We start from the raw sequence: 72,089 nt of genomic DNA on the forward strand, positions 1-72,089 counted from the left end.
GTCATACTAAAGGCCATGATGTCCAGCTATGTGCCCTAATCCTCTAGCCTGGAAGCCAGAACAACTTCCCCACCCACCTACATACTTTCTGTGAAGGAAAGTTGGTCTAAAACCACTCTGTTGGAAACCAAAGGTGTTTTTGTCAAAATGCGTTCTTGTCTTACTTGTGTTCATGTAGACTTGTGAAATGTCATCAGTTGCTGTCCAAGTACAGTTCTAATTCAAAGTATGCAACTTACCAAGTTCAGTCCAATTCCCAGACATGTAGTTGCCTTGCCCATTTTATCAAGGATGCAACAGGAGGTAACTTGTGTGGACTTGGTGCGGCGAAGCTTCCCAGAATGCATTTCATGGGTCTCGACAAGTATTCTGCTGTTCCATTGATAGAATGAATGTCCACCTTTCTCCTGTCCTCCAGAACTGAACTTGTAATGTCCGACTCACCAAGTATGTAAGCGAGAAGTCTGCTTACTTGGTATTAATGAACACCCTGAGAATACGTCAGCAAAGAACTGCCAGGCCAATCAGATCATTTGACAGATGAGTAACATTATTATGTGTCAGTTGAAACCTGCCCCCTAATGAAATCCAAATGGCATGTTACCAAACTCATATTCTGATAAGAATTAAACATCACCAAATCATTTTCTGTCCTTGAATCTACCCAAACAATAGCCACAGCATTTTCACATTACAAAACTTGCAACTTTCACTTGTTGGCTTTTAAAAGGTGGCTAAAAGCACTGCTACATAATGTATGAAATTTTTATTTTTAAATTTATTAATTTACTATTGGTGATTAGTTTAATTTATCCAAATCAAAACATATAACATCTATAATCAGATCTGTAAAGAATTTCTAAATGGTTGGGAAGAACTGAATAAAAACACAGCTATCTGCATGTGTCATTCATCCAACAGGTTTGTTTTCTGGTTTGTAATGAGCGGCAGCATCTTGTTTTTGAGACGGTTCTTTTGTGTTTCTTCCTCTTAATCAGGTTGGTTCCACTGTGGCAGCTGAGTCCCATCACGCAGTGAGGTGGTAAAAGGGGAAATATGGTCATCCAGTGTGGTCATAACTCAGCCCATATACTGTACTGTACTGCAAAGCCTTTACATGAACCAACACTGCTCTCTGCTGCTACACAGTTGGACAGCACCTTAATTCTTCTTCTTCTATGTTGTTCAGTGTTCTGCACTAACTGACTTGTCCCTGTAAGTGTTTTGGTTGTTTTTCTTTATGAATAAAAGAAAAAAAAATGCATTCTTCGCATTGCAGCACATACAATATCTCAGGACAGCTTCATGTCCTTCAGACCCACCCCTGCCTCTGTCTTTATAGTTCTTTTTTTCACAGAAGACATTGTTACTTGTGACAGGGGAAAAAGTACAGGTGCTGCTAATAGTATTAGGAAAGGATATGTTGTGTTTAATATTCCCAGTAAGTCATGACAATGACTGACAGCGTGAACAGCACCAGAACCTCGAAACAGCAACTGAATCAGCCATTATCACTTTTATTATTCACACCTGGGCTTCTTCAGCCCCAGCGTATTAAACAGTGTTCTGTGAAGAAGCCCCATTATGTGTCCCTCTGCCTCAGCTGAGTGATCTGCTATGTTCAAAATGTTCCTCTCTCCACTGGCAGTTAAATTTCAGTATACACAAATATGCTATACATTACCATTCTGTATTTTTCCATATTTAAATGTACTTGCAATGCATCACAAATAATGTTAAATGCACTGATGGTATATTTTTGCAAAGCAAATATGTTTTGTTTTCAGAATATATACAGATTATATACAGTAGGTAATAAACTATTGTACTTCCAATGCCTGCAGTATATTTGAATTACTGAATAACCACAAGAATACAAACTAAACAAACTTGATCTGTAGGAGCAAGTAAGAAACATCCAGCTGGACGGAAGTTTAATTTGCATTCTCGCCATCTGTTGTTTCATCTGCCGCAGTTCATACAGTAAGCTGATTTGCTATCTAGTCTGCAAGCTGATGCTGCACCTGAACCCTGTGCATATTTGTTTGGCTGTTTTTTTTACCAAGCTGATGTCCGGGAGAACAACTAACTTTCACTAAAATTTACTTAACTAGCAATGTCTGATCTGATGATCTGAGTCTTTGTGGCACGAACTTTTCTTCAATAAATCAGTTTTATAAAATAAAAACTCATTCAAGTAGTAGATAAAAACAGCAACTCATCTTTGCATCTTTTGCATCTCTTTATAGATGCAGATATCGCTCATGTGCTCTTTGGTTGGAGCAGAAGTGAAACTGTGACGCGGGTCATGGAAAAACTGCTTCACTTGTCAGCGCTCCTCTCTTCTCCTCCTCCTCACTCTCCCGTAGAGGCCCAGCAGTCCAACGGAGGCTCCTGCAAAGGTCAAACTGGCCACCATCTGTGTGTTCAGACACAACAGTTTCTTTCGGTACTGTGTCAAGAGAATTATTTTGAATCTGCAGACTGCATGGGAAACATTTTAGTACTGATTTGTATATTTACGCAATAATATTTCACTGTTCTGTAAGACAAAGCATTAAGTGTATTCACTTCCTGAACAAAACCCTACTATGTAAGGAAGAAAGGTCCTGTCGTTAGGCACAGTTTGGTTCTGCTGCTTTCCTGTCAGGTCCCACTGGGCCAAAGAGCTCTCATAGTCCAGATTGAGAACGTCGACGGGCAAAACCCGGATCCCCCAGTAAACCCTCTTCACCCTGTGGAAGGTTGCATCCTGCACCTCACAGCGATAAGTACCTGAAAATCACTTTATTAATGTAGAAATATCTGTTGTTTTTACCCTAATCTTCAAACTTTATTATAATAAACTTCACACCATCATTATGATTATTTCATATTTTGCCTCATCAACTTTTTCATTTGCATGAGCTTTAGTCATAATAGTAGTATCACATCACTAATTCATCTTTAAGTATCAGAAATCAGAAAAATGGTGTGTCTGTGTGTTCACCTGCGTCCTCCTCTCTGACCGGGTCCAAAATCACTCGGCCCAACTGAGGAGCTTCCCAGCGGGCAAAGAGAGAGTCGTCCGAGCTGATTATTCCTCGCGCGTGACGCCAGGAGACCCTGAGCCGTGAAACAAAACCTCATCATGAACACCGGACTCTGTCAAAGAGACTCTGTGATGACAGCTTGTTTCGTTCTGAATCCCTTATAAATTTAGTGACTGTAATGAGTCGCCGTTATCAGTGAATCTGTAGGCTTCAGGAGGGGAGCTCCACTTACTGGGGAGTAAAAGCTAATTTAGCAGGGATTTTCAATTTGCTTACTTGTTCAAATCAAAGTATGCAACACACAGGGAATTTGTCCTGTGTGTTTAACCCATCCATTTGCACACAAACAGGACACATACTCAGAGCAGTGTTGCTTAATCCGTGGATAAAAACGTAATTTGACCCATTTATAATACAGTTCCAAGGCCACATTTCTCAACATTAGCCCACAGCTCCCCAAACAGAATATTGAAAGACAAGCAAAGTAACACAGTGCACTTGCAAAGAAGTGGCCTTGGGACTGTAGGATTACTGGTTCAGATTCCTTCCACATGCATGGCTGAAGTGCCTTTGAGCAAGGCATATAAAACGTCTTCGAGTGTGCTCACTACTCTTTGTAGAAACTAGTCCCGTTGCCTTGGTTTTACCTTTGTTTGTTGATACACTGACTTGTAAAAGCATAGACGCATTCACTTTGTGTAGCACAATAACGAGTTTATGAACCTGTATGTCCACAAAAACTACTTGGTCTGGTTCAGTGAGGGATCAGGTTTTGTTATCATGGCTTCACGTGCAGACATAGTCTTAAGCTTCTGAAAGAGTCATTTTCAAATATCCAAAAGCGTTTAAGAAAGGCATGACTTGTAAGAAAGAATTTTCTTTTCAAAGAGTTGTTTTTTACTTTGAAATGGGAAACGTTTCCCTCCTTAATTAATGTCGCCACTAGAAGGTGCTGTCACGCTGAACTGCAACGACTGGTTCCCATAACCTGCTTTCACTAATGACCTGTGGGTTCACTTAAATGACTTAGGGAGAATACGTGAACACTGCTTTGATAAGATAGTGATTTGTAATTTCTACATTTAAACGTTAGATTAATGAGAGGGTAAAACGGGTAACTGCCCCCAGGGCTCGAAATCCTTTCTGAAAGGAAACAAGTTGGTAATACCTTTGTGACGATTGACTGAAATAAAACTAAATTAAGATTTTATGGATGCTGAATATGAAGCCACATACTCTTGATATGTCTATATTGTCTATATTTCCCATCTCCAGGACATGAATTATTCCTGCAGTCTTAATCCCTCTAATCCTCACCTCCAGGAGAACCTCCCCATGGCATCCATGACTTCCCCCAAACAGTCAATCTCAACTCTCTGTCCCGAAGTCACGGTCATCGTACTGAGTCCGCACTGCCAGGAGTCCAGACACTTCACCTTACGAACACGACACTCCTCTGTCACCTCCTGTTCAGCCATGTTCAAGTAAAGACGATACAGATTAGTGTAATTTTAAAATGATGACCCTTTTTCCTCTTTGCATTTCTCAGTCCTGTTGTGTTAAATGTTGCTACCTTTGTTCCATCTTCGCGTCTCACATTTTCTTCCATTGCCGCCTTGCCGTCTTTTACAAAACACAGGGTTTGAGTTTTGACCCCCAGCCCACAGGTGGTGCTGCAGGGGGAGCTGTCGGTGATGACCTCCACTGGCACTTTATCCACCTCCTGCAGGTCAGGTGAGGTGACAGGATGGAAGATGAGGAGGAGAAGGAGGTGAAGCCCAACATGTTTCATTTTGAGGTCTGATGGTAAACCTGCAGAAAAGAAGCAACGTGTTACTTATATCCAAAATTTCAAGACATTTTGCACACCGCCAATCTGCATACACTTTTTACATGTGTATGTAGATTGGCATCTCCAAGCAACATTCTGCAAAAGGTTGTTTTATTCCTAAGTGATTCTAGTTAGTGATTAAATCATTTTAAATCGGTACCAGGACCCACTGGTCTACTATAAATGCAACAAAAAGCAAGAAGAGGAAGACATTTACTAAACAAAGGTATTTACATGATAACAGCTGCATTCATTGCCTTTCTTCTTTGTGTAAAATAAACTAAAACTAAAATCTAACATAATAAAAACTTCATACTCTGAAAATTTTATATTTTACATTATTAACGGTGAAGCTTTAACAAAAGTTAGGCTCTCCCCAAAACCACTGTTAAACCGAGCATGCAAGACCTGATGAGAATTTTCTTCCTTCTTACTTCTGTACAGAAGATTCAACTGACTAAGAAAGTTAAAGTGCACTCACCCTCTTTATAAAGCTGAATTAAATTGGAGGCCGAAGAGATTAAATATTCTGCAAGTCCAAACTCTGAATCAGTCTGATTAATTTTAATTTATTTTGTTTTGACAACCTGAATTCCAGAATGAACATTAAAATCTTCAAAATGGTCCAAACGCAAAAGTAAATCATCCAGCATTGTTTTATTTCTATTCTTTTTTCTATGTTTTTAGTTTTCTACATCACAGTGTCAAAGTCAGAACTAGGTGAATAATTAGTTTTATTAATGTTGATCAACTTGTTGCATGTGGGCGCTGCAGTTCGTAACATGACCACTAGATGTCAGAAAACTACAGGAATCTAACTGTTTTTTACTGTGTTGTGCTGTTAAATGATTTTAATCCTCAGTTGTGATCACATTGTATTGTCATCAGAGTGTAAGGTGAATCAAATACAATCCCCTTTTTACGAAGATGGAGAGCCATTAACCAATCACTAGCAGGGAAAATCAGTTGTATTAAGATGAACGTCCTACCTCGATTCCTCTATCTTTTTCAATGTCTCCCTATATTTCTCCCAAAGTCTTTTTTTTTTTTTCAATCCATAGATACATTTATTTAATCTTTTGTTTGGGAGAGAGCCCCACTGATATCAAAAAGACTCCTGCAGTGACACTGGTCCGAGGGCGGACTAGGTTTACCACACTTTCTTTATTACCACCGAGCAGTGAATATTCAGAAAATCATACACTGGGTTCATGCCCCAAATCTATCTTGGTGCGAAATTGAAAATGAATCATGCCTTTCAACATCACAACGGTCCCTGGTCACTTCTAATCTCCCTCTAGCTACCTCACACTACACTTCTAACCCCGTGGTGATCCAACACTCTACGAATTTGGTCACAGTTTCGATATGACTTTGGCTTGAAGGACTTCTCTAATCTGGCCCCTATCCGTAACAACCATCTTTTCGTTCCTGGCAGAATGGACAATACCTTTTCCCTATGGAACAGACTCAACCTCTCTAATTTCAAAGATCTATATACTGAGGGGTTCTTCTCTACTTTTAATAATCTCTCTCAAAAATTTAACCTTCCCCGCTCAAGTTACTTCCGATACTTCCAGGTTCGACATTTCATATAAAGTATTAACCCAAACTTCCCCAATACACCACAACCGCCTGTCATAGATGACATTATCCAAACCACTCCTAATCTGAAAGGTCTCATTTCGAAAATCTATCTTATCGTATCATCCACCCGGGACACATCCCTCAGTTAGGAGACGTAATACCTGAGGAGTCCTGGATAGAAGCTCTGACAAGAGTTAACGGGAGCACGTCATGTGAAAAACTAGGTGTTATTCAGTTTAAAGTCCGTTTAAAGTCCTCTCCAAGGCCAAGCAGGCTAGAATTTACTCCACCAGATTATTAATAAACATAAAGATATTATAGCATTCACTACTCTGCTTGCCCGTAGGAGAATTTTGCTGCAATGGAAGTCCTCCAAAGCACCAAGTATCTCCTTATGGATGAGTGACCTTATATCCCACTTAAGTCTGGAAAAAAAAAAAATCAAATATTTTCAAATAAAATCAAATCTATGTATTTTGTTCTGAAATACCTGTCACTTCTACCTGATGCTCAATAAAACGAAAGTAAAAAAACAAAATAGTAATACTGATCAATTGGTAAAAACTGAATGCATTTGAAAGCATTTGTAAATAAAAGGAATATCAGTAAGTAAATTGCTGCAAAGTCCTAATTTGGTTGTAGTGGATTATCACTGCTTTTATTCAGGTTTAGGCCAGTATACTGAATAGCAGCTTGCTTTTTATGAATCATCAAACATGGCTAATTTTATTGTCATGTATAGACAAATTAAGTCATGTTTATATGTGCCAGGTCAGGACCACATACAGACACAGCAATGTGTTGCTTTATGAGACATGCAAGAAAAAAGACTTCATTCATTCATTCATTCATTCATTCATCTTCTGTACCCGCTTATTCCTGTTAAGAGTCACGGGGGTCTGCTGGAGCCTATCCCAGCTGTCAGAAAAAAGACTATTTGGACGAAATTTCTCTTAAAAAATGTAAATCTGTGCACATATCTTTTGCTAGTTTGCTGCTTGAAATAATATTTATAATGTGGGAGCAAACGTCCTTTGTTTTTCAGGCCGGGAGAAGATGGTACAGTTTGGCAGGCTAAAAATGAGCTGGCTTGGTCAAGAAGAGTTATTTTTAAAACCTAGAGTGAAACTGATTCTGGGAAAATCACCAAGACACAAGAGCACGCAAACAGGAAAAACATCCACAAACAGAGTCACACAAAATGACTCAGTGTAGTGGGGGACTGAACCATTGTCTGAAGCCAAAGACAGTGGCCTAGTTGGCAGACCAGTGGAACTCGGAGTGCAGTCAACACCACCTGCTTCACTGTCTGTGTGTGTAAGCGAGTCTGAACAAAAAATGTAGCTAAAGAGAGAAATGTAAAATGTAGAGGAGGATGAGGAAGGAGGTGGGATGTGACAGAAGTTGAGAAGGAGTGATGTGGATGGGGAATAAACAGACATGATGGAGGAGTGGAGGTGATGGAAAGGAAGGGCATTGCATAATAACCGGAAGAGAAAGAGGAGTCATCCATATGGTTGGGATCATACAGAAAAATTTTGCTGACAATATTCACTTCCTGTGCTAACTCTCAGTTTTTGACTTTCAGGAGGGAGACTGGAGTTAAGATTCATTTACGTTAGCCTAACGATAACCCAGATCTTTCCTAACGATAACCCAGATCTTTCCTAACGATAACCCAGATCTTTCCCTAACCTTAATGACTTAGGAAACAACCAGTTATGATAATCAAATGTGTTCTTTAAGGCATTGCCACTCACAACTACTCATAACTAGTCAAACCATTTCCTTCATTGTGGAATACAACAAGGACAAATTAGATGGACTTTAAAAGGAGGTTAAAGGATGGTAAAGGTTGACCTCCTGGTGCACTGGGCATGCTTCTACTGGAGTCCACAACTACAGTAAAGTGGTTTCCAGGGTCAATCAGGATTTTACATGTTTATCTGCCTTGACAATAATGATGCACCAAGGAACAAACCACTAATCTTCTGGTTCGTGGACTACCAGCTCTACCTGTCCCCTTGATATCACACACACCCAGTCACACACATCTCTTAAAATGTTTTTAATTTCAAACTGATGTCCTTTGATAATTCCATTTAAAAGGTGCAAAATATGTTGTCCTGGGATCTGGTTTAATGAACTGAATGAATGAATCGTGTTTAAAGTTTTTCTGAAGTACAACTGATTAAAAACTAAATATATTCAAAATCAACATTGAAACACTGAGCATTTGAACAAAATGTAATATTTTTACAGAAAGGAGGACCCAGACGTAAGACACAGATGGAATGAGGCAGGTTAATGAACTTTTATTAGTCTCAACTATTCTACTAGTCTGAACAAGTTGAAGTTCAACAGCAAAATATTTTATTTATTTATTTTTTTACAGCAACCTCGATACTCCTTCATACTTGGAATGGTTAACTGTTAGCACAGAAACCTGCATTTCTGGCAAAACTTCCACACATCTCAGTGCTGTTGTGCAGAAATGTGAGTACAGCCCAACATTAAACTAGGAAGTGGTGGTGGTTGAAGGAGTCTATCATATAAATAATAGGGTAACCCCTTTCTTGTGTTTTCGTCTGTGTTTTTGAGTCTGCAGAGATCCAAAAACACTTTCCTGTTGCATGAAGGCGTGGTTTCTGAGCTATTTATGATCTGGGGCAACTTCCTTCTGGAAACTTGTAGATTAATGATTTGCTACAGGGACAGTGTGTTTGTGGAGTTTCAGATTCTATTTTACACCTTGCGGATTATTACTTATCTAAAAGTAATCATTCTGGGTTTGAGGGTGTGGCATGGTACAGCATTTGTTTCGTCTCTTAAATTACCTTGGATGAGGTTTGAACTTCGAGCCGGTGGATGGTTTTCATGCTCATGTTTCTTACACAGGTCTGACAGAGGAGAGCAATGACCGAGCACCTGCTGAAAATACTGATTGTTGGTGATGAAAATGTTGGGAAGTCGTCGTTCCTGCATCGCTATGTCAGCGGGCAGTTCAACAAGACGTACAAGATGACAGTGGGAGGTATGGCTACTTAACTTTAAATAAACTGGTGTTACAGTCCTGATCTTGGAGCTAGGAAGTAATGGGGTAGCCAACAGTGTGGGAATATTTTTATCCCTTTTCTTGGCTTCACAACTTTTTGAGGGGAAAAATATGTTAAGACTTTACAGTTACATTTACATTGCAAATAAATTATGGTGGGGTTGAGGCACTTAGTTGAGATGGTTAGGGTAAGGGCTAGGAAATGCATTACACCCTCATAAGATAGAAATACAGGTTAATTTGTCTCATATATGTACATACCATAGACTGTTTATAAAAGAGGTACTTCCACTCAAGAAATGTGTTCTGTGCATTTAATCCAAAACACTTGGAGCAGTGGGCAGCCATGCAGGGTACCCGGGGGGCAGTTTGGGAGGTTTAGGTGCTCACTCAGGTACCTGGACACAATGGGGACTGAAATAGGACATTTTGGCAGGTCCTCACTTCTTTACAAGGCTGTCTGAGGGTTAAGACTCGGTTTTAGGGTAAAGGTTACGATTATGGTTAGGGTTAGGGTTAGGCACTTAGTTAAGATGGCTAGGGTTAGGGTAAGGGCTAGGGAATGCATTATGTCAATGAATGTCCTCACAAAGACAGAAGAATATCCATACAAAGGTGTGTGTGTGTGGGTGTGTGTGTGTAGACTATTATAGTCACATGACTATACACAGTTTGGTACAGACATTATTGCTCTGTCCAACCACAATGTGCCATTTCCTTTTGTGCTGGTATGAACATTATGAGCCATTATACCAAGCAAAGTTCTAGGTCAGCTCTTCCCTTTAAAGGAAGTAAATGAAAGTGTGCAATTATGTGGGGAGATTTTGTTTCACCTCTGACTTATTTCACTTCTTCTCTTTCTTGGTCTCTTATGTGTTTCTCTAGTGGATTTTTCTGTGAAGATGCTGCACTGGTCGGATAGAGAAAAAGTTAAACTGCAACTGTGGGATCTTGCAGGTAAAAAATAATTAAAGCAGGTGGATTCATATGTAAATGGATGAAAAGATGTCACAGTGAGCTTTGTGTCCTCCCTTCAGGCCAGGAGCGTTTCATAGCCATGACCAGGGTCTATTATAAAGGTGCACTGGGCTGTGTTGTGATGTTTGACGTCACCAGCTCATCCAGCTTCCTCAGCTGTCGCCATTGGAAACAGGACCTTGACAACAAGGCTGTGCTGCCCAATGGAGACACCATCCCCTGCATCCTGCTGGCCAACAAGGTGATTTGGTACATTTACCTACTGAATGAGAGTCCACAAAAACCTTCCACCAGCTTTTATTACTCATTGGTAATAAAAGAGCTTGTTTTGTGAGTGCTTGATGAACTTGTCAGGATTAAGCTTCTCAGCTTTGTTGAGAAATATTCAGTGAATTCACTGAATAAACAATCATCTTTAAATTCAACTGTATCAAACAGAGTTGGAGCAGAAGACAAAGACTCACTCATTACAACCAAATGTCTTTCTGCCCCTTTTGCACTTTCTATTTGTCTCTCTGCAGTGTGACCTCAGTGAGCGCATTGTGACAGCAGATAGCATTGACAGATTCAGTAAAGACAATGGCTTCCTCACATGGATGGAGACTTCAGTCAAAGAGAATAAGAACATCGGAGAAGCTATGAAGTAAGAGATCAAAAACTGGTCCACTGGGCTATGGGTTGTATAGACTAGTCAACAAGTGGGTTTGTTGATGTTAAACATCGTGTCGACTAGTCACCGATCATGTGACAATAACACCATAGAGAGCACAGTGGGCTAGCAAACCAGCAGCAGTTCACCAAGTGTGTGGAAATACTTCACTAAAGATGAAGCCCATACGACCGTGACAGGCAGAAGATGTAAGTCAGATCTGAAATACTTTAGTACTTCTGCAATGGACATTCATAAGATAAGAATAGATAAGATATGATAATCATTTAATTTATCCCACAATGGGGAAATTTGCAGTGTTGCAGCAGCATACAGTTTTAAGGACAGTGCACACAAGAGATGGAAAGTAAACATTAAATAAACACAATAAATAGCAAATTAAATACAAGTTCTACGTATGTGACCTACTTGGAGCAGGCTTGGTTCCTACAGCAGTAGGAAGGACCTGCAGTAACACAGTTCACACAGGACAGGTGAAGCAGTCGGCTGCTGAAGGAGCTGTCCAGTGCTGTTATAGTGCCATGGAGGGGGTGGGACTTCCATCAGTGATCACCCACCACCTCCACAGGCTCAAGAGTGCTGCTGAGAACAGAGCCAGCCCTCTTCACCAGTTTGTTTAGTCTGTTTTTGTCTGCTGCTGAGATGCTGCTGCTTTAGATGACCGCTCTGTAGGAGATGGTCGATGCCACCACAGAGTTATAAAAGGACCCCAGGAGGCCTCCCTGTACTCCGAAGCATGTAGATTCTGCTCTGGTCTTTCTTTTAAAGTTCCATAGCATGGTCAGTCCACTATCTCTATGTCCATTCATTGGATGCTCACCAGTTTGTGTGGTGTGTGTTTATCCCAGCGGAAATCCTTGTTGTTACCCACATTCAGCTGGAGGCACCAGAACACAAACTCTTGGTGAGTCATCTGTATTCTCCGTCTTCTCCATCCTGGATGAGGCCAATGAATGTTGCAGCTAGTTAAGAGTTGTCTAAAGTAGTGGGAGAAAAGGAAGGGAGCCAAGACAGCTCCTTGAGGGGCTCATTTAGGGCCCGTCCACACGTACGAAAACGATCTTTTCCCTCTCCGTTTTCGATCATCGTTTCAAGAAATATCCGCGTCCACACGGATCCGTTTCAGCATGACCGAAAACGCTACTTCCTATTCCAGGCCTATAAGTGGCGCTGTTTCGGTTTCAGAAATTCACCAAAAATGGAGAGGAAGATGCGGAGCATGCGCATAAAGCTTGAGCGCTGTTTACAAATCGCCTTTTTTGCTCAGCGTGGTGGCACAGGAGCATGATATTTTGCCCTAGTAACCCTAATAGGCTCAATATCGTCTCCAGCATGAAAACTAGCATGTAGTCCGCCATTGTTGTTGATGTTGTTACGAGACGTCTCGCGGGATGTGGAAGGCTGCTCGGGAGTGTGGCGATGACGTCATCGTTTTCCCCGTATTCGCCGTCCACATGAAAACGCAAGAGCTGCGTTTTCGAATTTCTCCACCCTGGGACCTGTTTTCAGAAAAGTGCGTTTTAGGGCAATGCGTTTACAGGATACGTGTGGACGAAAGGCCAAAACGATGAAAAACTTATGCGTTTCGGCGTTTTTGCGTTTCCGTGTGGACGGGCCCTTAGTCTTGTTGATCTGACATTAAACCGCACTGAAAAAGCATGAGATGAGGCAGCCAGTACTTCTGCCTCATGGAAGAGGGTGTTAGTGAGCCACGGGTTCATACCGTTACTCTTCTTCTACGCTGAGTCAACTGTACGGCCACGGTCCGTTCAATGGGATATTTTGTCTGTGTGTGTGCCAAACATAGCAGATTGTATATCTAACTCTAACAAAGTCTCAAAACTGGACCTTCAGTCCAAACAGGACGTGGTAAATAATGGAAGATATTTTGTTACTGTCTGTATTAAAATGGATCATCAGAATATTTAACAAGTCAACATTACCATAGGCTGTATAATATATATTTGATTAAGGTGACGGTGTGGTTTTAAATTCAAATATTTCCATTTGTGTTGTTTGTTTTTCAAACTGGATACTGTCATGTTGAATGAGTATGAATGAGCTGTGGAATTTCAACGGCAAATGCACGCTCTCTTATTCTCTCTCTTAACCGTTGTAGAGGTGACATTGTTCCTTTGGCCAAATACCCTACCTACAGTAAATGTGTGTAAAGAATGCTCATTTGAGATATGAAACTTAACCAATTAGTGTAGAATGGTGATTTTAAGTTATTCCATTGGGTTCATAATTGCAAATGTGTGCCTTGCCAGCCATGAACCTCACCGCACGTCACTGCCAGGATGTAAGGTGGTGGTCTACTCCTGCACGCACTAGCTTGTCCCTCAGTACGACAGGCTGGAGGAGTTGAAAGCACTGGAGAAATCAAGGAACATGATTCTCACAGTGGTCCCTGCCTTGTCCAGGTGAGAGAGAGCTCTTTCCAGGAGGCAGATGATGGCATCATCCACTCCAGTGTTGGGCTGGTAGGCAAACTGAAGTGGACCCATTGATGAGCTCACCAGAGTGCGCAGATGGGCAAGGATCGGCCTCTCCAGTGTCTTCATCAGGTGAGACGTCAGTGCCACTGGTCTGCAGCTGTTCGGATCTTTGGGGTGTGAGATCTTAGGCACAGGTACCACACAGGATATCACAACCTCAGGCTGGTTGATGATGTGCCCAAAGATCCGAACATGACTTCAGAAGCCTGGCACTGATGCCACTGGGACCCGCGGCTTTCCCGGCCTTCAGGGAGGGACAGGTTTGTGCCAGGGAGCTGAGCGCTGGTGATCACCGGGGTTAAGGTTGGGTGTGAAGACATAGACAGGTGGAGCAGTGGAGGTGCAGGGTGGTTCTGTGCAGTGTGCTGTTTGAGGAGGACTGGAGGCGGGAGTGGAGCAGTTCACCGTGGGCGTCAAAGGTGGCAATAACAGCCGTAGCAGCAGACGACTGATCAAATCTGTTGCAGAAGATATTCAGGCTATTCACGCACTGATGGTCCTGCAGGCTGCTGGTTTTTTACATCATGGGCAGAAATTATTTTAAGGCCCTTCCTGACATTTTGCTGCTGTAGGTGGTCCTCCAGCTTCCTCTTGTAAGCCCGCTTCTCCTCTCTGATCCTCCCTCTGTGTAGACCAGAGTGGAAGAAGGAGAGGCATGGTTGAAGTCACCAGAGATGAGCAAGAGGGCTTGAGGATGCTGGGTCTGCAGCCTGCTTGTAACTGTGTGCAGGTTATCACAGGCTGTGTCGGCATTAGTAGAAGGGGGGATGTGTGTTGCTACGGTGATAATATGTGTGAATTCCCATGGCAGGTAATATGGCTTCATGCCACTGTTTGTCCTTGTGATGTCCTCACAACAGAGCAGCTCCTTGATAGTGATGTACCCAGGGTTACGCCATCTAACGTTAATAAACACTGTTTGTCCTCCATCTTTCTGCTTACTGCTCTCCTTAGTTCTGTATTAGTGCCGTTAGACATGTAAACAGTGGGATACTACTCTGATAGTATTCCCTCTGATGCTTGGTGAAGTCATTAGTTCATCCATCTTCTTAGGAAGAGATCTTGCATTCCCAGAGATGATGGACGGGAGAACGAGTTTGTAACGTCTCCTCCTAGCGCGACGTTAAGCCCCAGCACAGGATCCCGTCTTTTCTTTCTCTTCAACTAACGGGGGACACCGGGTCTCTTGCTGTGTAGCACTGCTGTGCACCATAGTGGCAACAGCTGCTGCTCTGTAGAAAATCTGGCCCATCATGGCTAACTACAAAGTAAAAAAGAGCAAGATGAAATAATGGAAGAAACTCTCAAGAAACTCTGGAAGAAACTTTGAGAAAATCTCAACGCAAAATGCTAGCAGAGGAACGGTCCAAATCCTCTTGACAGCAATCAATTAACAACTTCACCAAACGCTCTGCGGTGACAGAGAGATGAATTTCATTGTCAAAGTACAGTGCATTGTACATTGTCAAAGCTGCAGTACACGAAGAAAACTTTAGAGAAATATTGCATTTTTTTTTTAAGCTGGCTACACTAAATGCTATTGATGGTGCTAAGTTGCAGCCTGTTTTTAATACAGGCTATACATATCTGCAGTGTATGACCTGCCTGTTCTCAGCATATGTATTCGGGTCAAGAACATAGATTTCACTGTTGCAAACCATTACTTTCTACTGTGTTTTTATTAGTGACATCATCAGTGACTAGTCGGTGTCGATGACTTGACTTCACCACATAATAGTCGACTTTCAAAAATCTGAGGTTGTGCAACCCCTATCATGAGCTGACACTAATGAGCCATTTAGCAGGAGTCCATTGTTTACCTAGGAAGCATGGTGACCGCTACTTCTAAGGGGGAACTACAGTTTTTTTTACAACCTGGACCTTATTTCTAGCATAAAATATGATCGTTTACTCACCCATTTAACTTTTGTGTCATTTGCACTCGTTCAGGAGATAATTAGATTAGCGTATATCCATATAGCAGGAGTGACTTTAAACAACTGCCTGACTACAGTTGCCTATCTTATTTTTTGTTATGTTCATGATGAGGATACCAAGTATCATAGATATTTGTAGACCAGGATTCTGATGTTGACTGTAAATCAATATCTCCAAATAAAAACCAAATAAAACAATGTGACTTAATTAACAACTACATCAAATGATTATAACAGATACTCTTAAAAGTGTCCTATTCCTGTTGCTTAAGATCAGTATTTATGAATCATGTTTCCACTGTATACAGTGAGTTAATAATGTAATGGTGTACCTTGAGATGTTCTTGAAAGTTGTCAGAGCATCCTAACAACCCCAAAACCACTGAGACATAAGCCTGTTTTAGAAGACAGAAACGTGCCTCTCAAGCTACCAAACGTGTTGTGTTTCAGGGTGTTGGTGAAGGAGATTCTGTCAGTTCAGTCCAGTCTGGAACTGCTGGAACGCAGACCTGAAGACAGTGTTTGTCCTCATCTGGACTCAGAAATCAACAAGACCACAGGGTCAAGCTGCTGCTGAAACACTTCTGCAACAAAGACTCTTTACTTCAGATAATCAGGCTTTTTGAGGTGGACCTGAATACTGAGTTGGTTGGTGCCAGAGGCATCCTAGATGTCGATGTAAGGAAGCGTTGCTAATGAATTTACCAAATGGTCTTCCTTGGGTAACAACTGACTACATCCAGTAACTCGCCATGCAACCAACAAGACTGGTTACATGTGCTACGATACTCTTTGTTGTTCATGGCTGTGTTTGTGAGGATCTGAGGCAGAAAATATACTAATAAATACTGAAGTCACACACTAGAAGGACAAGGTAGCAGAGAACCCAGATTCAGTTCTCAAACATCTAACCACAATTGGACAAAGTTTTAACAGACATCAGCAACTAAGGGTATAAAGGTTCAATAAACTGTCCAGGATGACAGAGGGAGAGGCAGACAGTGAGGACCAGGAGGAGAAAGAGACTTGAAGAGAAACAGAAGGAGCAGAGGGAAGGTATATGTATGGATGCTGGAGGGAAGGCCTCTTGGTGAGAGAACGAGGCGTGGAGTGTGCTCAGTGCAGCTGCCAAGTCATCTCCTCCAACACACTGAGTCAGTCACACACATGGTGTCCCCATGCTAGCAACAAGGGGTGTGCGTGTGTGTACCAGTAAGGCAAATGGTGAGTAGGTGCTGTTGAATTTGTGTATGTGTGTGTCTGTTCGACGGAGGCACGTGGATATGCATGTGTCTCCAGCTCTTTTCAGACATACAACATGGCTGGCCCCGTCTAGCCATTTTGTATCATTCAGGTATAATCCATCAGAAACTTGCTTGACTAGTGTCACTTAACGACCAGATGCTTGCACAACCCCCGTCATTAAGGGGGGAACTGTTTGTCCCAGTCCTCTTTCTCTAAAGAATGGTGCTGTAACGTGTATAGTATACTTTGTCTTGTGTCCGGGGCTCTAATGTGTTTCTCAACCAAAGGCTGTGCTTTTATTCCATCTGAAACGAGCAATGTCAGCACTGGATTCCTTTCACTTTGCCAAGAAAAAATTAGCACTTACAGAAACAAAACTGACTTTGTATGGGGGTTGGCATTACTCCCCTATGTTTCAGATCTATTTAGAGCTTCAGTTCTTTCAACAGGATGGATGATGACAATGCAGTCTGCCTCAGTGCCTCTGGAACTGTGACGCTTAGAGGCAGGAGCGTGGGAGGCCTCCCACCAGCTAATGTGGGCAGACTGAGTGCCCTCTCTCGTGTCAAACCTTTTTTTCTCTTGTTTTTTGCGTGAAAGCCAAAGATAGAAAGATCTGTTTTTCTTCTGTGTCGTAATCACTGACTGCTCCAATCCACCGGAACTTAATCATTGTACGTGCACTCACATTTTTCCTTCTTTTCCTCCAGTCTATTATACTAAGCAATATAGACCTTATTGAGCATTTGTGTTCACATCCTATTTCACTATTTCACAGGGGGCATTGTTGTACTCTTGCCCACTACTTTTATTTGAAAGCTGGTCACAGATAAAGATTTTACACAGGAAAAACACATTAAATAAGATTACATCTCAACTTTTTGGCTAGTGGATGGCGTTGACAATATCGGCCTCAAGGGTCGGTTCTTATTTTATATCCTTTCTTTTTGTGTTTTTGCTTCACATTCATGTTTGTTAAGTGACATGTAGCTCTTAAATTACCTCTCATGTACAGATTCAGTGAACACTACAGCACCAACATTTAGGCCCCTCAGGTGATCAGAGTAGCGGTGGAAAAAAGATTCAGGATCCGGCTCATTGAATCTGTATTGTAAATAGACAATACAGTTTTAACTTCTGTCCCCAAGAGGTTTCAATCCCATTCACACCTTGAGCCTGGAGCCTCTGACAGACAAGGGTTGTTAGAACACCATTCATAGGGAAGAGGAAATTAATGGAAGTTAGCTGCACCGGTTTCTGGTTGTTAACCCAACAAGCAAGTTCCAGTATGAGTTCCTATTTAAACCTCAGACTTCCCACCAGTCCCCTAGAACTGAAGAAGCTAATCGGATGAGTTGTGAAACGTCTTCTCAAAAAACTCTACAAGTCCAGTTGCCTTTTTTGAACCTTTTTGGATATACCATGACCTGGATGACTGAGAACCTTCACAGACATATCCAAATATGCGCTTGTTCTCCAATGTATAAAATAGTAATAAATAATAAGTAAAAAATAAAGCGTATGTCTATATCTTTTAGTGTTTCTGTGTTATGCAAATGTACTTAAAAGAAAAACTCACTCAAGGCTTTATTTTGAAAGTTAAAGCATAGTTTAGACTGCTTGTACCAGAACACATTTCATGAAAACTTACTCAAGGATATTGTTATACGTAATTCAAGGGTAACGTCACAACTTCACGAAGCCTTGACATGAGACGTCAGGATACTTTAAGGAGTCGCTCAAGGAGGGAGGGTGTTTTCTGCCCTTTACGCAAACCCTTCTGGGGAAGCGCAAGCAAAACAAACTTCTATCATGGATTACATTAGATATTTTAATGACTGTGGTGGATGATAACAGAGAATTTACATTATCTGGAACATGCAGATTCTCTGATGAAGGTTGCATGGCTTAAAGCTCATCCTGACGAAAGTAAAACAATGCAGTGGCCTGCTGGTATGTTTAGTTTCCAGGGACAAACTTTTGTGCTTTATTGCTTTGCCTGTTTTATTCTCTTTCTTATATTTTCTCCATTAAAAAATAGAAAAAAAGGTATTAAATTATCTTTTTGAGGGCAAAGAATATAAAATATTACTTTTGATGAAAGAAAGTCAGATAATTACTCACAGTGTTTGACGTGAATGAGCAGGTTGAATGACAACATGTCAGATGACGCTCCAGTGAGGATGGCAGACGCAGGGAGACTCGATCGGGGATTGTTCATGATAGGGTTCTTCAACCAACAGATCCTCAACCATCTGCTGAGAGACATTCACAGAGAGCGACAAACAGAGGGCCAGACAGAATGTGGAAACAGAAAAAAACAAGAGGAGCAAGAACAAGAGACAGAAATAAACATTTTCCAGGCCAAGTAGCCTTGCTGGGCTAACCCACATCATGAACTGGTTAAAATAAAATGACATACATTTATTCAGTTTAAAGTGCATCGGATCAGGTGTGATAATAAACACAATAAGCAGAGGGATAATACATGGGGAAACTGAAATTAAATAAAACAGCTATGCCAAAAAAGTATGGTGTCTTACTTGGGCTTATGTATCTTGCACTTATCTCACCGTCAATATATCAAGGATGCACTGTAAATACACTTCATTTTCCTGTTCTGTAAGTCAAAGTGTTGCAATCAACAAAACTGGATACACTTTAATAGAGCATACACATCAAGTGTCTACGTTGCAGCACTTGTTGTCATGGTACATCATCTAAATCTTCCTTAAATGCCATTTAGGGGTTAACTAACGTATAAGATGATGTCTGTTCATGAGCCAAACGACAACACGTGGCATCAATCTGCCACACACCTGCTACATAACTGTAATTCATATAATGTAGCTGTCATCATATAATGACAGCTCTGAATGTAAGAAAAACATGTATGCACATTACCACACCATGCATCTCTGTACAGCTACATCATGTAACAGATGTAACAGAGAAAAATAAAGCATAAGACATGAAACTGAATGAAACTTTACACCTAAAAAAATAATTTTATGAACTGTAATACATTTATATAAGAATGGCTCTATTGGCTTTGGCAAACTAGGGATTATTGTGAGAAGAACTGATGAATGCATTTTACATTTGATATAGTCTATGACACATAAGTCTGCGTATACCGTTATTAAGTGCAAATATTTTTCGGTTAACTTCATGTGCCGTCGGTTCAAAACATGATTATTCAACAGTCTGTAAAAGGCTACGTATTTCTTTAATGAACATATAACATATCCATGGAAGAATCACTTTTTAATCACTTTAGTATCACCTTTTTTTGACAACCGCAACTGCCAGTTGCATACGTTGTATGAATGGACTCGACTTCCGCATTACCATGCCTCTTAAACGTGACCTTGTGTTGATCACGTGACAGTAAACCGACCAATGGGCATGCTCAAATGGAAGCACGTCGCTGTTCACGTTAAAGGGCTAGCGTTACATTCAGGTACTGTGGGAAACAGCCATATTCTATCTTTACCGACGTTTTATTACGGTGTATTTACGTTTAGAAAAATGCAGCCAACAGTCGGTTTAAATCTTTATAGATGCTATCACTGTTTGTGCAGAAAAATACGCCCACACACACGGAATGCGTAATTTCTTTAAGAAAAACAAAAAGGTTCAAAATAGAATTAATGTCTTCCGCTATGTTCTGTAGCAATAGTCAAACTTCTTGCTGTTATTTTCTCATTAATCATCACAGTTATTGCCAATTAACGCTGACGCTTTCAAGTATCCGCTGTTGGTTGTTTATTTTACCCGTGCGCCTCGAACGCAGCATGGGTTTGGGATAAGAAGGGTGAACATGCGCAGTGAGCCAAACTCTTATGAAACAAAGTAGTACAGCGGCAGAAAGCAGTTACAGGGAGACAAGAGGGATTCTCAGGCTGTGGCTACAGACAGTTACCGGCATACAGCACTTCCCTGCGCATCTAAACCGTGGGAAGAAATGCGTCTTTCTTTGGGCTTGACATAAATATTACCTCCGGGGAGGCAGCACAAGGTAAGACGGCACTTGGGCTTTATGTTGAAGGAAAACCGGCTATACCTTTATAAACAGCGCCACCAGTTACATAAGGATCGCTCCGGTGACCCCGTTTTGGTCAATGTGGACATCGTTTCCATGCCGAAGATTTGAACTTCATTAAGTCGGTTATGTTTTTGTGAACACTTTGGACTCTGTCGGTTGAGGAGAACTTTATATTTTATTTTTATATATTGATTCTGAGTTCAAGTTCATATGAGGGAATCTCAGTTCCCAATTCAGCATAGACTGTGTGACCTAATTTCCAGTTGGAGAAGTCATAGGTCCCATTAAAGTGTTTTCAGTGTCAGTTATGTGAATGAATGACAGATGTAAAATTTTATTATAAATATTAATATATGTATATCAGAAAAAAGTAGATTTTTGTTTTTTAAAATTTGTGTTGTAACATTTTTGGAATGTTACAACGAATGAAGAAAAAGAAGTCCCCAAATTAGTTTTTCCCTAATAATATAACTGACTGTGAAGTGAAAATGCTTTATTTATTTATTTATTTATTTATTTATTTTTTAAATTCTCATGATTTATAGTTGATCCTCCATGTTTACCCACTCAGCTGGTGTTCTGTCCTCCCTGCAGCTTTTCCACCTCTGTCAGATAAAATCTGTTTAAAGTCCTCTTAGGGTTTTTCTCTGGGCATTATAACCAGAGTTGTGTCTTTGTGAATTGCAGATACGGCGGGAGTATTCTCCACACACTGATGACAAATGTTTTTTTTACGTCACAGAGGCTCCCCTAAAATCTGGGCACCGGCTGTTGGATGCTCGCTACTGTGCCAGATAACCTGACGGAGCAAATTTAGATGTCACGCTCTAAAAATCAGCAGTGTGGCAGAAAACGTGATGTGCTATGTTTCTAATTGCCGCGAATGATTACGTCCTGCTGCGGAAAAGGCTGCGGCGTATGCTCTTAAGTGAAAATGGGAGACCTTGCCTTTATATTCCCAGATTATATGTCTTGCAGTAAGACAGGCTGATTGAAGGTGATACAACAAGTACCCACTGATGGTTTGGAGCCACATCAGTTTATGAACGTGAACTAACAGCCCTTAATCTGTGCTGACAATGCATCTTTATTAAAACCGACGTCTTAAACATCTGCCAACAGTGTTAATGGGCAATACTCTAGCCCCTTTCACAGCCTGGGTTGTTGTGTCAGCAGTCCTTTGAGGCAAAGGGTTACTAATCACATCGTAAATGGTATGTAAATGACGGATCAATGAGAAACTACTGTCAAGAATTGAAGCCCAAACTGGCAGAAGAGGCGCATCTAATGTGCACATTTTCCAGCCTCCTCCAAGTTTGCAATTTGCCCCTTCGTGGAAGGAAGCAGCTGGAGTGATGCCAGTTGCAGCAGAGTCCAAGTGTGACCCAGATTCACTGTGAGAAAAACGATTAAAAGCTAAGTTTTAAGTTTTTAATTAACATTAACTCACGGTCGATTGAGCTATCTATTTTCCATTATGTTACTTGTGGGTAAGTGTGTGCAAAACCAAAAGTCAAACGTCGTCCTAACGCTGTATTTAAAATCCAAAGATACCAAGGATGTGGGCAGAAGTGTGTAAATGTTTCAGAGGACCAAGATCCCCCTTTAAAATTCTGTTCTCTGTGTGACTGAAATGATTATCCTAAGTAGTTAAAATCATACGTGTCATTATTATTTTAGAGTCACAGTTCATTGTTAACATTGGCAACGGTAGTTTTGCGAAAAAAAAAAACCCCGTGTATTTGCTTTTACAACGGCCTTTAACCACGTCTCATGGTCTTCACCTGCGGTTATATCACACAAGGTTAGAAGAAACGTTTGAATACATGTGAACAGGTGTTTGGGGTCTTGTGCGGTATTTATGATGCCGATCTTTCTTGATCCTTGTCACTTATCTGCATAATTGATCGTCTCTTCTTCACCTCACAGTCACTGCTGAAATACAGTGGAATGCTGCCGTTGATATCTGGTCTTTTTAAGAAACTACTCTTTTTTTTTTTTTCTTTTCAAAATGCAATGAAGTGGCTCCATTGTATTTGCCTGAGGCCAGAACAAAAAGTGTGACTTTATCACACTTCACAGCGTGCACTCTCGCTGCTTGTGGACTCATTTGACTTGTCATGATTGTCTCAAGTTGAGCTTTAGATTATTAATGAAACCCACTACCCAGCAATGTTTAAATTCTGACTCGCGACTCTGACTGTAGTAGATGCACTAAAAGAACCTATAGACGAGCCAAATGTCGGCTAGCCACCCTGCGAATTAGCCATTTAAATTAGTCAGCACCTGCCCGTGTGTCAGGGACATTCTGTTTTTCTTCCACTGGCGTCAGCTGTTCAGTTTACCTACCAGCTCCTGAAATCCACATTGGTGTCGCGCTGTGTCGTCGTTCTCTCCATGCACTGAGTGTGCAGTGAGTGGCTTTTTCAGTCGCTGCAAAGCACAAAACTGGTTGGAGAAGTGAGACATGAGTTTGCCTGGTCAGCAGAAAAGAGGCATTTTCAGAAATGCATCCAGAATAAATGCGTGTGTATGGCGCCAGATGTTGAACTGTGGTTTGCACGTAAATCGGTGTCACTTGTTGCACTCGCTGTTGGACTAGTGAGACCTATATGTGTTACTGCCTCTGTATTTGCCTACTTTCTTTCAGCATTTTCTCCATTTGAACTTGGTCCAGTTTAGCTCCCTCTCACCACGAGCCAATCAAATCAGTCCTCTGGTAGCTATGCATCGTACGTTCAGTTTTCTGTTAACAAGCTGAAAGGCTAATTAAACAGCTAGCCACACTGACTGCTTTCTAGCCTTCAAACCCTTTCTGATTGTTGATTGTTGTGTTAAGCATGTCATAGACGATGATAGACGGATGGTTCATCCATTCACCTGTCAAGGTTTTTTTGTTTTTGGAAAGTGCCTGCCCTTCCCAAACTGTTTCCAGGGTAGAATAATTCCCATATGTTTCTATGTAACAAACCATCTGTCATGTCGGGTACATTGGCATATTTCAAAGAAAATTGGGTAGTTATTGAAAAGGTTTCTTGTGCATGTATGCATTTATGTTCAAGCATATAAAAAGCAAAATCTATGTTTCACACTTTGATGCTTGCCCAAACTTGGTAACGCCTCTGCAGCTGTAATATGTTAGGGGTTTATACACAGCTTTGACGTTTTTCTTTGTTTATATTATTTTATGCGTTTAGGCCTTCATAGATTTGAGTTGAAAGACGGGAAAGACTGGAAAGGACAGATAGGAGCTGGGTGACGTCAAACAAATCAGCATCATTGTCTATGTCCCAGCCAGTTGAGCCTTCACGCCACTTGCATACTATACTTATTATTTCAAGTTTACACACCTAAGAGCTGCATTTCGAAATTTTATCATAATAACAATCCAAACTACCAAAATATTCAAATATTTAATCCTTTGACGTGTTGCAACAGCATACAGTTTAAGCGCAGTGGACGCGAGATGGGAGTTACATCTCACGGCCGTCGCTGGCTTCTCGCTACACCTAAGAATGTTTCTGCCAACAATAGACAGTACAGTAGCTCCTGTTCTATTCTTGGTGCGTCCCACACTGTTGGCAACGGATACAACTTGGACGCGTTGCTTATAACTCCTGCTGGGAGACGAGCAGTTTGTTCTCACCGCGAGTGAAGAGTAAAAAAAAGCAGACGGGACATTCTGTGTCGTACGCACAAAACTGTTGTCTTCATTCAGTTTCATAAATGAAGTGTTTCCGCACCATTCAGTCATTTCAGGCTCGACTCTTGGTTCGGCAGCGAGTCTTCTCCCTTTAACCGCTCTTCTTTCTTCATCTTTCAGAATAAGATGGCCCCTAATTCCATCCACTGGTTCCGGAAGGGCCTCCGTCTCCATGACAATCCAGCACTACGGGAGGCGGTCCGGGGGGCCGGCACAGTGCGGTGTGTTTACTTTCTGGACCCATGGTTTGCAGGATCCTCCAACGTCGGGGTCAACAGGTGGAGGTAAGACAACTGTTTATTTTCTTTCCTGAAACAATTAAAATAAACGTGATTAAATGTAGACTTGAAGTGGAATTGTACCATTGGAGTTTGAGCCTAATATGCAGCATTCATCACCTTTAAATCTGTGATTACCTAATTGTTGTTTGATCATTTAATATTGAGTCTCGGCTGATCCGTATTTCCTAGATAACATGTGCATCATTTGATGCCATGTATTATTGAGCACAATAAACATGGCCGTTAATGTAGTGTTGAGAGAGTATCTCGTACATTGGATCCAGAAAACTGTGTTCTATACTTCATAAGTGGGCTGTTCATAAACTTCCCTAACCCTTTTCTGTAATATTTTTAGCCTTGACGTTGTCTCCAGGAAACTTTTCTCTACTTTTAAATGTAGCGTTCAGTGTTTGCTGTAGTTTCTTCAAGTTTGTCTGTTCCTGTATTTTTTATTTTTTGGAGGAGGTGGCAAATCAAGTTGGTAGTATTGATTTATGATCTCCTACTGCCACCCCGCAATCTTCTTCTTCTTCTTCGATTTATGGCAGCTTTGGTGCTAGCTTATTTAAGCCATTTAAACAGAAGCTACGGGCACGGGGTTTTGTTTATGGCAGACCTAAAATAAATAACTATAAAAGATCTGATCAGTCGTTCATTCATTCATTTTCTGTGACTGCTTGTCCTCTGGAGGGTCGCAGGCGAGGCTGGAGCCTATCCCAGCTGTCACTGGGTGAGAGGCAGGGTACACCCTGGACAGGTCACCAGTCTATCGCAGGGCTAACACAGAGAAACAGACAACCATTCACACTCACACCTAGCAAAGTCTGATTTTTTTTTTTATTCATTTTCTGACATTATGAAGAATGGATCTAAAATAAATAAAAGACCCAAGCTTTTAATTGAGGCCCACCAATAACAGGAACATTGTTTAATTTCAAATTGGCAAAATTAAAAAATTTCTGAAAATACAGAATATAATGTAATTCCTGATTGTTGAATCTGCCTTGGGGATGGTGATACTGAGGGAGTTTATTTGGATTATTTCCCATCATGTTACCACACAATAATTCAAATGCTCATTATTTTGTAATATCCTGCGTCATTCATAAGGCTGAAACAAAATCAGGAACTGTTAACTGCATAGACATTATTTTATTTGTCCAGTAATGATGTCAGGTCAGTCACACTGCAGCTGCTGAAAGCTGTGAGTCATGCATAATAAGGATCTGGTGGGAGAAGAAGGTGGGGCTGTAACCACTGAGCTGCAATACTTCAGCATGCAACATGATGTCAGCATTTCTCTGCTTTTGGAGCTTTATTTGTTCTGTCTACAGTGTTGAGTTTTCCAGTGGTGTTGTAGGAGGGACACTTTATTTTCTGGCTGAGTCTTTTGTCTTTTTCTCCCACATGAGACAGATAAGGTAGATTTGGAAAATGGAAATCCATAGTTAAAACTTAGCAGGACATTTGTTTTTGGTTCACTTTTTCGTACTCCACAAATGACAAAAGAGTGGTATTTAACAGATGAGGTGAATAAGGATTTACAGCTGTGACCTGGAATCACATTCTCAGCTGGTTTCACAGCCACAAGGTGCCCTTTTGTTTTAGCCTTCTCTCACGTAATCCCTATTATAGAGGTCAGTCGGCAGGTAGACTTAAGGCTGAGCGGCTAGATGAATAGGTGATAGCAGGAGTCTGTCTTCCTTAAACGAAGAAGCTTTCGGGTGAGCGGGTGGGGGCTTTAAAAGTAGGTCGGTAGAATAGGTGTCCGAACTGGGATAAATGATGTGTAAATAGGCTGTGTGTGTGTGTGTGTGTGTGTGTGTGTGTGTGTGTCTTTTTAGATAACGCTCAGCGCCATGTTGAGGGACTGCGTGTGAATTCACGTGAGCGCTGAGTCCGTTAGCAAACCAAACCAAACTCTGCAGGGGAGGGTATCACTCCAGCATTCATTGCTCTCTGGCCTGTTTTTGCTTTGAAGCGCTATTTCTAGTCCCCGCACAGAAACAATCAATACAAAAGGCAGTGACCCAGTGATATCCAGCTGACTGTGATACTATAAAGGTAAACAGGTCGACAGCGGTGGCCGCGTCCAAGCCGGACATAACCATCAGCGATGCACAACCACTCTCAGATTGTAGGTCACCGGTGAAGCACATTTTTATTTTTATCAGCATGAAATAAAGACCTCATGGAGTTAATGGGTCACATGTTAGCTCATCTCATGAAGGTTCTGTGAGAAAGGAAAGGTTGTAAATAGCACCAACAGGTTGTGCACATAGGCTTGATAACACAGTATTATAAGTCCCTATTTTCTGGAAGGACCTGTGTAATTCTGTTCTAACAAAGGTAAAATAGATCTGAATTATCCCAAATTATAACTGTTTTGTATGTGAGCTGAGCATTCAAAAGTGGAAGTCTGTCCCTTTTATCCAATAAGAATAATCTTGTGGAACACAATTACACCATAACACATTTTGGAGGGTTGCACTTACAATTTTTGTATGTATCTCTTGTGCCCGTTGACTGAATGCTCTGGACTGAAGCATTTATCAAATAAATGTTTATAGTTTGTATAAAATGTTCATATTTGCCCACAGATCATTTGAATCAGACCAAACAGATGTCTGCTGCATTCGTAGCAATCAGAGGCTCAGACAGCAGCACAAAAAAACTGTACAGCTGCCATGACACCTGCCGATCTGTGTATGGCAGACCATGATCCAATTAGCACTGTTATTTTTACCTTAACCTGGGAATTAAATTGTCTTGTTGGTCTGTTGCACAAAGATTAAATGCTGCTTCTTATGAATGGGGAACTAAGTGAGTAAAGCCAATGGCATCATCCTTCTTAATGGGCAAACTGATTCTAATGTGTAAAATCAGTGTTGTATCCTCTCGAGATCCAATAGCTCCAACATCAGATAGTCCTGAGGAGCGAAGGACCCCCCAAAAAATGAAGTGGCATATTGAGCTATGTCTATTGAAGGCCATTTATGGCGCTGACCGATATTTTTTGATATTTAATTGACAGATATTGAGGCTGTCAAACGCAGCCTCCTTTTAAGGCATAACGACCGGACACAGTTAATGCAAACACATACCTGTCCACTCCCTAATTCATTAGAGTATTAAAAACAAAATATATTCCTTGGATACATCCATTTTCAATCAATTGCATGTTAGCTACAATCATGCGATTAAATATTTGAATTGACTGCCAGCACTATTAAATACATCTGCGCACGACAACATACACAATATAGCAACAGGTTCCTTTGGCTGATTAAGTCCATTTACAGTTAAGAAAAAAACTACTTGTCCATGCATTCTTGTGGAAAACCTACCAAATCTAAAACTAAACTTTTCTGTAAACATCATTTCCATTAAGATCAATATGACAATTCCTTCCTCTCAGCAACTGCTAGTGCAGGCGTGCTCCAACCGGTCAGTTCGTAAAGTAAATTTAAATACTTTAAACATTATAAACACTGTATTGAGCCTCTATATTGCTGCACTTTTCTTTAAAGAAACGCCACAATTGGTGCAGGTATTTATCTGGTTGGATTTACTGGGTATAGGTTTCTTTTCTTCATGGCAGTTTACAAAATGTTTTACGATTTTTGGCACTCGTTCATACATTAACACATTCTCACAACAATGGCGGCAGAGGTGCAATGAAAGCTGTCTGTGATCAAGAGCAACTTGGGGTTCAGCGCCTTGCCAAAGCACACTTTAGTAGGTGGACAGGGGGAGCCAAGGACTGAACTGTCAACCCTGCAATTAGTGGACCTTTGTAATCAGTTGTGGTACCCTTTTATTCTTTGCATCTCTGTTTTATATACAAACATATTCTGAAATTAGAGACTGTTCTTACATGGCTCTAAAACAATGGCTAATCTTTACTGATAACCTATACTGATGTGCTCTAAAAACAGGTCCCAGTTTAACAGTGACGTAGTCATAGTCAGTGACAAATAATTTTCTGACCATGTGTTAGGATAGCTTAAATGGATAAAGAGCCGCAGCCATTGTCGGCAGGCATCAGATATCACAAAGGAGTGCTTGGTGTAGTGACGGGGAGACAAGGCGTCAGAGCAACAAGTGAGAAAAATCGATTGTTTTTCCTTTTAAGGGGAAAATGTGAGCATACTCTCTGCTGGAGATGTAGGTTAGTGTGCCAGTGCATGAAACTTGTGAGCAGTTATATGATCATGACCTACTTCTGAGGATGCTTTCCCACATGGTCTTTTAGCCAATGGATACACACCGCTGCAAGACACTGGAGATGCAGTCAAAGATAAATGAGTACAATACAACATAGTTTGTCAGCTTTAAAGTAAAACAAGCTGCATTCGTTATCTGCTAAGATTACAGGTCAGGATTACCAGTTCTGTGTCGTCCTTTCCTTGCTAAGAGAAAGTGAAAATAAAACTAAATTATCTTTTGAGCTCTTAATTATGAAAATCACTTTGCAGTGTGAATCAGTGAGTGAACTGGGCTAAATGTGGACGTGGTAAACTCGTCCTAGGCTTTATTTCTGCACAGTACTATACAGCTAGAGCTTTTCAGTGACTCTGTTGTACATTTTGTGCAAAGCATTGTAAGTATTTTACATTGTCTTATCATATAATAGCGCAATAATTCCTAAACATTTTTTTGATCCAATCTGGGGAATCCCATCCCAGGTGGCCAGCTTTAGGTACGTGTGTTCAGACCTGCTGTTAACATGTGTCTCTAAATGCATCTCCAGATCCGATCTCAGTTTCGTCCTCTGTATGTAAATAATCATCTGGAGTGCAGTAGAATATTGCAACCCCTGATGTCTCTAATGGATCTCTACCAATGATTTGGAACCAAGAACACTGATGTGTGTGCATCATGACTTTGTCACACATGTTAAGTTATTATTTATGGCTCTGCACCCTGATGCTAGTTAAACCTGCACAAAACTGGGATTATAACTCCAACCCTGGAATCTTCCATATGCACCATATTAAATACTTTCATTTGTAAATTCTTATGATTAATTAGTTTTTTAGTTAGTTAACAGCTACAAGGACATCATTTTTTAAAAGGCTCTCATTACTAATGAACAGACCTCACTTACGGTGCTTTTTCCATTTCAGTTTTTTTCTGAATGAATCAGACAAAACCCTGCTGACGCAGGAGCACCTCTGTTGAATATAGGCAGCCTCTAATGTGAGTCAGGACGCATATCGTTCACGCTACCAAAAGAATGAGGACACATGCAACACAGACCAAATGTGGTCAGTGATCGGATCGCTCAAATGCAACCTCAAAGCGTTGTTCACAGTTGTTTACACCTGCCTTTTACGTAAAGGGATCACCCAGATCGGATCTTAATGCAAAGTCAGAGCAGGCCCAAAGTGTTCCAGCTGAATATGACGTATATGATATAGCTGCCATCAAATAGAGTCCATAGGGTGGTATTTATGACCTTGTAAATAGAAAAATTCTAAGCTCCCAATTCAAGAGTTATGGCGCGTTTTGCTGACGTTTTCAGAAATGTGGAGGTTGATGGTAAATTAATATACAGTAATGTAATCATCCCGATTTTCCTTTAATGTTGGTGTTGATAGATCAGTTGCCTAGCAGTTGATAGTTTAATCTGTTCATTTTTAATCAGCATTTCCTGTTTTATGCTACTCACTTTTAAGGTAGTAGTCACAGGTTGTGAACATTATTTAGGCTGTCCATTCAAAAACAAGAAATGACAACAAAGACGACTTTAATGCATTTTCACACCGTGACGTCAGAGCATATTTCATTTTTCCAAAGGTTTACAAATTGGCACTCGCACCCAGTGGCTCAGTTATTTCAATTTTTTTTCCTGTCTGCTCCAACTGCAAGATGGAGAGCACAGGAGAGAGAAAATAAATGTGTGTCCTTCTCAGTCTTTGTGTGTGTATGTGTGTGTGCACGCAGCCAGGAATGAGGTTTCTAGGCTAAGGGATTGTGTTGTTGTGCGATCAAAGCTGAGTGTCTGTTCTAACAGATGTAGGCCAGAACAGTTATATAAGGACTGGTGTGTGCGGCAAAGCAAACTGCACACACACACACACACGCACACATATATATATATATATATGCTGCTCATAAACAGGCAGGCAGCCAGGAACATCAAGAGGAAATGGTTAACCCAGCAGCACATAGACAGAGTCTCTCAGGTAGAGAAGCATGCACTAATGCTTATGTTTGTGCATGCACACAAACACATGCACGCTTGTAACTGGTGTGCATGCACACACATGCACACAAACAGGCTTAGATGAGTGTACGTGGGAACGTATTATTACCCGCTGCACGTTTGAGCTCATGTTTATGCTCAGGCGCACACTCGTAGATAACAGCTGATAGCATGTCAAACAGAGCGATCTGAGCTGATATTATTTCAAGAGGTTTTGCCCACTGAGATAGAAGGAAGAGCATGAGAAAAACAGGAAGCACTTCTGGAGATGATAACTAAATCCAAAGAAATACACAATACTACTATAATTTGGATGACTGACAAATACCATTTCCATGTTGTTTAATGACTGTTCTAGGAAGCATCCGATTACGAGAGTTTGCATTGTGTATTATGTGCTAATATGTCACAGAAATGCATTAAAGGCTTTGAAACAGAAACTAAAACATTTAGGAAGCATTATCTGCGGCTGGTTAAAATATTTATTTGGCATTTTGTGTTGAGCATGAGCAAAAACAAAAATCATTTGTTGTTTCATCACACTGTAACTGATGGATGTCTCTGTGGATGATGTGACAAGAATTCTAGACATCCTGTCCTAAAAAGCTTTAAGAGATTTTCTGTGTTTATTTCACAACCGTTTTATTTAATGTAGCAAACAAGGTCAGCCATTCACATTTGAACCTGCGACAGGAAATTAACTCTTAAATGTGTCAGTGTTGAGACCAGTAGATCCAGTCTTCCGAATTGTACGTTTTATGATTCTTTTAACACTTTTTATTAATTCTTGTGGTTGTTTGGCCTTCCTTGTGTTTTTGTTTGCAGATTTTGTGCTTCTTTGATTAAACACTCGTTGTACTGCGTGCCAGGACAATAAAGGGATTCTTAATATTATAGTTTGTCCTCTGGCCTCTCTTCAAAAAGAGATCTTAATAAACTTCTGACCACTTGATAAAAAAAAATTCTATTTATATCCTTCTAATATTGTAGATATCGGAAGCCTACATTTAAATTTCACTAACAAATTTGCAATGACATCCTGAGTGGTGCTGCAATCTGAACTGATCAACACAAAGACCGACCCAGACGGTCAGTTATGAAAGCTGAATCCTGAATAGGATTCCTAACTGTGTCTAGCTTATGCACAGGCAGGCACGTGCCTCAAGTGTGCGCGACTTTGCCACCCAGCTCTGCCTGTCTGTTTGCGGATTGGGAGCAAATGAAGCTTTGCCCGTGAGAAAGCCCTCCTCCGGTTTTGTGATCAGGCCAATGGGGTCAGACGGTAGGGGGCAGAAATGAACAGAACGTTAAGTGGCAGCCTGGCTGTCTGCTCGCATCGCCGACTTTCTGATTGTGTGTGATCTGCTATCAGATCACACACAATCAGATGTTGTGCAACAACTGAAGCACAGTCTAAACCAGTGGCATCGGTTTAGACCTCTGCTAATAAAGCGGAAGTGAAGTAATGTGGATGTGGAAGTACTACAGAGATGGAAACACTGGTCTCTGTTTGAGAGCTAATGCTCCAAGCCCACTTTCAGCAGTGAATTTAACAGTAGGAACCAGTCATGGCAAAAGTTTCGGAAACTCTTCTGTTGCATCAATCAAGTGAATCAATCGCTCTCATTGGTCATTGCCTCCATCGCATCACCTCAAATTTGACATTAGTTCAACTTGGTACCCACCCACTTCACGTCACCAAATGTTTTTCCCTCATTATCGCTACAGCTCAGAATTAAACATTCATTCGTCTCTAGTCCCCACATTGCTTCTAGTTTCTGGTTTCTGTGTGTACAGCCCATAAGGCATCCATTGCAATTCTGTATAGACATCTATTAGAACTTTACAGACTAATGATGCGATGATAAAAACAAAAACAGAAAGCCAGTGCAGTCATGTTTAACTGTGTGTGATGAGCTTTTACGTGATGTAATATGCTTACTGCATATTTTCATTGTGATGTAGTCAGTAACTTTCACACCACCATATAAATTTGATGTGACATTCTGTGCTTCAATGTCTTATCTGATATCGTGGTACAGCTTGTACAGCATGTGTGCTTCTTGTACTGTACTCCATTTTATGGTCGTTTTTATTGCTGAGTCATACCCCTGGAGTAATTACATTTGATCCTTGCCTGCAGTTATGGGTAGATCACTGACACGACGTTACTAAAATTATCTTGGATTAAGTCCTCAATGACAATAGTGACAGATCCAGGATAATTAAATATTCACCTGTGTATGCAGTCAGAGAATAGTTGAATTACCAATATTAAATTTATTGAGAACTGACTTGACCATTGGGATTTTGATTTTACGTCAGTGAGGAGTTTAAGTTTCCACAAAAACAGTCGCTCATACACCCAATGGACTAAGCAGGGTTTTGCTTTATTGGTAGGAAATTTCAGTGTAATGTCAGGCAGTTAGCCATCTGAGGAGTGTTTCCTACTAGCAGGACAGAAGGCCCCCTGTCCTCCTTCTATAGTTGTAGTAAATATTGCTTAGGCCTGTCACAATAATCCATAAATTAATTAATCGCACGATAAATGAAAACAAACGCGATAATTTTGCCGGCCACGATATATTGCCATGTGCGTGCGTGTTTGTTTTCCTCATCTCTCTCTACCAAACAGGCTGGATGACAAGAGGGTTCACTATGTGCATCGGTCTCAGCACCTGGACGCGTTGGTTCCATAGGATAATGAATGGAGTGAACCCTCCGTCAGTCGTAGTAGAAATTAGTAGGAATAAAAGGGATGATTTCAAAGACGAATGCCACAGCCCCAGTGGGAAAATTTCGGATTTAAACCCAATGAACAAGGTGAGCCCGTTAACACAGGCGAGCCAGTATGTTGTATTTGTTTGAAAGTAGTACGCGCACCTGAAACACAACCATCCAGTCCAGTTTTCACAGCTGGGAAAAAAAATGCAGCTTGAAATGCTGAGGAGCCTTCGCCCCGACAGCCAACACTCACTGAGGCGTTTGGTTGTCAAGTAAATAAACAAAACAGTGCAAAATGGTGTACTCACAGAGAGTAGTTCGCTGCATTACAATAGAAATGCAGCCTTTTAATACAGTTGAAAAGCCAGCATTTCGAGAAATGCTACATACATTTGACAAACAGTTGTTTTCTTGTATTTGTTTTATTTATTTAGGATATTTAAAAGTTCTTGACATTCCAATGACAATGTTAAATACTCTTGAGAAATAAAAGTTTATTGCTTTTGAAAGGGTGTACACCATTAGTGAAAAAATGGTCTCAAAATAATGTTGACAATAATATTGTTTATCGGCAGTAAATTGTGGGACAATATATCCCAAATTTGTTATTGTATCAGGCCTAGTATTGCTTCACAGAAGATGGAGTTATTATTGCATGCCCAGAACTGCACTGCCTGTGAGTGATGATACTTACTGCGTCACACAGATGTTTAATAATCCAATCTCGATGACGAATCATTGACGGACTACAAAGTGACAGGAGGGCAAGTCCAAACAAATGTGTTTACTTTTATGTGAATGTCATGCTGTATTTTTAAGGGCACAAAAGATCATGAGTAGGTGTTGAAATTTGTCGTTTCGGTCTTGCAAGAGCTGAGGGGGTGGGAGCACTGACACGTAGCTATCAGCACGGGTGACTAAGTTAAACAGTCACAGGTAGTTCATACAAAGGAGAAAAGTTGTTTTTACCAGTATATTCACAAATTGGCAGCTGAATCATAGTGGCCCCCAACCTTTTTTGCGCCACGGGCCGGTTTAATGTCAGACAGTATTTTCACGGACCGGAAGGTGTAGCAGATAAAAACTAAATAAAATGATAAGACCGGCATAAAAACTGTAGTATTTTCAGTGGGAGCCCTGCGCTTGTTTTGCTGCAACAAGACGGTCCCATCATGGGGTAATGGGAGACAATGAAACCCGAAGTGTGTTGCTTATGTCCAGTCTGCTCCGTAATTTTGTTTTGGTTGCTGTCATTGCAGAAAACCCTGCTTCACACAGACAAGATGTCGGAAATGGCAACAGCGTTTTCAATGCTGTTGTGGCGATCTCGGGGTATTCTGCCATGACTTTAATCCAGAACACCGGCAGAGTTGTTGTCTCGAACAGACGTTTAAGGCCCCCGTCATTTGCGATCTCGGGACGTATCACGTGATCTATGGTCTCGAGGCCTTGACATGCGTCAAGAATGAGTCATAGACGGATGTAATGGAGAGAATCCGGTCATTTTTCAAAATAAAACATCATTCAGACTCAAATAATAAATCAAACGGAAATAATGGAAGTTATTTATTATTTCTGTGCGGCCCGGTACCAAATGACCCACGGAGCGGTGCCGGTCGGCGGCCCGGGGGTTGGGGATCACTGATTTAGATGGTTTAGCAACCAAATACAATCTGCTGCAAAATTTAGGACCAAGCTCACACAATCCTTGGAGCTGGGCTGATCTGAAATGTGAGCATTGATGACGTTGGAACATGTCAGTTCAGGGAATAAATTCAAACTGCCCTGCCCAGACATGCGGTATTGCACAGCCTACAAGTGCCAGGATGTATGTATGTAGGTGGTTGATTGGTTTGCCAGCGCTGTGACACACCCTCAGTCAGCACTCATGAAAAGATTATATTTAGTGTGTAATTAGTGTGTAATATGAGTAAGTGGCCGATTTTCAACAGCTTTTGGAACGGAATACCACCAGCACGTAATTCATTTATGATGTAAATTAATTACATGCTGGTGGTTAGCTTGCAGTTTCCTTCCCTGAAACAAAAGGTGAAGGCTGCAAAGGGATGGAGCTCAGAGTAAAAATGTAACCAACTGGCAACCAAAATGTTTAATCAGATGGTCATTAACACTTTTTCTCTGTTGCTGTACCTCAGATTTCTCCTCCAGTGTTTGGAAGATCTGGACGCCAGCCTTCGGAAGCTGAACTCCCGCCTTTTTGTCATCAGGGGCCAACCAGCCAACGTGTTCCCTCGGCTCTTTAAGGTCAGCAGAGAATTAATTCTGATAAACTTATTTAAAGAAAGTAATTTACCAGACACAAATCCCAAATAATTGCTCTTTGCATCCTGTAAAACGTTATTATTAGCAAATTTTTGCTATTTTGCAGTATTTTGAATTGAATATATTTGGCCTGTCTGTCAAATAAACACTCGAAGACGTCACTATAAGTCTTATTTTAAATTTTTTTTTATTTCTCTCGTTTTGTCTCAGGAGTGGAAGATCTCTCGACTGACCTTTGAGTATGACTCAGAGCCATTTGGGAAGGAGAGAGACGCTGCCATCAAGAAGCTGGCCATGGAGGCAGGCGTGGAGGTCATTGTCAAAATATCACACACCCTCTACGACCTGGACAAGTAAGAAACCACAGAACACACACAAGAACACAGCTGTTGTTTTCTGTACGTGTCATCAACCAATACCAGAAGATTTACTATTCAGAAAAGATTTCGGGGGAAAAAATGAATACACAGATCAGCAAGGTCTTATTTTACAGGAAGCTGAGATTAATTGCCTCAAACAGGCAGAACTGAAAACTGTTTTTATTCGGATTATGTACACAAAACAATTCATGGTCTGCAAAATATACGAATTGAGGAAACAAATGCGTATTTTTTAGTCAAGAAACAAACGATCAAGCTTGTTTTTTACAGCAACACGGTTCTTTTAGCCAACCAATTTTGCATTTCAGTGTTTCATTGCTTGTGTTCATGCTGCTTCATCATCGTCAGATGATATGCAGATAGTGAGTGTGATTTTAAATTAAAGCGTGACCGGACCCTACCTCTCCTCCTCTCAAGGATCATAGAGCTGAATGGCGGACAGCCACCTCTCACCTACAAACGTTTCCAGACTCTGATCAGTCGGCTGGATCCTCCCGAGATGCCCGTGGAGACGCTGTCGGACACACTGATGGGTCGCTGCGTCACCCCCATCTCCGAGGACCACGGAGACAAGTACGGGGTCCCGTCCCTGGAGGAGCTGGGTGAGGAAACTGATTCATACCTTGTAACTAGTCTCTCAGGAAGATGGTACAAGCATTTAGGGGAAATAAAACTCTGCTGTTAAGGCTGAATGAGGAGAAACCTGGCTTCAAAACAAACTCAACAACAACAAGTATAATGAAAAAAAACATCCGTGGGAAAAATCAAGTAGGTCAACTGTTTGCAATTTAAAGCATAAGTAATGGTGGCAGTCTTGGTGCTCACATCATAAAGACAAAACTTTAATTTTCATTGACCAACATACTGTGACCTGAATATAAGATGACCTTGATTCTAAAACACCTCCGACAACTCAAACCTGGTCCTCGTGTAAACTGAATTATGAATTTCTTCCAATAAAGGGCAACATGATTTCACTCAGACACATACACTCTATTTATTGGTGTGTTTTGTTTTAAACCGTAAATTTATCAAGTTGAAAAAGCTCTCTATTTTGAAAACCTAACAAATAATTTGCTACTCAGACTGTCTCTCCATAGCAGACATCAGGAGGCACTTTGGATCATATTTTATTTGGAAGTTCATGTCCTTCTTGGCATCACCCTACCTTACTCTAGGGCCAGCCATCAGAGGCTTCTGTAGGTTAAGCTGGATTTAATAAACTGGGCTAAACTAAAATCAGTTGTGTGATGACCATTATCTGGCTAAATAAAAAGAATGTTTAAGAATGAAAATAAAATAAATTCTTTCCATTGTAAAGACCATACGCATTAACTCTCTTTAAACCAGAGGTGTCAAACATATGGCCAAAACCGGCCTGCCAGACAGTCCAATCTGGGATGGACTGGATGAATTTGCAAGGTGCGAAAACCACATAGAAGTCATTAGCTGCAATTTTTCAATAAAAGTAACTGCTATTCCTAATCTTTCCATTAGGGGTCGCACTGTTTTGAACTAAACAGCAGCAATGTGCTGAACGGCATCTGTTTTTTTTAGTAATTTCAGGTTGTTCATATGTTACTGGTCCGCCCCGCCTGAGATCAAACTGGCTGTATGTGGCCTCTGAACTAAAAGGATTTTGACGCCCCTGCTTTAAACGGTTCCTCTATTTAAAGGTTCTTCTTATCTAAACCCTCACTATTGGATTAATCAGGTGACAGGTTTCCATCCAGATGTCCAGCTTCCATTTACAGACGCTTATATTCTATTCATACTCTTACCTGCACTGTAGCCATCTGCCAGTTACACGTGTGCACCTCTTTCACTAATACAGAGATATTTAAGGTGTTCCTAACATGGCATTACAGATGTCTGGGTTCTCTCTTTACACGTTAAGTCCAGACAAGCTGTTATTTGTCCCCTAAATAAACCAGGCAGCATGTTAACCATCTTATCCTCACTCAGGCCAGATGTCTTGTTTCCATTCACAGAAGGCCGCTGCTCATTCACAGTCTTGACCGTGCTATTGCAATCTGCTACTCACACCTGTCTCCTCTGTCCCTAATGGACTTTTTGGGTCACCTTAGAGCCTGGAAGTTAACAAAAACTCCCAAAATGACGTGTCAGGATATTAACTAATTACTATTACCCTTTTCTTACTGATTAACTCATGATTTTGAAGCATCAATGAAAGGCCACACTTTAAATCTGCACATCTTGTTTATAGCAAAAAGTTTAAAAGCAGTTAAGAATACCTTGGTGTTTTTATTTATGACATAACTGAAGGACTGTAAACTTGACCAGTGTACAAATTTCTAAGTATAAGTATATAAAACAACTCAGTGACTCAAATGAATGTTTCCAGGCTTTGACATAGAGGGTCTGCCATCAGCTGTGTGGCCAGGAGGAGAGAATGAAGCTCTTACCAGGATAGAGCGCCATCTGGAGAGAAAGGTCGGTACTGCACCTGCTGTTTCTAAAGTCCCTGGCTGTGTCTCAAATCGCGTACTTCTGCACTTACAATACCTAATTTGAGTACGTGAGGGCGTTCACACTGAAAATTCCAACGAGACGAAGTGCACTGCAAGTATGGTGTATGGTGTACTCATAACGGTCAAAAAGCTGAGTGTGGAACGCTGCACACTTTCCACCCTAAACGGCAGCCATCTTGGCTACGAAGCGGAAGGGGAGGGACTATCAACCCAATTCAAACTTGCGATAGTGGCGACTGATATCGGCGGCAGTGATTTGGGAGCGGTGGTGGAGCAGTTTTACAGGTCCATACAGATGTAAGTTACAATATGACATTTAATGAAAATGATCTATATTGCTGTTTTACACGTAGTACTATTAAATTGCTGCTCGATATAAGCTCGCGGTCAAAATCAAAATACAGCGTTAGTCATTCGTCATTTCCGGTAAGTATAGGCGTAGCACCCGATTTGAGACGATACTACCTTTTTGAAAATTACGCACTACGGACGTAAGTGCATAGTGCTCATAGTGCATGATATCGAAGTGTACTGACGAAAGTACGCCATTTGAGACACAGTCCCTGTCTTGCTGTTTTAAGCTTTCTTGTGGTGTAAAATACTCAGACAGACAACTTTGACACTTAATAGATACCAAAATTCACTGAAACACTGAAATGAATCTTCTGGGAGTGGCATGAGTGTATAATTCTTTATAAGCATGACTTAAAGCAATGCTTAAAAACAAACCGTGATATCCAATCTTTACTGTAATATTATTTCAGTATTTAACTATTGTATTTAGAAAAGGATCTGCCTGTTTGTGTCATGACTTCACCTCAACTTTTATTCTCAAATAATACCTCCCTCTCCTCCTGTGTCTCTTCTTTTTTCCAGGCGTGGGTGGCAAATTTCGAGCGTCCCAGGATGAATGCCAACTCACTGCTGGCCAGCCCAACAGGCCTCAGCCCTTACCTGCGCTTTGGGTGCCTCTCCTGTCGCCTTTTCTACTTCAAGCTCACTGACCTCTACCGCAAGGTCAGCTTATAGCCCCACCACGATATCTTGTTAAGAGCAAAGCTACTTTATATGAACTCCTGTGGACAGTGTGGGAAAAAACCTTTCACAGTGAAAGACTTTTTTTTGGAGTGATTTCAGTAAACATGAGCCGCTCAGTTCCACTTGACTTTGTTGAAAGTACACAGAAAAGAGAGATGCTACATGAGAACAATTCAGCAACATTTAAGATCTCACAGCACAGCCGGCATGCTTACATGTGAAAAATCTAAAGTCCTGTTCTACCACCAAAACATTTAAAACCGTTGTCTTTTTGCATCCAGGTGAAAAAGAACAGCTCTCCGCCCCTTTCTTTGTACGGCCAGTTACTGTGGCGCGAGTTCTTCTACACCGCAGCAACCAACAACCCGCGCTTTGACAAGATGGAAGGAAACCCCATCTGCGTCCGGATCCCCTGGGACAAAAATCCCGAAGCACTTGCAAAGTGGGCCGAAGCGAAGACGGGCTTTCCCTGGATAGATGCCATCATGACTCAGCTGAGACAGGAGGGCTGGATCCATCACCTAGCCAGGCATGCAGTGGCCTGCTTCCTCACCAGAGGGGACCTGTGGATCAGCTGGGAGGAAGGGATGAAGGTGAGGATGCAGGAATGTAGGAAGCAGTGGAGTTACACACTTAAACAAACCATTCAATTAAAGCGAGATGTAATTGCATCCGTGTTTTTTGACTAATCGGTTTTTAGTGAAAGGATTTGAGATGAACCTCAACATCAACTGGGGCATATGTTGTTTGTGCTGCTGCAGGTCTTTGAAGAGCTGCTTCTTGACGCCGACTGGAGTGTGAACGCAGGCAGCTGGATGTGGCTGTCCTGCAGTTCATTTTTCCAGCAGTTTTTCCACTGCTACTGCCCCGTGGGCTTCGGCCGACGCACCGACCCCAACGGGGACTTCATCAGGTGGGTACCTTTCCTGGCATCGGCCCTTGGTGCCAACAGCTGACCCCCTCCCCTGGATGGCACCCTTCTTCCCTCTGTCTCTCTGGACTACACGTATACAGTAAGACAATAGGAAGGACCTCACACATGCTCATATAGACACAGGACCAAAGACGCATACACGCATGACACAATGAGTGCAGGTTCAGCTTGTCAAAGGAGATTTAGAGATGACCAATAGAAATTTAAAAGGACACTTTTGGGTAGATTTAAGAGTTGGAAGTTAGAGTAATGTTTTTAGATTTTAGTGTTTTCAGATATATTTGTTAGTGTTGTTCCACAATACTATCATTGGTATGACCTTGTAGTACGAGATCTCCTATAACAGAGCCACAAATAGACAGCACACACACAAAGAAACAGCTCTATTTACCAGACAAAAGCAGAGAGGGAGAGAGAGATGGAGGGATAAAGGGGGACCTCCAGATCCATGGGTAAGTGAATGAAACAGAACAAACATCCTTCCCTCCTCTCTATTTTTAATTTTTATTTACTTTTATTTTTTTTGCCCATCAGTCCTTCTTTTTTCTTTTCTGTTAAAACTTCAGCACTTTAGTTTTCGGAATCAGGCATGCGTTTTGTTCTAACTTCAGTGTTCACAGTGTACTTCTTTGCGTTCCTTTTAATTGTTTGTGAATGTTTGGTGATTGTGTACACGTGCGACTCTTTAGATGTATAACTGTTGCCACTGGATGATTTTTTTTACTGCAGAGGCGTCGATTAATTCTTCTCTTTCTAGCTGTGACTCTGTGTTTGTGTTTTGGCTCATCTGTTTTTTGGGGGATTGGGGGAAAAGTTCAGCTATCCCTCTTCCCTTTGTAGATTGTAGCTGATTTCTTTTAAGATGATTGGCCGCTCTCACGCCCCTCCACCCAGGCACAGCCGGGCTTCCAGCCAGGGCTTCCCGCCAGGGCTGCCCTGGATGGAAGTCGGGCATCGCGTTGAGAAACCGGTGGCCGTTTGTTTTTATTTACCTGTACAACCCTGAGGGACAGGACTTGGCTCGCGCCCCAGCAGCACCTTCTGGGCAGGTTTGTAACTCGGTAGCGTCTCATTTCGTCAAAAGGGATTTTGACCACTTGGTAGGGAAATGCAAACGCCTTGTCTGCATTCGTTAGGTAGAGGACCATGAAGCATTCCCCGAAGGGTAGTGAGGAGAGGCGTTGGACCAGCTCTAGCTCTGCCATCGCCGTGATGCACGGTTGGCGCTGGTACTCGTTACCTGTGCCGTGCCACGCGAGCCGGTCCACTGTCCAGGCGCTGGGCAAAGCCCCTCATCCAGCCCTTTGTGAAATGTTCAGTGGTGCTCTGCTTATGTGAATGCAGCCCTGCCGGTTCAGGTGGACCTGGAGCAGCGGCTGGCTTATATAGGCACTAAGATCCAGACACGCACATGCACATAGCATCCCATACATTTTATTAGTCCAGCACAGACATCCATAGCACCAAGTAGTGTTGAGACACAGCACAAAAAAAAAAGTCAAAGAGAGGAAAAAGCAGACTCTGGAGAAAATTATGGTCAGGTCAATTGCTATTTATCCAAATCTATTTTCTAAACAGTTAGACTGAGCAAGATAGTTATATATAATACAGACAAAACGTAGTAGTAGCTTAAAGAGAGCTATATACAAAATTAGCTTGTAATTGTATAACCAGATGATTAAGAACAAAACTTGTTTCACTCTCTTGACACACACTCAACATAGACTCCACCTAACACACCACCCGCTGTCCTCTGTAGGGCTTCTTGCTACTGGCAGGTCGCGGAACTTCCTGGCAAAAGGGTTGTGGTCCCTTTTGGTGAAATGAGGGGGCTCCCTAGTGGGCCAGCCCAGAGTGTGGTGCTGTGGTTGTGGGAGGAGACAGTCAGAAGGGGAGTCTTGGGCCCGCTGACAACTTAAAAGACAACCACCACAGTCTGAGGGACAGGGGGAGCAGGCATGAGCTCTTTTCTCAGTCCACCGCTGTCTGATCATGGGGGATGGAGGTGGGGATGGGGGGCGCGGGGGGTGGGGAGGGGTCTGGAGCTGTGAGGTATAATGGAAGACTTCTGACATCGACAAGGGACTTTCACAATCATTTTCTACACACGTTTAGCTTTTTCTCCAGACTGTAAATTGAGGACGTAATGATGTTGAACTTTAAGAAGTATTTAACTTTTAGATATACAGATATACATTTAGATATACAGAGATTATTGTTTTTAGTCACTGCTGACCATAGTCGACCAAAGGGAAATATAAGGCAAGAAAGTTTTAAAATGAATCTTTCTTTTTTTGCAACGGTGTGAAGGAAACAGAACAGATTTCTCGATGGCAGAACTTTTCCATCATACACCTGCTCTGGTCACGGTTGGGTGGGGAGGGAAGGGAAGGGGGGGAGGGCTGTGGGCGGTTCGGGGTCAATACACTCTGCTTTCTAACCGCGTGTTACAGTAGACGTCTCCTAGCATCATCATCCCAATCGGCAGCGGTCTCTCTAGCGATGGGGCGATCTCCGTAGCAACCGGAGCGCCGTCCGTCATGTGTGTGCGTGTCGGTCCACAAGGCCGCACCACCCCCACCCCCACCCCTCTTTCTCTCTGCCTCTCAGCGATGTACTGTGCCGCTTCCCACAGTTCCGCAGTTCCACTCGCCCCCCTCCTCTGTCCTGTCTGTCTCCCCTCCTTGGACTCGGTAAGGTCGGACCAAGTGCAGTAGGTAGGTGGCCTCTCTTTGTCACATGGAGCAAATCCACGACAGCCCAAGGGGGAAAAAAAAGAAACCAAACAGAGCAAACTTCACCAGGTTGGAATGGTACTGTGAGACGCTGAATTCTCTACCTTGTTGCAGTCAGGCTTCATCTCTTGGAGGATCACATTTTTTGTCTGCGGTGTGGCTGCTATCACACCAACTTACAGTAAATGTTGTTCGGGACCACAGCCCCTCGTTTTCTTTGGAACTATAGTCCTCACTGTGCACTGTGATGGTAACTCACTTCAGTGCCAGAATCTCCAAAAGTTCAATCAAGACTTTCAGACTTGAAGAGCAGTGACTTTGTACTCATACTCTCATGTACTGTAGCCATACTGTGCAGTGTTGTGGTTGTTTGTAGCTTTCATTTTGTAGCAGCTATTTTTCATAATACTTGTAAGCATGAAGTGCTGAAGACCAGCATGCTCTTATCAGTTACAGTACATACACGGGCTGCAAAACTAATGTAATTGAAAATTTCTCAGTACGAAACCTGAAAAGTAGTATGTTTTGAAGGCAAAAGAAAGAAGAACCCTTTTTCAAACTAGTAGTTGAAGTAGTGGAAATGTAGTTGTAGCTACTATTCTTTTTTTTTTTTTTTTTTAGATGTATTTTCAGTTTTCAATACTGTAAGATATTTGAGAATTTCATTCCTATTAACCTTTTGCATCCCTGCATCACTCCTTCCCCCGATTTACTTTCTAACCTTCCATGTCCTGTTGACACAAGCCAGCATATCTAATGTCTCCCTGTGCTTCCAGACGATACTTACCTGTCCTCCGAGGTTTTCCTGCTAAGTTCATCTACGACCCGTGGAACGCTCCGGAGTCCGTGCAGGCGGCCGCCAAGTGTATCATCGGCGTCCATTACCCGAAGCCCATGGTGCACCATGCGGAGGCAAGCCGGCTCAACATCGAGAGGATGAAGCAGATCTACCAGCAGCTGAGCCGATACAGAGGACTGGGTAGGAGATCAGTTTATTATATGACTTTGGAGCATTTTAGTGACCAGTTCAGGTTATAGTTCATCACACACTGAAGAAAAATTGTTGGATTTTTGTATGTTGTAATTTTAGGACATCTAACCTCTACATAGCTTTACACTTGACTCATAACTCTAAGATACTTACATTGTTTTGCATCGAATAATCAGTGATTATTTTTTTCCAAATAAACTTTTTTCTTTATTTTGAAATTGAAACAGTACAAGCTTGTGCAATCTCAGAAAAATTCATATGTGTTCGTGTCTTTCAGGCCTGCTGGCATCAGTGCCGTCCACTAATGGGAATGGGAATGGAGGAATGATGGCCTACTCTCCTGGAGAGCAGCAGCCAGGGACCAACAACAACAACAACAACAACTCGCATAGTAAGTCACCGTTGAAACAATTAAACACATACATTTACAAGTACAGTTGGTGCCGTGATACAGAAGTTTTCGTTAATCCACTCAGTCAGTCATGTCGTATTTGTGTTCTTCTTCTTCTTTCAGTGCCTGGAGTGTCAGGGAGCTCCGTTGCGACTGGTAATGGCAGCGGGAGCATACTGCTTAACTTTGACAGTGAAGAAGAGACTGGGCCAAACGGTGTTAGGCAAAAGCGACTTCAGCCACTGCCACAGCAACAACAACAACAACAACAGCAGCAGCAGCAACAACAGCAACAGCATGGTAAGTCATCATCTGACATAGATATTAGATTTCCTCACATTTAGTGTGTGTGTTCTGTGCTTGTATTGCATTTAACAGTGACATAATAGTAACATTCAAGGAGTACACAAACCTTGGGGATGAGTTAGCAGTTTCTGATTGGATGAGTTGGACAGCCACTAGTTTATAAAGTCTGTGTGTGGAGTTTAAAATTTGCCTACTGTATTTGAGGTTTGGCATTTGAATCTGCTTTCCTTCCCCTGCCCGTCTCCTTTCCAGCGTTGACTCATTAAGTCCATTTGCAAAGCAGCAAAACCACAATGAACAGCGGCACAGCTTTAATATCTTCCATGGTTTCTGTTGTTGCTGACACGTACAAACACCGATACCTGTCCATCACTTTACATGATGCAATCGATACTGCACAGTATTGCATTACTGTCAAACATTTTCCAAAACTTCTAAAGCCTCTAGACAGGCAACTAAAAAATTCTTTCTATCTTCCTTACAACATCATTGTTCTACAAGTGGAATGTGCATTTTGAAAATCGATAACAATTACCATGCACCTTAGCCTGAAAGTCAGGCCAACATCCCTTACCCAAAAGATTTGGGTCAGGGAGGCGATCATGATCATTGATCTCCATAAGTACATCTAAAGCAGCAGCGATGTATGGTGGTATTACTTTATCCAGGTCCAGGCTTTTGAAATTCTAACTCAGACATTAAACTTTAGCACAGAGCAAGTCATTCGTGAGTAGTAGTCAACATGACTGTGGCTCATAGTTTTATTTTTGTAATATATTGTGGAGTGGAACAACATGAACAGATTGACATACATGTAAATAACTAACTCAAAAAGTGCATTATCATAATTTCCATGAGGGAAATTATCGTAATTAACTAATGTTCAAAGCATCTGTTTGTGTGTTTCCTCCAGGATACCACTCAGTGCCAGACGCCAGCCAGACCATCACCAGCAGCCGACTCTACCATGAGTTTGCTGTGCCTCAACACCCAGGTAAAGGATCAGGCAGGATCTCAGGATCTTAGATGTGTTGCTGCACTCTTGATTCCCCCAAGAACTCCTCTGTAATGCAGATGTTTTAAAGTTAAAAATACATCATCACATTGAGAAATCATTCTCTGTGCTGCCAGAAGAGGGCGACACTGTTGCACTGTTTCAGGTGACAGAGTGAAACCAACCAAAAGTAATAATGAAACCAGACCTCGATTCACTCGGCTCACTGCTGTCAGACACACACTGCCTTAGATTGTTTCTGATAATGACAAATTTTTTCTCTTTGCACACTGGGACGTTCAGGGCCCCTCGTGCACACCAGGGGCGGCATCACAGGAAAGCGGGAACGCGAGTCGGGACGTGAAGGGTCGGGGGAAGAAGACCAGGCGTCCTGCTCTGTGCACAAGATGCAGAGGCAGAGTGCCGAGGTCAGATTCTTCACATCATCTACTTAAATGTTGCAGTTATGGTTCAGATGACATTAAAACTCCCTGAAAGAGCATTTGAGAAATTATGAAACTATAAAAGAATAGTCTAAACAGTAGCTGTTAGGGCTCAGATTTTCCTGTATGTTTTATATCAAAAAGTTTGTGGTACACTACACACACATTTTGGTACAGTTGTGTACATCAGAGTATCCTTTTCTTATGGACAGGATGCTGCCTTTACTTCCCTAACTGTTACTGTAAGAATTAAAAGACATTTTCAGAAATATGATTTTCTATGTTTCCTGTGAGGGCTAAAGCATACCAGACTGTACGTACAGAAGCATGAATTGTTGTTCATCACTATATATAGTAATCTATATCCGCACTGCGATGTAGGAAAATGAACTGTGATGGAGCAAATCTAGGAATGGAATATAATGACTTTTTCAACACAGGAGAATATGACGGTGTTGTGTATCTGCCATGACATGCATCAATCCATGATGTGCACACATAGAAAACCATCCACCGTGAATGTTTTGCTGCCACTGCTGTGCGCTACACTTTAGCCTTAATGAATTATAAATGTTACAGTGGGAGGACACAAGCGCCAAATCTGCACACCATGGTGAAAGTTGTTTGTCTGTCCTTCTCATGATCCTTGATGGGGCGATTGCACAGCAAATGTCGTTAGGGTCACCATAACTCTCTTCTCCCACTCCAAAGTAAATATTTTCATCGTCGCACAGTCTGTTACCAGCGGAGAGACTCACCTATGTAAATTTCCGCCTGTCATACTATTGCACTGAATAAAAAATACAAAGCAGATGTTTGTGTCCAGGACACCAGCTATGCAAAACAGTTGTTCACAAAAACATGGAAAGTATGAAAGGGAGAGTTCAGGAAAAGTGGAGCCAAACCTCTCCGAGTGCCTCTGTTAATGTGTTTCCAGCTGCCTTAAAGTTGCGTTAAAGTTCCAAAGCTGTGTTGCCGAGTCTAAACATCCCCTGTCTTTCGTCATCTTCCTCGCAGACTACCTAGAGCCGGTGGAGATGAGACCGTCTGAATCCTCATCAGAGTCACCATCTGGCCAGCAGAGAGAGGAAACCCCAGCATCGCCACCTGCCCTCCAAACTCACCTGTTCTCCTCTCCAGAAACAGTGCATCTGAAACGGCTGTCTGTCTCTTTACTAACCGACCCCCCGGGGTGCAAACGCAAAGGTGAAAATGTGATTTTTGACTCTGGGAGGGTTTTCTTATCAGAGTGCGAAGGCCTCTTTCAGGTGTGTACAGACATGTGTGACAACCTCAGACGAATGTGCAAAGAAACAAAATGCCTCAAAACAAAAGAACCCGAAACATTTATTGTCTTAAAACTGCTGCCACCAGCCAGCACTCACTGCACGATCTCTGACGCAGCTATCGGTGTAAATGATGGAACATTTTATCGTTTTTAAAACCTGCGACTGAAGCTCCAGATAACTGCCCTTGGAATACCCCAAAATAAAACCAGGTTAATCAGGTCAGGGTTTACAGAGGATTCTTTTCTACCTTTACTACAGCTTTGTAACGTCCTGATGTGCAGCAGCCCATACAGCTGAACAGAAAAACCACCACTCAAGCTGACCAGTCAGCCTCACTCCACAAATAGAACTGTTGACAGTGATATAACATGTTTCGTTTTTTGTTTTTTTTTATGTTTTCAAAATGAAACGCTTGTAAATAGGCTTAATTATCCAAGAATCTGGATGTCCACAAATGAAAGTTTTACTGATCTTCAAGCTGTTATAGTTGCTGTAAAATAACTGAAATCACATGTGTGCTCACAGTAACAGCCTGGTGGGTCATTTCAGGGTCTCATTTGCATGTATATAAATGCAGCTCCTCAGGCCTCAGTGACCTCCCTCGTAACACTAAATGCAACAACTCACACTTGATTTCATGGGAACATGTGCCTGCCATCACTTGATTTGTATAGGCAGCTAAAAACAGCGATTCATAGTTTGTTTTTTTTGGGTGGAGTTGAATGTGGTTAACCATCAGACCGGTTTCCATTCTTGGTCTTGAAAACATGTTTACAGTGTGTTGCTATAGATTAGTTAGGAGACCTTTATGGGGTCGCTTTGGCTTTAAAAATAAACAAATTAACTTAAAAAAAAAAAAGCCCTTTTAGACTGTGGCATTATGGGTATAAGAATTCTTGTAGCTTTCATTGTAATTCTTTGTCATGGCGTGACATCTGTGAGCCCATCAGAGGTGCAAATGTAAAACTTTTCTCGTCATTTGATCTTTTAATGCAGGTGGTTTTAAACATGAACAGGCTCTGTTCTGTAAAGGATTTTATCCATGTTATTCTCACATGACCATATGATATTTAAATATCATATGATATTTAATTTAATTTATTATTATTATTATTATTATTATTATTATCCTACCCTGGCATTGTTACCCCACATTATTAATCACATGCTGCAGATTGTGTTTATGGTTTCGTAGCCATTTGTTGTAGGATATATATATTTTTTAAACTGTCAGCTGGTGATCTGCTGTGTTTTTGGTTTGACTTCGCCCCTCCAAAGTCGATCACATTTTCACCTCTCTGTTTCCGCCCCGCCAGTCTCCATCAATTACGCCTGTCGAAAAATCGCCTCGGAGTATCTCTGAGGCATTCTGCGGTGTTGGAAATTTTTTTTTGCTGTGCAACAAGTTCAACAACCACAAAAGAAAAAGGAAAAAAAAAAAAAAAGAACGCGACAAGATGTGGTTAGAGGTAACCTGAAGGCAGAGAGAACACAGGCGGTTGGTTGCGATCTCCTCTCAAAGGTGTCACATTTTTCTAAGATTTCTTATAAAAAAAACCAAAAATGCAAACAAAACAAAAAGGAAAAGAAGTAAACCATTCAGCTGAGACGACACGCTAAAAGACAGACGACAGCATCTGATCCAAGTGAGACTAAATCTGTCAGCGAAACAGAAACCAACATTCCTCAGAAATGCATATACCCTCCTGATGAAGGATTTCTACTACTGTACAAGGAGCTCAACTTGTTCAATATGCACGTTACTTGTGACATTTTGCAACCCGGATGGTTTTGAAATTTAAGGAAACCGATGCAAAATATCAAATGAATAAAATAACTGCCACAACATGACTTGATATTGATATTAAACAACTGAGAAGGGTTGCAAAATGGCCCAAAGTGTCTATGGGAGGATTGTGTAACAGCATTGAAAGAGATGAAGCTGGTGTCTTATTTAGGTTCCGTCCACCCTCCACTATCACCTTTACTCCTGTTGAGAAGAATGCAGTCGAATTGAAACAGAAAATGTACCCTTCCCCCTGTAAGAAACACCCAGCAGCTTCTCTTAATACCCCCCACCCTACACACACACGCAAAACACTGACAGCTAGGCAACATTTGCTGCACTCGCACAAGACGTTTTACAGGCGATTACGCTGTAAATTAAAAAGTTAAAAAGACTCAAATGTTATTCTGGGGAAAACACTCTTAAATCAGCAAGTTGCCCCAGTTAATTCTGATCTGTTTGGGTGCTGCATTAAGCGGCAGTCACAAACTCACCTGTGGTTGTTGAGGAGGGGGTGAGTTCGTGCAAGTTACCTGGACAAATTGGAATTGAGTTAGCAAATTTAAAATTTAATGAAATGCTTTTTACTCTCTTAAATAATGACAAATAATGGTATGATGTCATGACTGTGTTTCAGCACGCCTTTTAGACACACATACCAAAATGCATACTCACTTCACTTAAATCACTTATTTGCAGACACCTGTCCGCATATAATACTTAACACACACACACACACACATCCTTTGTAATGGTTAGACAGGAGAGAACTCAAGAGTTTAGTGTAGTCTGCCTGAAGCCCCAATCTGCCATCTGTTATTGGTGCTGCCAGTGTAGCTGCACTATGGTTAGGATGACAATTTAATGATTGGCATTACTCTAAACTATACTGTAAGTTGGCTGTCATCCACTTTGTCAAGCTAACATTGGTTGAATGTCACAATTAGTCAACTTTGTCTAACAAATAAATAGTAATTCACAATTGCTGCTTAAATCCCGCTTTAGCACTCAAACAGCTCCTAACCTTATATTTGCCCGACCCGTGTTAAAAACCTCATGCAGATTGGGGCTGTAGATGCAAGAGGTTTGCTTGCCCGTGCTCTCCTGAGAAAGGTCTGGTTTCGGTGGAGCCCTGATGACTCGTATAGAGTACCTGATATTTGTTCATCAGTGATCGTGCTGCCCCCGGTTTCAGGAGTAACGTAGAGGGTGGGGGTGGGGTATATAAATGGGTGGGAGTGTGAGATTACATTAAAAAGTATTGTAGTGTTTCTGTATTATAACTTCTGGATGTTCTCAAGAGGATTCGAACATTGTTAGTTTCTTTTGTAGCATTTATTCACTATGGAAAAACAAGTTGAACCAAGTTTTTATTCTTGCTTTTTTTGTTTTGTTCTCCCTTCTGTGACCTGAAGGTGAAAACAGATGCCATGCGTCATCTCTGTAATATTATGCTCTTTCTCTGTCTCTCCTTGTGTTGTGAAAGGCTTTTCTTGTGCTTGATCAAGTTCATGACAGGAAATTAAAATTGTTACAACTTCACATTGTTCTTTCATTGTTCCTCCTTCAGTAGAATTGACCCAAAAAATGGGGCGATTATCTCACATTATGCCACATTCCACACAGATGACGGATTTTAAGACCGATTCCCTTTGTGATATATTAGACAATACTCATTTTGGTGCATAGTTTCACTGAGAGTCTAATAGTAGCACACAACTGGACAGTCCTCCAACCAATCAGAGCCATTTTATTGTGAACAAATTCAACAGCGCTCAGATGATGTGGATGACTGTCGCTGTTACTCCTCTGTCCATCCTTGCCAGAGCATTTCTGCACGATAGAGCGGGTCAAGATCAGTTTTTCGCAGGATGTTTTTCTATGACCCTGACGAAGACCACAGGCGAAAACCCGTAGGTCTAATTAAGTTGTTCCATACACTTCTGGTGTTGCTGGAGTTGACCTTTCTACAAGATATATTATCTGCCACAAACACTTTATGGGCAGGGAAGTCTGTCTGTCTTCCAAGCTATAGTTGTATAACATGCTATGATGTGACTGTTCAGCCCAGGTTTATTTTTGTTTTTCCTTGAAATGCTTTAATGAGCGTAGCAAAAGCGATCAACTGAACATGATAACACCGACAAGACTGTTGAGAAACATGCGCTCTAGTTTCACTTTGAGCTTTAACCGTTAACAATATTCAGACGTGCAATCTCAAGGAAGCAACAGTTGCAGGGAAACCTGAGTGAAACCCAAACACAGCCCACACACAGGGTCCTTTCCCTATCAAGTGTGGGAGGAAGGAGTTCCTTCGGGAAACACTTTCGGTGTTGGAGTGGGATGTGGACATAATTTTGAATGTATCCAATTTTGAAATACCCTGACATAACAAGTCAGAGCTGATTTTTAGATATAGCGACCCGGATGATGGCATGGGCATGCTGAGCAAATCTCTGCGTGCTATCCACATTTCAGTGCATTATCTCATTCTTACTACAGGTCCTTCAGATTGTATCAAGTTCTGTCAGATTAAATAGAATTTCCTATAAACTTTCCAGCTCCATAGCTGTGCTCATAGGTTTATGTACCCTGGCAGAATTTGAGATTTTTTTTTCAGAGAATATGAATGGTTAGTGGTTGGGTGAATCCATTTCTTGTCAAACAACTGTGTTTACTCTTTTTAAATAAAGATGACAACAGAAACTATCCACATGACCCTGATCAAAAGTTTACATTCCCTGGTGATTTTTCGTCAACGATGACGAAATTATTTCGTTGACAAATCTTTTTTTCATGACGATAACAAGACGGTGACGAGCTAAACATAGCTCTCTCACGACGAAAACATGACAAGACATGTGTAAGCTTTCGTTGACGAGACGAGACTGGACGAAAATATTAGTGGGAGTTTTCGTCAACGATGACGATGACGAAATTATTTCGTTGACGCCCCTTTTTTCATGACAATATGTTGTGGGTGGTCTGTCAGACGTTCAAAATGCATGACATTTCTGCCTATTGTCTGTCAAAAGCTAAAAAGTATCAGCAACGGTGCGGCATCCTATCCTTGTTTGGTCACGCCCACCACATGGCATCTGTGCACATTCTGCACAACACGCCTGCCGTCACAGTCACACTGAATGATGGACCTTAGTGGCAGCGGCAAGGGCCTTGGTGGTCAGAAACGACGAGATGATCTATGGCAGGGGCAGGGCCGCCTTAACCTAATGTTAGGCCCCGGGGCTGAGAGGTTTTGTAGGCCCCCCATCCCCTTGATTTATAGAGTCTCATTTAAAAAAAAAAAAAAAAGTGTAATATCAAGGTAATCTACATCACAAAATGCATTAGTTTCTTTCGAGCCATACAACAATGAGTTTTCTCTTTTTGAGCCAGAAAACACCATAATATTGTTGTTAACATATTACTGAACCCACTTGAGCATAAACACAAGAGACTTTATTTAACAACCACACACAGCAACTTATGGTGATAATAAAACCAAAATATGTGAAAGTATGATTTCAAACGATATTATGAAAAACATCACCAACCATCACCTGTCTGCACAGACACTGATAGTAAGTAATAACAGCATAAGCAAAGAACAACAATAGATCAAAGTTGGAGCCTCCTCTCTGGCCTCAGGGGGCCCCGTGAACCAATCACATGCACCTGCACAAACACAAACATACTCCATTCAGCATCATGGATAGCAACATGGCTTAATGCCAGGTACCAAAAAGATGAAACTGAGCAACATTTATAGAAGGTTTGCAGTATAAGACAAACATCTGAGCAAATGTGCATTTCTCTTAAAACAATGCACAACCACAACAATTTATAACCTGCACAAGCTATAAATACAGCACTTTCTTACGCGCACTTTTGAGTCAATATTGTTTCCCCAGTGGACTGGGTCACTGTTATATGGGTCATCTGACTGTCTCCCCCCAACTGGTTTTCAGCCTGGTCCTCTCTCTGGGGCTATGGGGCCACGTGGGTCACTCCTAATTTGGATCAATCAGCAGCCACGTAACGTGCTATTAGAGTGATTGACAGAAAACCTGACAAGTAACAAAACAATATGACCTTTTCAGCTCATCATGAACCTGAACTTGGGAGGCCCCTTGGGCAGGGGTGCTCATTACGTCGATCGCGATCGACCGGTAGATCGCGAAGGTAGTGTGGGTAGATTGCGTGCCACTGAAAACTTTTTTTAGATGTTAGTCTAAAACATTTATCTGTTGCAACTCCAAAACAAACAGCAAGGCAAACGTTCATCTTTGTTTATTTTTACTTTATATTTGCAACATGCCCTCAGTTCAGCGGCACACATCCACAGCCAGCACAACTTCAACAACAACTCAAGACTACCGTCTTTCTTAAAGAGACAGCACTATTTTTGTAAAGGTGCAGTGCACCAGTTTTTCTTGATAAAAATAAAAACAAAGCTGGATAGAGCTTTTAACACTGTAGCACCAATTAATATGACTATATATACACTGTTATCTGTGTGTAATGCATAATCCTTATAGTAGATCAGAAAGTATTTGCTGTTGGGTGGAAAACTTGTCTGTCTAAAACCATTCCTTTGTTATTGTAATTATTGGTGAAAATACGTTTACTAAAATTGACTAAAACTAGACTAAAACCTTTTTGAGTTTTCATCGACTAAAACTAGACTAAAACCATCACATACAGAAATGACAAAAATGTGACTAAAACTAATAAGCATTTTCGTCCAAAAGACTAAGACTAAATCTAAAATGGCAGCCAAAAACAACACTGCTGATAACGTGCACACAAGTTGACACAAACAGGTGTGAATGGCTACTAAATGTAACCATCCTCACCTGTGATCTGTTTGCTTGTCATCAGTGTGTGTGTGCATTAAAGTCAATGAGTTTCTGGGCTCCTGACAGACTCTTGCATCTTTCATCCAGTGCTGCACTGACGTTTCTGGATTCTGAGTAATGGGGAAAGCAAGAGAATCATCAAAGGACCTGCTGGAAAAGGTAACTGAACTGTATGAAACAGGAAAGGGATCTAAAAAGATATCCAAGGAATTGAGAATGCCAATCAGGAGAGTTCACTCTAATTAAGAAGAGGAAAATGAGGGCTTGTGTTGAAACCAAACCACGGTCAGGTAGGCTCTCTAAAAAAAAAAAAAAAGTAGTGTGTCTGTCTTAAGATGCACAATAAGGAGGCACTTGAAGAAATATGGCCTGCATGGTCGAGTCGCCAGAAGAAAGCCATTACTACGCAAATGCCACAAAGCATCCCGCTTACAATAAACAGCACAGAGACAAGCCTCAAAACTTCTGGAACAAAGTCGTTTGGAATGATGAGACCAAAATTTTGCCTGAACTTTTTGGCCACAACCATAAACTTTACATTTGGAGAGGAGTTAACAAGGCCTATGATGAAAAGTACACCATTCCTACTGTGAAACACAGAGGTGGATTGCTGATGTGTGAGCTACAAAGGCCCAGGAAACTTGGTCAAAATTGATGGCAACATGAATGCAGCATGTTATCAGGAAATACTGGAGGAAAGTTTGCACTCATCAGTCCGGAAGCTGCGCATGGGACGTATTTGGACGTTCCAACATAGCAATGATCTGAAACACAAGGCCAAGTCAGCCTGTCATTGGCTACAGCAGAATAAAGTGAATGTTCTGGAGTGGCCATCTCAGTCTCCTGACCTCAGTATCATTGAACCACTCTGGGAAGAGCTGAAACGTGCAGTTCATGCAAGGCAGTCCAAGAATTTACAGGAACTAGAGGCTTTTTGCCAAGAAGAATGCTCAGCTTTACCATCTGAGAAAATAAAAAGCCTCATCCACAACTACCACAAAAGACTTCAAGCTGTCATTGATGTTAAAGGGGGTAATAGACAGTCTTAAGAACTGGGGTATGTAACTTTTGATCAGGGTCATTTGGGTAGTTTCTGTTGTCATTATGATTTAAAAAGAGTAAACACAGTTGTTTGGTAATAAATGGCTTCACCCAACGGCTAACCATGAGTGAAAGAAACATTTTTGTGTTATCATTTCCTGAAAAATCATAAATTCTGCCAGGGTATGTAAACTTCTGAGCACTGTGTTCGGTGGAATTTAAGTCTGGACTTTGGTTGGGCTATTCAAAGACAGTCAGAGACAGAGTCCTGTTGGCTGTTCGGCCATTGTGGTGCAAAAACACCCTATGTGAACCATTGTCACAGGTCTCTGTAGTGAGTTTTCTTCAAGGCCCCATAGCATGATGCTGCCACCAGCGTGCTTTACTGAAGGGACATATATAATCACATTAGCGTATGATGAGATGTAACTTTTGTTCAACAGACCTTATTCCTTGGAGGTCCCCCCTTTCTATGAGTAACATGTAATGTGTCTTTTACACACAGTGGCTTCAGATTTGAAGAAAAGCCACAAGAAAAAAGCAAGGGATGGAATTAAGCAAACCAAGAAGTCCATCATCATCTAAACTGAACGTTCAAAAACACACACATTTTCCCTATGTTACTATCTTCTAGATCAGGGATGGGCAACCTAAATGATGGGTTGCCCATCCCTGCATTTAATATTCATAAAACTGTTGCCATGTATAAAGTACAGTGTTATTGTGGATAGGAGCTGCAGTGTTTTAGCCAGTAATATCTTGCAAAAATTATTGCACAAGTATTCGTGGGTGTAGTAAATGTCAGTCATTTTTCATTTACTGTTTTTAAATAATATTGTACCACGCATCCTTGTGAGGGGTGTCCTAGTCAGTTGGGGACTGAACAGGCTCTTGGTCTGAATCATCTTGACAGAACCAAGAACCTCTGCCTTGGGGACGCAATACGCGGCATTGTGATTAGCACAGAAGCAATGGGGGTGGGTCCTCCTCTTTGTGTGCAAGAGGCTTGAAGGGATGGGTCCAGGCTTGTCTTGGACTGTGAGTAAACCGGTGCCCAGGTTGACAGAGCTCCAGTGTGTCACTGAACATGCACAGTGAATCCAGACTTGACAGCTAAGACATGACAAAACAAAACTATATGACAAATGACGAGAGAGACAAGTGACTAGCGCAAGGTTATACGCAACACAGGGGACAGAGGGGTGATGAAACACAAGGAGTAATCAATGAACCACTCAAAGCGGAAAACACAGGGAGTAACACAAGACAGGAAATCAAGAACTTAGCAAAATAAAACAGGAAACAGAAACCCAGGAAAACTAAGAACAGACCATGACAGAATCAGAATACTTTATTAATCCTTCAAGGAAATTGTTTCGTTGCTGTTGCTCCCCTAAAGTGGCAGTTCCAAGGTGACAGAGCAAATACAAATAGAATAAGAAGTAACACAAAAACTAAATATAATATAATATAATAATTCAATTCAATTTTATTTATATAGTGTCAATAACAATACAAATCGTCTCAAGACGCTTTACAAAACCCGGCCTGAAACCCCCAGAGAAAGCCTGAAGGCAACGGTGGCAAGGAAAAACTCCCTTATAACAGGAAGAAACCTTGAGCAGAACCCAGCTCATATGGAGGGACCCATCTGCCTGAGGCCAGCCGGATATAGACAGAAAAGAGAGAGAAGAGAACATCAGCAAATGAGATAAACATACAACTTAGACACATACATCTGACTAAAGCATACATGTGGAATCTGATGATACAAACTGATGATGTTACATGACAGTTTGAAAATGTAAGAGGAATCATAGGTAGGTTGGAAAATTGTTCATTCATTTAGGAGTGGATAACTGCAGGAGGCCATGAAGACTGGGCAGGTTGATGAGACCACGACAACAGATGTAGTATGGCGCTCCACAGGAAACACACAACTCCAGGCCAGAGACACAAGAAGATGGAGGGGGAGGGGGGAGAGGGACACACAGCAGTTAACATGCTATAAAGTAATAGCACAGAATTGCACGACTAGTAGTAAATAGGAAGTTGGAGGACAAGAGCTCTGTGTCAGAGAAAAGAAAGTGGAGGATGCGAGAGAGGAGAAAGGGAGGGTGTCTGCCTCCCGAACCCAAAGTGGGAGCTGGTTCCACAGGAGAAGAGCCTGATAGCTGAAAGCTCTACCTCCCATTCAGAGTATTTCCGCTTTAGCATTTCCGGCTCTTTCTTCATCTTCACAATTGATTGTTTTGGATCCATAAAGGTGGAACATACAGAGGAAAGGTTAACTGAGGAGCTTTGGAGATACAAACTCTGTGAAACATTGGAGCTGAACACACTCAAGGGAAAATACTCAATCGACTGTTGCAATTACGATCCAAAGAATTCTGAATCCTGGCATTGTCCACTGTCTCCTTAGCTGTTTTCTCTGCTTGATGCGTGCCAATGATTTGACCTTTCTCAAACAGACTAACATCTTTTCCACGATCACAGGATGTGTCTTTCAACATGGTTGTTTAAGAAATGAGAAGCTACTCATTGCATCAGTTGAGGTTAAATAACGTTGCCAGCTGAAAGATAATCTCCCATGTAGTAGTTATACAATAGGAGGCTCATACCTATTTGCTTAGTTAAATCCAAGTGGCAAATTTCTTTTGGCCAGGCAGTGTATATTCCGCAAACTGAACAAACTGAACATGTCTCTACAGGGAAAGGACACCCGCTTTTTGAACCTGTATGACAAGGTGGGTGGCTTCCTGAAGAAAGTAGAGCTGTGGAGCAGGAAGGTTCACCTGCTTTCCTCATGTGGGTGATTTCCTCTGTGGTGAGGATGCGGACAGAGCTCCAGTCGAGTCCATAGTTGGACATTTTACAAACTTGATTCAAGATTTTTATTCCTACTTTCCCAATATGAAGGAGAAATCTGCACAACTGGATTGGGTGAGAACCCTATTTGTTTTGTCTGAAGCAAACAGAAGCAAGCTACGTGCCGCTTATCAGGAGAAACTATTGGATGTGTCATCTGACCATGGCCTTCAGATGAAGTTTGCCACATCCACTCCACACAGTTTTGGGTGCGTGTGCAGCAGGAGCACCCTGACCTGGGCCAGAATTCTTTGGAGCAGCTACTACCCTTCGCCTTCACATATTTACGTGAGGCCTCCTTCTCTGCAATGACGGTGATCAAAACAAAGCAAAGAAACAGACTGTGCCCGGAGAAGAGCTTCATCACAGCAGTTGCCTCCCTGCCACCAAGATTGACAAGGATTGTCAGTGAAGCACAAACCCAAGTGTCTCACTAAAATGTGAGTCCAAAGCAATTAGTTAGTTTAATGCAACAATGTTGTTCAGTGTTCAACAATGTAACTTTAAGATGTCAGTCCACGCCTTTCTGTGTGGAGTTTGCATGTTCTCCCTTGTGTCTGCGTGGGTTCTCTCCGGGACAAAACCTCCCACTGTCCAAAAGACATGCTTGTTAGGTTAATTGGTGATTTTAAATTGGCTGTAGGTGTGAGTGGGAATGGTTGTCTGTCTCTCTGTGTTAGCCCTGCGATAGACTGGTGACCTGTCCAGGGTGTACCCCACCTCTTGCCCGCGACCCTTCACAGGACGAGTGGTTACAGAAGATGAATGAATGAATGCTATGCATGGTTATATTTATTCTTTCTGAAGAAATATTGACAATTAAATTCACAAATTCAGAGCTTTATTATAATCCCAAAAGAGGGCACTTTACGTTAATGATTAGTTTTTGTGCAAAAATCTTTATTCATAATGAAGTTAATTATTTCTTTGTTAACAGGTTTTAGGTTGTTGTTCAGACACTGATGCTACAGTGCTGTCTTTTTGTCGTTTTTGTGTGTCGGGCCCTTAAGATATAATGTTAAAGCTTCCTGTCCTATCATTTAGAGCCAAAAAGCTTCAAAAGCCAAATATTTAGATTTAGTTGTGTGATAATGGATGGTAATTGCATGTGTAGACAAATTGTGAGAAAAGCCTACATGTTTAAAATAATAAATAAAATTAAAAATTGGTTCAGGACAGTAAAAGAGCAGAGTCAAAAAAAAACAAGGACACCCTCAGGAAAATGATGACTCTGCATGATTCCAGCAGGCAGCTCCGTACAACAGTGTATGACCCCCATCTTCCTAGCCTCCAAAATAACTGACATTTCCCCTTTTGTGTGGTAAATATAGACTATTGCTATTGCTATTCTGTTCCTATTTCTGTTTCTACGTGGCCAGTAATAAACTGCAGCTCTCAGTTTGACATATGTGTGGGTGTGCGTTCAGGGATTCCCTGTCTGCACACAATAAAACAGAATGCGGCCAAGTACGGTATATTAATAAATGACCAAACAACACAACAATACCAAACAGTAGTCTGGAATGGAATTTCCATGCTGCGTCTCATATACTTCCTCTACCCACTGTCTGTTTGCTTTTCATTATACAAATGTGACAAAACCAGATGGTTAGTTCGAGATGTAGTCTGCTTTCTCCTCTTAGCTTGTATGAAGAGAATGAATGCACCTGTGCAATCCTATAGGAACTTATTGACCAAAAATGAATACGCATGTGATGCATTGACTACTAATATGTTATATGATATGATATGAGAATTGGATGTTATCTATAGCCGGAACCTGGTTCTGGTGACCTGGTTAGGTAAGGCAATTCTCTGCTAAATTTGACCATTTCCATTTTCCTCTGCCACTGAGAGTATTGCAAACGCATCATCATCTCCTCAGGGCAGGGTGAGACAGATGAAGCAGTTTAGTAGGAAAGATCACATCACACAAGATGAAAGGGTGGATAAGGAGCATTCAGTTACAATAATTACATGTTGTTACATATTGACTGAGTCAGCAGCATGACTGTGTCATTTCACCTACTATAGAAGTTTGAATATAAAATGTACCCATAAGACTTGAGATGCTTGCATAACTTTAGACGCATTACCCATTGACTGTGGCATTACCACATTCCATTTTGCTATTCAAGGAAAGCAGAATGAAAGTGTGAGCAATACGCTGTAGCTTTCCATAACCATGCCAGTTCCCAGACTTCTGGTGATAAGCTTCGGGGACTCGCTTGTACGCTTTTAACACAGCTGCTTTCACAGTAGCGTAATTCAACTGTTCACCACATACATCTAAACAAGATGACAAACCAGTTTGACAGCCATAACAAGTGGAGCTGGGAGTAGAGGCTTCAACATTTGCAAAACCTTGAACTGAATGGCTAATGCAGCCTGGGTGAAATGTTTTATTTATATATTTCTTTTTTAATTTTTGTCCGTGATGTCCTGCAGTGAAAGTTCCAGTCCATTATAATCCTCAGAGACAAACAGCAAACAACATTTCTGTTTCTATGTGACCAGTAATAAACTGCAGCTCTCAGCTTGACATATGTGTGGGTGTGCATTTAGGGATTCCCTGTCTGCACACATTAAAATTAGAATGCGGCCAAGTACTGTATATTAATAAATGACCAAACAACACAACAATACCAAACAGTAGTCTGGAATAGAATTTCCATGCTGCGTCTCATATACTTCCTCTGTCCACCGTCTGTTTGCTTTTCATTATACAAATGTGATAAAACCTCCAAGCTCTTCCCAAAGAAATCCTAAACTGGATTACAACACAGATAATACGTCACGCCAGCATGTGATGAAGTTGTAGTAACTTCAAGACATCTGTCTCAACTAGTTCAGTTTCAGGTGACCAAGTTCTATTAATAGCCTATGCTTTGCCATTCAGCATAAATCACGCACTTACTTTGAACTTCCTATTAAGGTGTGTCCTTGGTGTGATGTAAAAAGAACTGACTGACTCACACTCTCACTGGTAGTTTACGTTTAGATAATGAAAGGTAACTCACTCTTGGATTTAATAGATTACTGAAAAAACAACCTACACTCAAGGAAACCACAGCCTCATTTAAAAATGCAAAACAATGACAGTTATATTATTATATATTTTACAGACACGCGTGTTTTAGTGTTGAAGCCCACTGACATCAAATCTTCAAAGGATGACGTCTTAATGCACACAAGCTCTAGCCTGCAGTCCACCCTCAAAGTCATAAAATTATCAAGATTGTTGTAATTTCTTGTCTTCAACAGTGAGTCTGTGTTCTCCTTTTGCGAAGCCTTACGGATGCACTGGAACATTTCTGGCAGCACATGATGTGTCAGTGCCTTAGTAAGTCACTTGATTTTGGGTTTTCTTTATTTTTCAGAAATCAAATACAATAGAAATTCTCTTTACTTATACTTGTAGTTGATTTGTGTGATAATGGCAAAGGGAGCACGCAGTTTGCTTTCAAAATACTGCTATCAAAGGCTTTACAATTGAATTAAATAATACTTATTTAAGGTGTGTATTTTTTATCCATACTGAAAGGCATTAGTTCAGGGAACATTCTTGGATTGGGGAATGTCTGGACTACGACACGAGATACATAATAGTAGGCAGCAGACCTGTCACAACACGAATGGAAACACCTACACAGAGACTTTCTCCCTGTGTGAGTGTTTTCCCTAGAGGCTTCCCCCACGCAAATTCGCAGGAAGCTGTTGTTCAGAGTTGTGGTAGCGTCAGCGGTATCCCCTGGCACGTCTCCAGGACCAGTGTTTGCAGAGTGTTTCATGGTGTTCAGATGTGACGTTTCTCTGTGTGTCATACATTATTTATTTGTCAAACATTCAAACATGTATACATCTCATATTTTAAAAAAGGTTATACAAACACAATTTTACATATAGTGTAAAATATAATTTGCCAAAATGTCCCTTTTGAGTAGAGTGCGGGCATTTTATTTTCCTTTTTTGAGTCCAAAATGTCCCTTTCACAACAAATTCAATCAATTAGAATGAATTTGAAATCTAAAGGTCCTAATGTTTGCTCCAATGAATTTATGACATTTTATTAACCCATGGACAAAGCGAAGATTCAAACTAAAGCTAGCCCAAACTGACAAAACTCAGAAGGGAAACACACGCATGCACGCGCTCACAGGCTGAGGTCACAGGTAACTATCAAAGAGATATTACACTTGGCGCTGATCCATGCTTCCCGCCTCCATTGATTCCCTCCCAATTCAACTGCGCTCTTTCATCACCGCTACTAAATAAAAGCAGCAGAGGTGTGCAGAGCAACAGGAGCTGTGTGACAGACGCTAACTACCTGCCAGGTGGATTTCACACAGGATACCAGAGCAAAGACAACTGAGAGCAAAGCTTTTCATCATGAACATCACTGCTCTTCTGGTGAGTACGCCAAATAATCTTCTTTAAAAAAAAGGACAAACTTTAAAATAAGAGGTTGTCTGTTAGGTATGAATGAAATGAACTTGAAGCTTATTCATGGTTTTTCACTCTAAGGCTTTGGTGTCATTGTCTGCAAATGCATGCAGTGTAACGGTGCCTTTTACTTTCTAAGAATTGTAGTTGTATAGTAATGTAGCAGGGGTTTGCTCCAGTGGTACACCTGGAAACAACTGATAAACAAGCAGAATTTTGGCTGTAGAATTCACTGATACATTTAAATCTATTTGATTCATAGAAGACTAACCTATCTGTTTGTATTTCCAGATCTTACTAGGACTGGTGGGGAGAGTGTGCCTCCATGCTATCTGTCCTAAGGATTGTACTTATGCTTCTGAACATCACAAGCAGTACTTCAAACATGTGTCGGACCTTGGGAACTCTTCAGCTGCACCCTGGCAGATGACGTGAGTTTTCTTTCTGTTGATTAGGAGGGAGTTTTGGTGGTTGTGGTTCAGCTGGTAAAGTGGGTTACCCATATCCCAAATGTGTAGTGTTTCAATCCCCAGTACGCTGACCGAATGCCAATATATGCTTGAGCAAGAAACTGAATCCTAAGTTACTCCTTGAGCTTGGCACTGGTGTCTGAATGTGTGAATGTATGGTAGATCTGTCATTGTAATGGATAGAAAAGTGCTATATAAACATATGACCATTTACCAATACAGTGTCTTACTCAAACAATTGACTTTGTACAGCACTTCTAAATGTTTCCTAAATGTTTTTAAAAGACTTCTGAGGTTAAATTTAATTTAGAGTTACTTCACAGCTTAGGTTCATTTTAAAATGAGTGAAATTTAAAGTCTGTGAAGGCAAGAGATGGAAAGTAAGGGGGTTACCAAAGTCATAGGATAGTCATAGGAGTCATCAGGATAAATCTTCCTCTGAATAGCTGTACCAAATTTAAGTACTGATAGAACTGCAGATATATTTGTATAAAATGAAATGGAAGTTCACTGATGCAGCCATGAAAAATAACATCTTGGATTTTAATAGTTGTCTTAGTTGTGGCATCACATGTAGGCCTCCATTTATTCATGAATATTTTGTTTCTTGTTTTTTTTTTTTTTCAGTAAAGACTACAAAGAAGACAGAGAGCCCCAGCATATCCATTATGCATCATGCAAGAACTGCAACATGGGTGGCATGATTGCCAAGCCAATCTACTTTCAGATTGCAGTTTACCAGAGGGTACGCAATAGCACGAACGCCTGGTGCAGATGTCCCTATGAGCTGGCCGTCGGGTGTACATGCGTCCAGATGTAATGACCACCGGACATCGAGACAACTCGTAGTCTCCACTTTTTCCCAATTAGGTCCAGTACCTCTGTAGTTACTGATAAAGTAAAGCATATCTGCTCATTTATATTAAGTGTGCATGTATCGCATGTATTTATTCATAGGTTGTGATGTAATTATGTTTAAATATATGAAAACAATCTAAATATATTTTGTAGAAAATGCTGTATCAAAAGTTGTATGTATGTCAGTGACATGGATTAACTCTATAACATGTTTTTTTACATGTGATGAAATTTCTTAATTTAGTTTATTTTTGGCAAAACCACATAAATCAGATTATTATTTTTAAACAAACAAAAAAGCCCCATGTGCTGCTTTGTATGATGTGATATTCAGTATCTGAATGTCCCACAGTTGTTGTTTTTTACATGTCTGATGTAATCTGCTAACAATAATACAGTACCTTCAGAATATTTCTGTTCATTACAATTGTGAAATCAGTTTGATTTGCGTTATAAAATGTTCTTAATGTATTTCTCTATCACTTATTAAAAATAAGAATAACCACAGTGTTTGAACTTTTGGTGTCAGTCATTTGGAAACAGAAACAGACTGCTTGTGCTAAACATACATATCACAATGTGCTTGCTGCCACCCAGATACTTTTGGACTGTTTGTCGGGGGTTTTGTGCCAGATTTCAAATAAAATTACATTTTAGACATCAGCGAAACAGGCACTTAGTGGCAGCAGTTGGAGGAAGACTCCTTCCTGTTTCATCATGAACAAACCGAGTTCACAATGAAATGTTTTTCCCATCCTGTTCACAACGAGCCATTTTGCCTGCTACCCACACTTCTTTATTTTTTATTTTTTTTTGTCCTGTCCAGCATCGAAGCAAGCAGAATAATGATCTGTTCATTATGTTGTGCTGAGCAGATTTTGATTTGCCAAGGGGAGCTTTATGGATGATAAGGCTCCTCTTGATAATCTAAGTTAAACTTATTTAATTTTATTTTATTTTTTATACATGTTGGTGGATGGACCTTTACATAATACTGCCGAACCTGACAAGGAGAGAGAAAGTGAAGAGAAGATAGAGTGGACAGGAGTTGAGAGAAAGGGGGTGGGTGGGGGGGGGGGGTTGGGGGGGGTGGAGAGAAAAAGAGGGATACGCCAAGCAGCAACTGCTACACCTGTTGAGAAACACAACAAAGAACATCACCCGGCCTCGGCCGGAGAGCAAGCTGACAATCCTGAAAGGCACACAAAAGAGAAAGATTACGTTGGAGTAGACAACAACCATGGCACAAAAGTTTCATACACTCCTGTTTAAGTCTACACATACATGTTTGTATAACACAGCAGATAACTAAACCACAGTAGTCCTTAATGTTCACGGTTTGTATACACGGTTTAAATGTTCACCAGAGGATGCAGTGACTGTGTCACCATGCAGAATGAGGGTGAAGAGTGTTTAAAGATGGCTGTGATGGTGCAACCGTTCCCCCAAGGAAAGCAGAGGATAGACAGGAAGCCCCAGGACCCCGGCCACCAGCAGCAACCCCAGGGTGCGTGTCCCCACCACCACACCACAGAGGGACATGCCTCCATCCAGATGGTGGCATAGGAGGCCCCCCGCCAGAACCCCCCCCCCCCCCCCCCCCCCCCCCCCACAGCTGCGGCGAGCAGGCCCCGGCGGCCCAAGAACCCACACTTCTGAGAACGAGCTCCTGTAACCCACCCCTCTCCTTCGGGAGATAAGCCCACACAAGACCCTGGCGGACATGGGTAGTGTTGCTTAGATAACGCGTTTTGGCATAGTATGGCAGTGCGGCGCTCAGAATCTACATCAATCCGGTTGACCCATACGGTTGACCCATAAAAGCTAAAGCCACACGCAATAGAGCACTAAATACTAAAATATGTTGATGGAGATTCCGACACAAAGACGTAGCCGTAGTAATGCTGTACCAGTTAGCAGACAATCAGCTAAATTGTTTAGCCTACTGTTCCACGGTAGCACACATGGCAAACAGAAAACTTACTAAAATATAAATGACAACACCGTCACAGCTAAACATGGCACCTCATGGCAAAGTGCACTCTTTGGGAGAAACACTTACAGCTTCCAATGCAGTCAATCAGCCTTGGGTATAAAAAGGAGAAGGTGAGGCTCTTATATGAGCTGAGAGACTCACCGGACCCGGCTATTCAAACTGCTAAACCCCAGGTTCGAACAGGACACAAGTGGAACACAACCCAAGTAGTAGACCAGGCCATAGGCCGACTAACACATCAGGAAGTCATTGGTTTCATGCAACAGCTAGAGTTCTGAGACAGTACCTTTGCACATATAACACACTGTGGCCGAGTAAATCCACCAGTGCTAATACAAGTAAACCCCAAAGCAATGTAGTTCTCATCATATCTGTGCCCTTTTGACGAGGTAGTCTCCCTGCCTGAGGCTGGCGCTGCATGCTTTCCTGCATCAGGAGTCTCCGCATCAGACTCCTCATCGCTGTCCGTGGCTATGCTAGCAGCTTCGCTAGCCACATCTGCACTGCTTCTAGCATCCCAGTCAGTGTTAGATATAGAAGTTGAGGAATAGCCTGGGTTGTTGTCGCTGGCATGTGCACCTTCGCCTGTGGGCTGAGTGGTGGTAACTCCTTCCCCACAGCCACTCGCTTGCTCTCTCTACTGCCCGGGACATGTTGCATACTGCAGTCCTCTGATTTTTCCGCGTATGCCCAGCTCGTTCAAAAGAGCTATGCCACAAATCTACGGCAGCCCACCTCCGCCGGCTGCACACGAGCCCTCCAGCCATTCTGCTCTGCATCTGCTGCAAACTCTGCATATTTAGCTCTTTTGCACTCGCTAGCCTCCTCAAATTTTATTTTCTCTGGCCACAACAGCAGATTTGGCCATAGTCGGGTGCGAGCTATCTTGGTTAGGATAACTAGAGCTCATTTAAGTCCGCCCTCATCGCCCTCATTGCTGCTGTTAAACTTTTCGGAACCTGATTGTGACGCCAGGTGTATTGTCCTTGGGAAAGACTAACTCTACAACCTGTCAGAATATGGCTAAGCGTACCTACACAAGTGTACAGTGGGCAGGCAGCATCCTCACCAACCCACTGGTTTAGGTTCTGGGGAGTTGGCAGCACATCATAAGTAGCCCCTATCATAAATCTCAGGGTTTATTTGAAAAAAGGACAAAGATCCTGAGATTGGATCTGGAGAGCTGGCTGGAGACACATTTGGAGATGCATACCTAAAGTGAACACGTGACATGTATGGTTGTTTTGCATGACTTTTAGAAAAGCAAGGCATTATCAGTTAAGATGTCTTTTTTTTGCTGTTGCTGTTCTGATTGTGGGTCTATTCAGTTATGTCATAGGTCATTTTGGTATCCACATTTTTGTTTAATTCTGGAGACTTCACTTTTCACTTCACTTTTTCTTGTGAATGCAAAGCTATCAAGCACCATACTATAAATTTGCTTTCAAAATACTGCTATCAAATGCTTTACAAGACGTGTGTATTTTTATCCATGGCATTAGTTCAGTAGCACTGAGGGAACAATATTGGATTGGGGAATGTCTGTACTACGACACATGAGATACATAATAGTAGGCAGCAGACCTGTCACAACAGGAGTGGAAACACCTACACAAAAGCATTCTCCTGCGTAGGTGTTTTCCCCAGAGGCTTCCCCCACGCAAATTCACCGGAAGCTATTGTCCAGAGTTGTGGTAGTGTAAGCGGCATCCCCTGGCACGTCTCCAGGACCAGTGTTTGCAGAGTGTTTTATGGTGTTTAGATGTGACGTTTCTCTGTGTGTCATACATTATTTCTTTGTCAAGCATTCACACATGTATACATCTAATATTTTAAAAAAGGTTATACAAATACAATTTTACATATAGTATAAAATATCATTAGCCAAAATGTCATTTTCATACCGGGAAAATCAATTAGAATGAATTTTAATGTTTGCTCCAATGAATTTAACACATTTTATTAACCCATGGACAAAGCGAAGATTCAAACTAAATTTAGCCAAAACTGACAAAACTGAGAAGGGAAACACACACGCACGCACGCGCTCACAGGGTGAGGTCACAGGTAACTATCAAAGAAATATTACACTTGGCACTGATCCATGCTTCCCGCCTCCATTGGTTCCCTCCCAATGCAAATGCGCTCTTTCATCACCGCTACTAAATAAAAGCAGCAGAGGTGTGCAGAGCAACAGGAGCTGTGTGACAGACGCTAACTACCTGCCAGGTGGATTTCACACAGGATACCAGAGCAAAGACAACTGAGAGCAAAGCTTTTCATCATGAACATCACTGCTCTTCTGGTGAGTACGCCAAATAATCTTCTTTAAAAAACAGGACAAACTTTAAAATAAGAGGTTGTCTGTTAGGTATGAATGAAATGAACTTGAAGCTTATTCATGGTTTTTCACTCTAAGGCTTTGGTGTCATTGTCTGCAAATGCATGCAGTGTAACGGTGCCTTTTACTTTCTAAGAGATGTAGTTGTATAGTAATGTAGCAGGGATTTGCTCCAGTGGTACACCTGGAAACAACTGATAAACAAGCAGAATTTAGGCTGTAAAATTCACTGATACATTTAAATCTATTTGATTCATAGAAGACTAACCTATCTGTTTGTATTTCCAGACCTTACTAGGACTGGTGGGGAGAGTGTGCCTCCATGCTATCTGTCCTAAGGATTGTACTTATGCTTCTGAACATCACAAGCAGTACTTCAAACATGTGTCTGACCTTGGGGACTCTTCAGCTGCACCCTGGCAGATGACGTGAGTTTTCTTTCTGTTGATTAGGAGGGAGTTTTGGTGGTTGTGGTTCAGTGGTAAAGTGGGTTACTTATATCCCAAATGTGCAGTGCTTCGATCCCCAGTACACTGACCGAATGCCAATGTATGCTTGAGCAAGAAACTGAATGTATTGGACAGAAAAGTGCTATATAAACATATGACCATTTACCGACACAGTGTCTTACTCAAACAATTTACTTTGTACAGCACTTCTAGAGGTTAAATTTAATTGAGAGTTACTTCACAGCTTAGGTTCATTTTAAAATGAGTGAAATTTAAAGTTTATGAAGGCAAGAGATGGAAAGTAAGGGGTTTATCAAAGTCATAGGATAGTCATAGGAGTCATCAGGATAAATCTTCCTCTGAATAGCTGTACCAAATTTAAGTACTGATAGAACTGCAGATATATTTGTATAAAATGAAATGGAAGTTCACTGATGCAGCCATGAAAAATAACATCTTGGATTTTAATAGTTGTCTTAGTTTTGGCATCACATGTAGGCCTCCATTTATTCATGAATATTTTGTTTCTTGTTTTTTTTTTTCAGTAAAGACTACAAAGAAGACAGAGAGCCCCGGCATATCCATTATGCATCATGCAAGAACTGCAACATGGGTGGCATGATTGCCAAGCCAATCTACTTTCAGATTGCAGTTTACCAGAGGGTACGCAATAGCACGAACGCCTGGTGCAGATGTCCCTATGAGCTGGCCGTCGGGTGTACATGCGTCCAGGAATAATGACCACCGGACATCGAGACAACTCATAGTCTCCACTTTTTCCCAATTAGGTCCAGTACCTCTGTAGTTACTAATAAAGTAAAGCATATCTGCTCATTTATATTAAGTGTGCATGTATCGCCTGTATTTATTCATAGGTTGTGATGTAATTATGTTTAAATATATGAAAACAATCTAAATATATTTTGTAGAAAATGCTGTATCAAAAGTTGTATGTATGTCAGTGACATGGATTAACTCTATAACATGTTTTTTTACATGTGATGAAATTTCTTAATTTAGTTTATTTTTGGCAAAACCACATAAATCTGATTATTATTTTTAAACAAACAAAAAAGCCCCATGTGCTGCTTTGTATGATGTGATATTCAGTATCTGAATGTCTCACAGTTGTTGTTTTTTACATGTCTGATGTAATCTGCTAACAATAATACAGTACCTTCAGAATATTTCTGTTCATTACAATTGTGAAATCAGTTTGATTTGCATTATAAAATGTTCTTACTGTGTTTCTCTATCACTTATTAAAAATAAGAATAACCACAGTGTTTGAACTTTTGGTGTCAGTCATTTGGAAACAGAAACAGACTGCTTGTGCTAAACATACATATCACAATGTGCTTGCTGCCACCCAGATACTTTTGGACTGTTTGTCGTGGTTTTGTGTCAGATTTCAAATGAGGTGAAATCTTAATGTGACAGCACACAATTACATTTTAGACATCAGCGAAACAGGCACTTAGTGGCAGCAGTTGGAGGAAGACTCCTTCCTGTTTCATCATGAACAAACCGAGTTCAAAATGAAACGTTTTTTCCCGTTTGACTTGGAAGAACCTGACATTAACTTGAACTTAATACTTAAAGGTGACATCGGATGCCCACTTCAACAAGTTGATATTTTTCTTTCATGACTTGATGGAATCTCTGTTACACGCTTTAGGTAAAAATTCTCAATGACTGACAGGCCCCTATTCAAGTTAAGTGAATAAGTTCAACATGGCACCTCATGGCAAACAACTCTCTGATTGCACTGTTTGGGAGAAACACCTTACAGCTTCCAATGCAGTCAATCAGCCTCGGGTTCAAAAAGGAGAAGGTGAGGCTCTTATTTGAGCTGAGAGAGTCACCGGACCCGGCTATTCAAACCGCTAAACCCCAGGTTCGAACAGGACGCAAGAGGAATGCAACCCAAGTAGTAGACCAGGCCATAGACCGACTAAAACATCAGGAAGTCGTTGGCTTCACGCAACAGGGCAGAGCTGGCCTAGGATGGGGCAGCGCCAAAGAGATGGTTCAAAGCCACCAAGAATGAGAGGAAGGATCTCGTCATCTCTAAAGTTGAATCTGAAAAAAAGAATTGTTGCTCTGTATAAGGATAGAGTTATTTTGAGTGGACAGCAATTTTACACTGTTATACGGTCTGTACACTGACTACTATACATTGTATGAAAGTGTCGTATCTTCAGTGTTGTCCCGTGAAAAGATATAATAAAATATTTACAAAAATGTGAGGGGTGTACTCACTTTTGTGAGATGCTGTACATACTAACATACAGACACTAAGTTAGTTAATTATTGATGCAGTCGTGTTGCTGTATGAGTAGCCACGTGTGGTTAAGTTACGTAGTTATGTCTTTATTACTAGAGAGGGTGCGTATAGAAACTGCCAGCGTTGACAGTTTCTATACGCACGGAACCTCATACACTGTCAGCGGCCATGTTAGCTGGGGAGGTAAACCAAACTGTAAGCACCATAACTTTAACTTTCATGGGAGTCCTGACTGGTCTATGCTTGAAATGCCTTGAATCATTTCCTGCCTCAACCCAACCCAGGCAGTTTCTATACAATTTTGTGCAGGTCTAACTAACGTCAGGGCAGAAGGTCAATAAAAGTCATGATGCACACACATAAAACACTGCCGTTCATGGTTCTGAATTTGCGTTAAAGATCCTTTAGAGACAGCAGCTGTTAAAATGATCTACTGCGCCCCAGATGATGTCGGAGTTTATTTGCATAAAGGGCAAGGATCCTGAGATTGGATCGGAGATCGGGGAGCTGGATAGCCCAGGACAAATGTTTATACAAGGCCTGAACAGGGCCACGGAAAGGCGAGAGGAAGGGGAAAGGGTTGAGAGACAGATTTAATGACATGTCATCGTAGCA

General features: G+C 41.4%; 3 protein-coding genes across 4 annotated transcripts; 2 read left to right on the forward strand and 1 right to left on the reverse strand.

The window, feature by feature from the left end:
- Window positions 1-2,329: 2,329 nt before the first annotated feature.
- On the reverse strand, window positions 2,330-4,986 carry tmem81 (transmembrane protein 81; the record flags this gene model as incomplete). Its single annotated transcript, XM_084553073.1, has 5 exons — window positions 4,606-4,986; window positions 4,350-4,495; window positions 2,990-3,105; window positions 2,591-2,775; window positions 2,330-2,419 (listed from the first exon to the last, which is right to left on the reverse strand). Exons 1-5 carry the CDS (start codon window positions 4,822-4,824, stop codon window positions 2,330-2,332), a joined length of 756 nt encoding a protein of 251 aa, XP_084409199.1. The 5' UTR covers window positions 4,825-4,986.
- Window positions 4,987-9,366: 4,380 nt separating this feature from the next.
- Window positions 9,367-17,101, forward strand: LOC311494767 (ras-related protein Rab-7L1-like; the record flags this gene model as incomplete). Its single annotated transcript, XM_084553990.1, has 5 exons — window positions 9,367-9,484; window positions 10,391-10,462; window positions 10,543-10,724; window positions 11,005-11,126; window positions 16,039-17,101. 5 exons carry the CDS (start codon window positions 9,367-9,369, stop codon window positions 16,163-16,165), a joined length of 621 nt encoding a protein of 206 aa, XP_084410116.1. The 3' UTR covers window positions 16,166-17,101.
- Window positions 17,102-20,491: 3,390 nt separating this feature from the next.
- On the forward strand, window positions 20,492-51,458 carry LOC311494738 (cryptochrome-1-like). 2 transcript variants are annotated; one of them, XM_084553940.1, is made up of 15 exons: window positions 20,492-20,854; window positions 24,705-24,868; window positions 35,957-36,065; window positions 36,294-36,436; window positions 36,881-37,065; window positions 38,829-38,917; window positions 39,832-39,972; window positions 40,275-40,586; window positions 40,755-40,906; window positions 44,439-44,641; window positions 44,931-45,044; window positions 45,168-45,344; window positions 46,264-46,344; window positions 46,648-46,772; window positions 47,805-51,458. In XM_084553940.1, the coding sequence occupies exons 2-15, from the start codon at window positions 24,711-24,713 to the stop codon at window positions 47,811-47,813; spliced, it is 1,998 nt and encodes a 665-aa protein (XP_084410066.1). In that variant the 5' UTR covers window positions 20,492-20,854; window positions 24,705-24,710; the 3' UTR covers window positions 47,814-51,458. The 2 variants fall into 2 exon arrangements, with proteins under 2 accessions (XP_084410066.1, XP_084410067.1); XM_084553941.1 differs by lacking the exon at window positions 20,492-20,854 and having other exon boundaries at window positions 24,659-24,868.
- The last annotated feature ends 20,631 nt before the right edge of the window (window positions 51,459-72,089 follow it).

The sequence above is a fragment of the Chelon labrosus genome (assembly GCF_963514085.1).
Source record: "Chelon labrosus genome assembly, chromosome: 10".
Lineage (NCBI taxonomy): Eukaryota > Metazoa > Chordata > Actinopteri > Mugiliformes > Mugilidae > Chelon > Chelon labrosus.

Bases quoted from the DNA above. Each gene is read 5' to 3' on its own strand.
- LOC311494738 (XM_084553940.1), top strand. From the start codon at position 24,711: ATGGCCCCTAATTCCATCCACTGGTTCCGGAAGGGCCTCCGTCTCCAT. The intron at 37,066-38,828 runs GTGAGGAAACTG...GAATGTTTCCAG, and splicing joins CCCGTCCCTGGAGGAGCTGG to GCTTTGACATAGAGGGTCTG. The intron at 44,642-44,930 runs GTAGGAGATCAG...CGTGTCTTTCAG, and splicing joins GAGCCGATACAGAGGACTGG to GCCTGCTGGCATCAGTGCCG.